The sequence below is a fragment of the Pelophylax lessonae genome (genome assembly GCF_965119305.1).
Source record: "Pelophylax lessonae genome assembly, chromosome: 2".
NCBI lineage: Eukaryota > Metazoa > Chordata > Amphibia > Anura > Ranidae > Pelophylax > Pelophylax lessonae.
This window is the reverse complement of record NC_138769.1, coordinates 209,044,170-209,116,258: the sequence shown is the minus strand read 5'-3', so window position 1 is coordinate 209,116,258 and position 72,089 is coordinate 209,044,170. Positions and strand designations below refer to the sequence as shown.

The 72,089-nt window shown below is 43.2% G+C and overlaps 1 protein-coding gene across 1 annotated transcript; it reads right to left on the bottom strand.

Annotated features, from left to right (window-relative positions):
- Positions 1-16,455: 16,455 nt before the first annotated feature.
- On the bottom strand, positions 16,456-55,809 carry NYX (nyctalopin). The gene is made up of 3 exons (XM_082247354.1): positions 55,632-55,809; positions 54,297-54,368; positions 16,456-17,964 (listed from the first exon to the last, which is right to left on the bottom strand). The coding sequence occupies exons 2-3, from the start codon at positions 54,328-54,330 to the stop codon at positions 16,586-16,588; spliced, it is 1,413 nt and encodes a 470-aa protein (XP_082103480.1). The 5' UTR covers positions 54,331-54,368; positions 55,632-55,809; the 3' UTR covers positions 16,456-16,585.
- Between the last annotated feature and the right edge of the window lie 16,280 nt (positions 55,810-72,089).

Here is a 72,089-nt window from a genome sequence, read left to right as displayed (position 1 = left end):
CTGTAAATGCATGGAGAGAAGAGAGAGCCACTATAGGCTCAGGTAAACGTTTAGGAAGGGGAGCCAGACATTTTGTTACCTTAAAGGCTAAGTTCACCTTCAGGAGCATGTTACATGTTACACCCATATATAGAGTGTAAGAGTGGCGGCCAGTTCGTTGGGGGCAAAGGGGCGCCCCCCCCCCCCCTATCCATGCGTCCAGCCCCCTAATCTACATTGCGGGGCGCCGGACGCATGGAGTTCAATGGGCTTTTTTTTCCATCACCTGATTAGAGCCAGAGGCTGTAATAGGCTTCAGGAAAGGGTGGACCCGGGGAGCAGAGCAGTGCACCCCAAGCCCACCCATTGTGTGACAATAGCGAATGAAAATTCGATATTGTCACACGGATCCTCCTCCTGGATTGAAAGGGGGCACACTGGCATCTCTGCATTGAAAGGGGGCACGATGATCTCTGAATTGAAGGGGGCACTCTGGTCTCTGTGCATTGAAAGGGGGCACGCTATACCTTAATTACTGAAGGCCCCTTTCACACTTTTGTGATCTCAAAGTCACGCAATTTTTTACAAAGTTTTTGACGCAAAGCAATGCATTACATTTTTCTGTTTGCGCCCCCCCAAATTTTTAGCACCAGCCGCCACTGACATGTAACATACTCCTATCCACCCACCTCACGCCACCAGTGCTCCCAGCTATGTGAAAGCAGGAAGGGGATCTTCCCCCAGCACCTGGTGTCACAATTTAAAAAAAAAAACAGCAAGGCGGAGCCCCACATGGCCACGTCATTCCTTCACAGTTTCCAGTGAATGTATAGACTACAAGTGCCATCAGCCATTACTGCCGACAACTTGTAGTTCTCAATGAACTATGATGATGCTGGTAAGCATCCTCATAGTCCATTGATCTGCCTGCCATTCAGTAACTGCCTCCGATATGGGAAGACAGTGTACTGACAGTCTGCAGAATCCAGGCATTGCACCTGCAATCTGCTGATCGCGGGTGCAATGTTTAAGAGGTTGCAATGTAAAATAATAACAAAATGCACATTTTTTTTTTTTTTTACCTGTAAAAAGGTGTGCATTTATTATTTTCTTTTTTTACAAAAGGTGAACTTATCCTTTATTGCAGGAAATACATTAAGTTAAAAAATGTCATGCCTTCACAACCACTTTAAAGAACTACTAAGTAAACTACTTTTTTTTTTTTTTTTTTTGCAGGAATAAAAAAGCTTTTTATTTATCCTACACAGCCCTTACCTTAGTGTCAGTGGTGTTGTATTAAAAAACGTATACATTACTTCCTGGACAGACCTTGGGATGTGAAAACTGTTAAGGAACAGGAAGGAGTTCACTAGCTGACCTCATTAGCACGCTCCTCGCACCTGGCTTCCCCTTACAGGAGATCGCTCCCACCCACCTCAGATGCACGTTTTTCCAATATCAGAGATCACCGTTCTCACTAAATTCTCAGACATCAATTTTTTTTCCCTACTTTACTTTCATCTTGCATAAATCATTCATTTGGCAGTGTTGTCAGGAGCTGAGTGATCAGATAACAGCCTATGTGAATAGAGCTGTAGTAGTGTCCTGGTTTCTGTAAAGCTCACCATACACTATACAATCTGATTGTACAAACTCTTTTAGATCTACCATCAACTTTGTAGTGCAAGGGCAGTGATTGGATAGAAGGTGTGTCCGCCTATTATATATTTTTTGTAAATCTAAAGGAGATTGTACAGATATTATATAATCAGTTTGTATAGTGTAAGTCCAAATTTATATACAGTGCCTTGCGAAAGTATTAGGCCCTCTTGAACTTTGCGACCTTTTGCCACATTTCAGGCTTAAAACATAAAGATATAAAACTGTAATTTTTTGTGAAAAATCAACAAGTGGGACATAATCATGAAGTGGAACGAAATTTATTGGATATTTCAAACTTTGTTAACAAATAAAAAACTGAAAAATTGGGCGTGCAAAATTATTCAGCCCCTTTACTTTGTGCAGAAAACTCTCTCCAGTAGTTCAGTCAGGATCTCTGAATAATCCAATGTTGACCTAAATGACTAATGATAATAAATAGAATCCACCTGTGTGTAATCAAGTCTCCGTATAAATGCACCTGCACTGTGATAGTCTCAGAGGTCAGTTTAAAGCGCAGAGAGCATCATGAAGAACAAGGAACACACCAGGCAGGTCCGAGATACTGTTGTGGAGAAGTTTAAAGCCGGATTTGGATACAAAAAGATTTCCTAAGCTTTAAACATCCCAAGGAGCACTGTGCAAACGATAATATTGAAATGGAAGGAGTATCAGACCACTGCAAATCTACGAAGACCTGGCCGTCCCTCTAAACTTTCAGCTCATACAAGGAGAAGACTGATCAGAGATGCAGCCAAGAGGCCCATGATCACTCTGGATGAACTGCAGAGATCTACAGCTGAGGTGGGAGACTATGTCCATAGGACAACAATCAGTCGTATACTGCACAAATCTGGCCTTTATGGAAGATTGGCAAGAAGAAAGCCATTTCTTAAAGATATCCATAAAAAGTGTTGTTTAAAGTTTGCTAAAAGCCACCTGGAAGACACACCAAACATGTGGAAGAAGGTGCTCTGGTCAGATGAAAACAAAATCGAACTTTTTGGCAACAATGCAAAACGTTATGTTTGGCGTAAAAGCAACACAGCTCATCACCCTGAACACACCATCCACACTGTCAAACATGGTGGTGGCAGCATCATGGTTTGGGCCTGCTTTTCTTCAGCAGGGACAGGGAAGATGGTTAAAATTGATGGGAAGATGGATGGAGCCAAATACAGGACCATTCTGGAAGAAAACCTGATGGAGTCTGCAAAAGACCTGAGACTGGGACGGAGATTTGTCTTCCAACAAGACAATGATCCAAAACATAAAGCAAAATCTACAATGGAATGGTTCCCAAATAAACATATCCAGGTGTTAGAATGGCCAAGTCAAAATCCAGACCTGAATCCAATCGAGAATCTGTGGAAATAACTAAAAACTGCTGTTCACAAACGCTCTCCATCCAACCTCACTGAGCTCGAGCTGTTTTGCAAGGAGGAATGGGCAAAAATTTCAGTCTCTCGATGTGCAAAACTGATAGAGACATACCCCAAGCGACTTACAGCTGTAATCGCAGCAAAAGGTGGCGCTACAAAGTATTAACTTAAGGGGGCTGAATAACTTTGCAAGCCCAATTTTTCAGTTTTTATTAGTTAAAAAAGTTTGAAATATCCAATAAATTTTGTTCCACTTCATGATTGTGTCCCACTTGTTGTTGATTCTTCACAAAAAATTACAGTTTTATATCTTTATGTTTGAAGCCTGAAATGTGGCAAAAGGTTGAAAAGTTCAAGGGGGGCGAATACTTTCGCAAGGCACTGTGTATGTGTGTATATATATATATATATATACACACACACACACACACTCTTATCAATAAATGTAATGAACATTTTAAAGTGTATTAAAACATGGATCGTGTCAGTAGGGCAGAGGTTGGTGTCAGTAGTTTTTCATTTTTATTATTTTATTTTTGTATTATTTTTTACTATGGTATTTGTAATTATTTTATTACAATTTTTTAGGAAACCCTGTTGGGAGACTTTGGTGAAATATCAGCAGGAGGATTCTGCGCCGCACAGGGTGATTAGGATGTGCCCAGGCACACCCCTTGCACATGGCTATGACTTCACAGCCTCCAGTGAGACAAACCTATTACAAAACTGTTAGACATAATACATATTATTCCATTTGAATCATTAATAGAGGTAGAACCATCTATAATAATAAAATGTCAATGAGCATGTTGTATAATAAAACATTTTTTAATCATATTCCCAATAATTTTATTGAGGATGAGAAAGCACTTAGGGCTTTTCGCACAGGCAGCAGCTCTTGCTGCCCTTCTGACAAGCAATCTACAATGGATCACTATTCAGAGTCTGCTTGGCAAGCAGCTGTGGGGCATAATGTTGCCTCCTTCCAATTTGTTTAAACCCTGAAAAGCCTGCACTGCTGTGTTGCAACCGCATGCATTACATGCGATTGCAGGGCAGTTGTGGCACAGCCTCATTGACTTGTATTGCAGTAACACAGCCAAAGGTGACAGTAGATGTCATTTTTGCCACAGCATGTGTACAGCCCTGAGCCAGCTGCATGTTCTTCTTTAAATGGGTGATGATCAGGGTCTGGTTATTAGACCTGCTGAGAAGGGGGGTTCAGCTGTGGTTATAGATGTAGGATAGTATCAGGATGAAATTATTCAGCAACTTTAGGACAATGATGTATACAAAAAGTTTCTAGATTATCCTATTTTTGTGGTTGGGAGGAAATTGCTAAAGTTGGGAACACTATTTGGAGTCCTGCATTATTGAAAAAGATAATACAAAGTTTTTGATTGTACAGCATCCTTTTACACCTTTAATATATACACGATAGAAAAAACATAAGGGCATGAGACACCCTCCTGGTAGACTGATAGTGGATAGTAGGGATCAGCCGAACTTACCTGGGTTCAGTTCAAGGCAAGTTCTGTAAACATTACTAAAGTTCAGGTGCTAAATCCAAATCCCATTAATGTCAGTAGGAGCTGAATGTTAAAAGTAATGGCCATCTACAGGGAGTGCAGAATTATTAGGCAAATGAGTATTTTTGAGGATTAATTTTATTATTGAACAACAACCATGTTCTCAATGAACCCAAAAAAACTCATTAATATCAAAGCTGACTATTTTTGGAAGTAGTTTTTAGTTTGTTTTTAGTTTAAGCTATTTTAGGGGGATATCTGTGTGTGCAGGTGACTATTACTGTGCATAATTATTAGGCAACTTAACAAAAATCAAATATACAGTATACCCATTTCAATTATTTATTTTTACCAGTGAAACCAATATAACATCTCAACATTCACAAATATACATTTCTGACATTCAAAAACAAAACAAAAACAAATCAGTGACCAATATAGCCACCTTTCTTTGCAAGGACACTCAAAAGCCTGCCATCCATGGATTCTGTCAGTGTTTTGATCTGTTCACCATCAACATTGCGTGCAGCAGCAACCACAGCCTCCCAGACACTGTTCAGAGAGGTGTACTGTTTTCCCTCCTTGTAAATCTCACATTTGATGATGGACCACAGGTTCTCAATGGGGTTCAGATCAGGTGAACAAGGAGGCCATGTCATTAGCTTTTCTTCTTTTATACCCTTTCTTGCCAGCCACGCTGTGGAGTACTTGGACGCGTGTGATGGAGCATTGTCCTGCATGAAAATCATGTTTTTCTTGAAGGATGCAGACTTCTTCCTGTACCACTGCTTGAAGAAGGTGTCTTCCAGAAACTGGCAGTAGGACTGGGAGTTGAGCTTGACTCCATCCTCAACCCGAAAAGGCCCCACAAGCTCATCTTTGATGATACCAGCCCAAACCAGTACTCCACCTCCACCTTGCTGGCGTCTGAGTCGGACTGGAGCTCTCTGCCCTTTACCAATCCAGCCACGGGCCCATCCATCTGGCCCATCAAGACTCTCTCATTTCATCAGTCCATAAAACCTTTGAAAAATCAGTCTTGAAATATTTCTTGGCCCAGTCTTGACGTTTCAGCTTGTGTGTCTTGTTCAGTGGTGGTCGTCTTTCAGCCTTTCTTACCTTGGCCATGTCTCTGAGTATTGCACACCTTATGCTTTTGGGCACTCCAGTGATGTTGCCGCTCTGAAATATGGCCATACTGGTGGCAAGTGGCATCTTGGCAGCTGCACGCTTGACTTTTCTCAGTTCATGGGCTGTTATTTTGCGCCTTGGTTTTTCCACACGCTTCTTGTGACCCTGTTGACTATTTTGAATGAAATGCTTGATTGTTCGATGATCACGCTTCAGAAGCTTTGCAATTTTAAGAGTGCTGCATCCCTCTGCAAGATATCTCACTATTTTTGACTTTTCTGAGCCTGTCAAGTCCTTCTTTTGACCCGTTTTGCCCAAGGAAAGGAAGTTGCCTAATAATTATGCACACCTGATATAGGGTGTTGATGTCATTAGACCACACCCCTTCTCATTACAGAGATGCACATCACCTAATATGTTTAATTGGTAGTAGGCTTTCAAGCCTATACAGCTTGGAGTAAGACAGCATGCATAAAGAGGATGATGTGGTCAAAATACTAATTTGCCTAATAATTCTGCACTCCCTGTAGTGTAATAGGCAAGGGGTTGTCAAACAAATGACATGGGCTCGGCACTGACCTTGGGGACTTGTTCCGAAGCAAAAAACATTTTTTAAAAAATTCTGTTTGGCAGGGAGCAATTTTGATAAGGATGAGGACAACATCAAAAAGGCAAAATAATTTTAACTATAGCCGTTTTACTGGTACAGGGCAGTACCTCTGTGCTGGATCACATATATTTGTGATCCCACATTTCCAGTTGGGGGGGGGAGCATACTGTGATTACACACAGAGGGAGCCTATCGGCTGGTACTGCAAACTGGATTCCCGCCGGCACCCGCTGATCATCCTGCAGAAAGACAGAAAGGAAGTCTACGTACATAAACAAAGCAGATTTCGGTTCTGACAGGAGGGAAGGCATGGATCCTGTGTCTCTGCTTAGGAGGAACTAGGATCCATGCCTTCCCCTAGCAAAAGCACCTCCCACACTGTAGTAAAACACCGGTTAGGCATAAAGCTAACCCTTTTATCGCCCCTGATGTTAACCCCTTCTCAGCCAGTGTTATTAGTACAATGAGAGTGCAAATTTTTTACCACTGATCCCTGTATTAGTGTCACTGGTCCCCAAAAAGTGTCAAGTGTCCAAATGTCTGCCGCAAAATCGCAGTCCCGCTATAAGTCACTAATCACTGCCATTACTACTAAAAAAAAGAAAGAGAGAAAAATATCCCATAGTTTGTAGATGATATAACTTTTGCGCAAACCAATCAATATACACTTATTGGGATTTTTTTACCAAAAAGTATGTAGCAGAATACATATTGGTCTAAATTGATAAAGAAATTTGATTTTTTTTTCAGTTTATTATATTGGATATGTCTTATAGCAGAAATTAAAATAAGATTGCCAAGACCCTTAAACTGAGCTGCAGCACGGTGCCCAAGACCATACAGCGGTTTAACAGGACAGGTTCCACTCAGAACAGGCCTCGCCATGGTCGACCAAAAAATTTGAGTACACGTGCTATGCTTCATATCCAGAGATTGTCTTTGGGAAATAGATGTATGGGTCCTGCCAGCATTGCTGCAGAAGTTGAAGGGGTGGGGGGGTCAGCCTGTCAGTGCTCAGACCATACGCCGCACACTGCATCAAATTAGTCTGCATGGCTGTCGTCCCAGAAGTGAGCCTCTTCTAAAGATGATGCACAAGAAAGCCTGCAAACAGTTTGCTAAAGACAAGCAGACTATGGACATGGATTACTGGAACCCTGTCCTGTGGTCTTATGACTGAGACTAAGATAAACTTATTTGGTTCAAATGGTTTCAAACGTGTGTGGCAGCAACCAGGTGTGGAGTACAAAGACAAATGTGTCTTGCCTACAGTCAAGCATGGTGGTGGGAGTGTCTGGGGCTGCATGAGTGCTGCCAGCACTGGGGAGCTACAGTTCATTTAGGGAACCATGAAAGCCAGCATGTACTGTGACATACTGAAGCAGAGCATGATCCCCTCCCTTCGAGGACTGGGCTGCAGGGCAGTATTCCATCATGATAATGACCCCAAACACACTTCCAAGATAACCACTGCCTTGCTAAAGAAGCTGAGGGTAAAGGTGATGGACTGGCCAAGCATGTCTCTTGACCTAAACCCTATTGAGCATCTGTGGGGCATCCTCAAATGGAAGGCGGAGGAGCGCAAGGTCTCTAACATCCACCAGCTCTGTGATGTCATCATGGAGGAGTAGAAGAGGACTTCAGTGGAAACCTGTGAAGCTCTGTTGAACTCCATGCTCAAGAGGGTTAAGGCAGTGCTGGAAAATATTGGTGACCATACAAAGTATTGACACTTTGGGCCAAATTTGGACATTTTGACTTAGGGGTGTACTCACTTTTGTTGCCAGCGGTTTAGACATTAATGGCTGTGTGTTGAGTTATTTTGAGGGGACAGCAAAATTACACTGTTATAATATCTGTACACTCACTACTTTACAAAAAAGTGTCATATTTTCAGTGTTGTCACACTCAGAATATATTAAAACATTTATAAAAATGTAAGGGGTGTACTCACTTTTGTGAGATACTTTACCTGTGTTTTTGTTCCGTCATCTTGAACATATTTCTCCTGGCCATACTCTTCTACATTCCTGGTCAGAGGCCTCAGTGTATAGAATGAAGGAATGCCCACTCCATATTCTTTTCAACACTTTACTGCAACTCTTCTCACATGCATCGTAATCACAGCATCACACCTTCACAGAAACACTGGCAGAGTCTATAGCGCAGAACACCAGTAGTTGTGAGGCGACATGTTGATAATGCATTCAAATCAGTTCAGAGCACTATTCATTGGGTTAGCAATCTTCTCAAGCTTCTACAAAAAAAGCCCCTTGCATTATTCAGCTGACCAGCACCAGGTCACAAACCTGCAGTTGAGGGTAAAGAATGGCAAGGTGACTCAACTTGCTTCCAGAAGGATGTTTATCTATCCCACTTGTTGATGCTGGCCAGCAGAGAACCTCCACTCTGACCTTCCTAGCTGAAATACATGTTGCTGCACAGGGTTGAACTGCTCCAATACCCCACTCTCTTGGGCCTCACCCCCAGCTGTCATTAGATGGGCACTAGCTCCACCCATGACATCACTCCATGAGGGGCAGAACACATTTCAACAGACTGGCATGATCAAGACCAGAAGCGGCAATTGTAGAGCCAGCAATGTGTCCTTTATTCCACACATTCTCTGCTATTAACTGTACACTGATATATTATCATGGGGTAGCAATAGACCACAGGGTCTTCTTCTACAGTAGGCTCGGGTGAATTGATGGGTCATAATGAGATTTTTGGTTCATTTCCATATAATTTTTTGAAACATTTAAAGCAGAAATCCAGTTATATCATACAAGAAAAAAAATACACTTCACTTGCAAAGGGTCTCCTTTCAGGTTGAATGATGGCTAGCGTTATTCAACCAACTTTTTGTGAGCTCAGGCTATTCATACATTTCTTTCTTTTAATTTGATGATTATGGCTTGCAGCTAGTGAAAACCCAAAATTCAGTATATCATAAAATTAAAATACTACATAAGACCAATAAAAAAAAAAAAAAAGATTTTTATTACAAAAAATTAGGCTTACTGAAAAGTATGTCCCTGTACAGTATAGTATGCTGTCGGGGCTCCTTTTGCATGACTTTCTGCATCAATGTGGCGTGGCATGGAGGCAATCAGCATGAAAAGTTCTATAATTTCCTGGTAGATGGCTGCACTTACTTTGGACTTGATTAAACACAGTCGACCAACACCATCAGATGACATGGCTCCCTAAATCATCACTGACTGTGGAAACTTCATACTGGACCTCATGCAACTTGGATTCTGGGCCTCTCCACTCTTCCTCCAGACTCTGGGACCTTGATTTCCAAATTAAATGCACAATTTCCCATATTCCCTGAAGATTTGGGGAGGAAATTCTGGAGCACTTCATGCATCCCTCTGTTGACCAGCTTTATGGAGATGCTGATTTAATTTTCCAGCAGGACTTTTGCCCACCCACACTGCCAAAAATACTAATACCTGGTTCAATGATCATGATATCACTGTGCTTGATTGGCCAGCAAACTCGCCTGACCTAATCCCAGAATCTGTGAGATGAAGATGAGAAACACCAGACTCAATGTATCAAAGAATTCTGGTCTTCAATAACACCTCAGCAGTGCCACAGGCTGATTGCCGCCATTCCACGCCACATTGATGCAGTAATATATGCAAAGGAGCCCCACCAAGTATTAAGTGCATACTATACTGTACATGGACATACTTTTCAGTAAGCCAACATTTCTGTATTAAAAATCCTTTTTTTTTTTAATTGGTCTTATGTAATAATCTAATTTTCTGAGATACTGAACTTTGGGTTTTCACTAGCTGTTAGCATTAATCATCAAAATAAAAAGGAAGGAAATGCTTGAAATATATCACTCTGTTTGTAACGCCTCTATATAAAATATGAGTTTCACTTTTTGAATTGAATTACTAAAATAAATTAACTTTTTGATGATATTTACATTTTATGAGATGTACCTGTACACTCTTTTAAAAATCTCTGGAAAAAAGTTAAAATGTAGGGTGTGTTAGGTGGGGGGGGAGCAAAATCCTGACACTACCTGCATGATTGTTGATAGCTTCTGTAGGTTAGGACAATAGGAGTGCAAATACTCTTCTAAAGAGCTCCACCTGCTGACCGCAAGTGGTAATGATGAGTTATTCACATATGTACTTCATATTTATCTAAGAAAAAAGAAATGACGAGTATACTTTTCACATTTTTATTTTTTGTTCCTGAACATAATAAATAAAAGGACAGTACAGATCCCATTGAGTGTGGTGCCACCAGGTTTATCCTTGCTGTCTTACATCAGTGCTTTTCTGAATTACAGCGAGCCGAGCCATACTCAGGACTGCTGGGGTTAACTCATTCCATTTGTGGAGTTGGAGCTTTGGGAAAACATCCCTTCATAATACAAATATGAATTTATGTATTTAAGCGGATTACTGCCTTCATAAATAGCCTGGAAAGCAAAAGTCATTGAATGTAATGCATTAAACAGGTCAGCCAAGCACTTCTGGAACATCTGGCATTTTACTCCTATCATTGGAGTGGAGAAAAGGGCACAGTTACACAAGAACCTTGCAAGAGATTAAATAAAGTGATCTACGGTATGATATAATGTAAATTTGTGAAATTGTCTGGAATATTTTATAACCAGACTTTGATGGCATGCAGGTCCCTGACTTGTCAGCCATAAAGACAGCAGTATCACAATCCGCTTTTTTTTTTACACTGCGAACAACATTTTCGAGGCAAGATTTTTTGCTAATGTAGAGAAATTAACAGCATTATCTGTAATTCAAATCATGCGAAGCTTAACGAGTTTATTTACATTTAAATTCAATTAGAACATTATTTTTGAGTTGATTAGCTTGTGTGCCCATATGTTGCATAACAGTCACATTATGTGTCCATATTTAAAGTGTATCTCTATGGAAAACCTTTTTTTTTTTTATTATTTTTTTTTTTTGGCATAGAGTAGGGGACGATAAGCTCTCTGTCAAGAATTTTTTTTTGTCCTTTAGACCACTGCACTGAGAAAGTGAAGAAAAATGTAAGAAGATAAACTTGTCCCTGAAGCAACAGGTGAAGGGGAACATCCCAATGGGGATACCTGTTTCAGGGGCAACTGTCTAAGAAGGAAAATCTCCTCACTTTGAAAAAGAAATCTCTAATTTTCTCCTGCATCTCTGGGGAAGAAAATGTAGGGAATTTCCTAAATGATCCACAGAAAAAGAAAATAAAAGCAGGCAGGGGTTTTGAATTCTCCCTACTCCAAAATTTTAAAAAACATTTTTGACTATACATTCACTTTAAACTATCATTCATCATTTTTCCTGTCCACGAACCAATAAAAACATAAAAAGAATTTTATCATTCTGAGCATGCTGTAAGTGTAACTTCACAATTTCAGCATGTTTGCTACTGCAAAATATAGCAGTTAAAAAATTCCATGTTCAAAAGCTAATTTGTCTGTAGAGGATTTTGAAGTACACCTTGTACCCTACTGGAAATATTCAACATGCTTGATTTTCTGGGGTCAGTCATCTTCCATCTACATTTAAATGAGAAAGGTTCACACAGTATGTTTCTACAGTTCCCACTAGGTACATAGTCTAGTTGAAAAAAGATACAAGTCCATCCAGTTCAACCAATAACTGGTAGCAAGCAAAATTTCAGCTGCACACAGTGGAAACCTCAAAAGCCAGGGCTGGATTTTACACTAGACACTGTAGGCATGTGCCTACAGGCGCCCTTTCTAGAGGAGCGCCCAGCCCAGCCTGTTTGTATACATTTTTATTTTTTTAAGCCAGGGCTTAGAAACCTGCCAATCCACCTGTCAACTGTGGACAGGTAGACCCTGAACAGGTCCCTGTGTGCTAATCACCACCTTCTTGGTCCTGGTTCTTCCCCCGCCATCCAGCCATCTTGGCCGCACCTTCTAGGTGCCGATCCTTCTCTCGCTCTCTCCCTCCCCCCCCAGCCTCCTCTGCCACTGTTATCAGTGCATAGAGAGCTGGATGCAGCAGAGCTCAGGATGGAAAGCGGGAGGAGGAGCTGGCCAAATTAACTTTTCAAGTGAACCCGCAGGTAATTGGTTGCTAGGACACAGGGCGGTCCTGTAAAATGTCACTCCTGCCCTCTGTCTAGAACTGTGCTGCCTTCCACTCTCTCCTCTGTGTACAGAGGTAAGATACTGCTATGGGAGGGGCCAGAGGTCACTGCTATAGGGGAAAGGGGCTGGGGGAGGTGATGTGAAGGGGCAGAGGACACTGCTATGGGCAGGTCCACCCCCACAGCAGTGTCCTCCACTGCCCCCCTGTACCCTGCATTCTAAACATAATACACTCCTGATACCTGCATTCTGAGCGTAACGCACTCCTGAACCCTGCATTCTGAGCATAACAAACTCCTGAACCCTGCATTCTGAGCATAACAAACTCCTGAACCCTGAATTCTGAGCATAACATACTCCTGAACCCTGCATTCGGAGCTTAGCGTACTCCTGAACCCTGCATTCTGAGCGCAACACACTGCTGATCCCTGCATTCTGAGCGCAACATACTACTTGCATCTGCATTCTGAGCACAATACACTCCTTAACCCTGCATTCTGAGCGCAACCCCCTCCTTAACCCTGCATTCAGCGCGCAACAGACTCCTGAACCCTGCATTCTGAGCACAACCAACTCCTTAACTCTGCATTCTGAGCGCAACACACTCCTGAACCCTGCATTCTGAGTGCAATGCACTCCTGAACCCTGCATTCTGAGTGCAACGCTCTTCCTAACCCTGCATTCTGAAAGCAACGCACTCCTTAAACCCTGCATTCTGAGCACAACAGACTCCTTAACCCTGCATTCTGAGCGCAAAACACTCCTTAACCCACGCATTCTGAGCGCAACGCATTCTTGATTCCTGCATTCTGAGCACAACCCACTCCTGAACCCTGTCTTCAGAGTGTAACGCACTCCTTAACCCTGCATTATGAGCGCAACACACTCTTTAACTCTGTGTTCCGAGAACAACACACTCCTTACCCCTGCATTCTAAGCATAACGCACTCCTGAACCCTGCATTCTCAGCATAATGCATGCCTTAACCCTGCATTATAAGCGCAACACACTCCTGAACACTGCATTCTGAGTGCAAAGCACTCCTGAACTCTGCATTCTGAGTGCAGCGCACTCCTCAACCATTTCCATAGTGTAGAGCAAACCTTAACCCTGCATTCTGAGTGCAACAGACTCCTTAACCCTGCATTCTGAACACAACAGCCTCCTTAACCCTGCATTCTGAGGGCAACCAACTCCTGAACCCTGCATTCTGAGCGCAACGCACTCCTGAACCCATGCATTCTGAGTGCAAGGCACTCCTGATCCCTACATTCTGAGCACAACACACTCCTTAATCCTGCCTTCTGAGCGTAACGCACTCCTTAACCCTGCATTCTGAGCACAACACTCTCTTTAACCCTCTGTCCTGAGAGAAACCCCCCTCCTAACCCCTGTATCTGAGCATAACGCACTCCTGAATTCTGCATTCTGAGCGTAATGCACTCCTTAACCCTTTATTATGAGCGCAACACACTCCTGAACCCTGCATTCTGAGTGCAACACACTCCTGAACCCTACATTCTGAGCGCAAAGCACTCCTGAACCCTGCATTCTGAGTGCAACACACTTCTGAACCCTACATTCTGAGCGCAAAGCACTCCTGAACCCTGCATTCTGAGCGCAATGCACTTCTTAACCCTGCATTCTGAACGCAGTGCACTCCTCAACCCTGCATTCTGAGTGTAATGCAATCCTTAACCCTGCATTCTGAGCACAACACACTCTTAAACCCTGCATTCTGAGCGTAACATACTCCTGAACCATCCATTCTGAGTGCAGCACTCTCCTGATCCCTGCATTCTAAGCACAACCCACTCCTGAACTCTGCATTTTGAGCGCATTGCACTTCTTAACCCTGCATTCTGAACGCAACACACTCCTGATCCCTGCATTCTGAGCACAACACACACCTTAACCCTGTGTTCTGAACGCACCAGGCTCCTTACCCTTGCATTCTATGCGTAACGCACTCCTGAACCCTTTATTCTGAGCATAATGCACTCCTTAACCCTGCATCATGTGCGCAACGCACTCCTGAACCCCTGCATTCTGAGTGCACCGCACTACTGAACACTGCATTTTAAATGTAACGCACTCCTTAAAGTGTAACTCCACTTTTGTTGAGAAAAAACATTCCCCTCTGGGTGATCTATGTACATTACAAAGATTTTAACAAACTTTGTTGCAGATTTCTACCTTTTCTTATTCTGAAGAAATTATTGTTTGTTTATCTGTGCCTGTGTGGAAGTGGTTTCATAATTATCCATCAGCTGTGGCAACTGCAGGGCACTAATGAGGAAAGCTGCTGGGCCTGCACCCCTTTAGACGTGTTCCTATTGGGAGTATCTAACCAAAAATGACATTTTTGTTGCAGGGGATGCCAGAAATTTGACTTGTATTATAGGCAGACTTTTGGGAAAATTGGTGAGCCAATCACGCTAGCTGGAAATTATGATTCTGGGGTGTGGTCAGTACACATTCTGTGTACAGAACAGCTCCAGGTAGCAATATTGCATAGCATTTTCAGAAAATTACAACAGCTGCAGATTGAAATGGAAAAGTCATTTTTAATAACATTCATTTACAATATGATTTGTGGTGCAATTGTATACGCTATATTGGTTTTTCTTTATTTGCTATTTTTCCCCCCACAAAAGTTGAGTTACCCTTTATCTCTGCATTCTAAACGTAATGCATTCCTTAACTCTGCATTTTGAGCACAGCACACTCCTTAACCTTGCATTATGAGTGTAACACACTCCTGATCCCTGCATTTTGAGTTGAATGAGCTCCTGAACCCTGCATTCTGAGCATAACACACTCCTTAACCCTGCATTCTGAGCGCAACACACTCCTTAAGCCTGTATTCTGAGTGTAATGCATTCCTTATCCCTGCATTCTAAGCACAACACACTCCTTAACCCCGCATTCTGAGCACAACACACTCCTTATACTGCATTCTGAGCACAATGCACTCCTTAACCCTGCATTCTAGGTATACCGCACTTCTGATCCCTGCATTCTGAGTGTAATGTACTTCTGATTCCTACATTCAAAATGTAACTCACTCCTTAACACTGCATTCTGAGAGCAACACACTCCTTAACCGTGCATTCTGTGCTTAACACACTTCTAACCACCTATTTTATTTTTGTTCTTAGTTAAAATATTTTATCAAGAAAAAAAAAGGTGTTACTGTCTTTTTTTGGGGGGGATGCTTCAGAATTCTTTGCCTATAGGCTCCTGAGAAGTAAATCCGGCCCTATCAAAAGCATGTATAAGCAGACTTGCATGTTAAGAAAATAATTCCTAGGCAGATAGAACAAAAAAGATGAAATTTCGTGGCACATTTACCCTCCATCAATTGAAGATGCATTCCATTTTTTTGTATTATTTTTTTTTCTGTAATTTTCTAAGGCCCCTTTACATAGTTACATAGTTTGTGAGGTTGAAAAAAAGTCATCAGTCCATCCAGTTCAACCTATGATGTGTGTGTGTTTGCTGTTAACCGTACATTGAATACCCCTGTATGTTGTGGTCTTTAAGGTGCCAATCTTAAAGTGAGTAGCTTGCTTTCGCGTTTCTGACGCCCAAGTGCATTACTTTACATTTTTCAACATTAAACCTCATCTGCCATGTAGTTGCCCACCCCTTCACATCTGTTCCCTTACTCCCCTCCCCCCTCCTTATCAGACAGATGGCCTGTCTGTGTCCGCTCTGCTTATGCAGAGCGGACACAGACACAGCCTGCTCTCCTCTATTGGTGGTCGGATGTAAGGGGACCACCTGTCCGTTTACATCCAACGGCCATCGGATCCACTGGACCGATGGGGAACGGATCCCCATCCACCTGTTTTTAGCAGATAGAATCAGATGCCAGTGGGTGTCAACAGGCACATGTTCAGTTGACACATGTCACTTCAATGAAGCAATAGGTGGTCCAATTGTTCCGCCTAAAAAACTGACAGGTGGACCCGATTGGTTCGCTTGTGTAAAAGGGGCCTAAAACTTTCATAACCGGTCAGTAGATTCCCTTTTTAACAGCAAGTTAGTTTGTTTGATATGTTAATTAAAAAATATAGTCTGTTCCTCAAACAGTTGTGCTTGGATGATCAATCAATTCTGGACAAGAATGACAATTTATTTACATATCTTATTTTGCAAATATAATATAGTAACTAAAAATTTAAAATATAACAGTTGTATAACTGATAAAAAGCACCACATATGCGACAATATGTGATGAAAAAGACAGGGTTGCTGTGCTTCCATTCACATCCGAAAACGTGCTGTTGTCAAAGCTTTCTGTTGTATTCCCCATATCTTCATAATATCCTTTTGGTAGGAGAAGTTTGGAAATGAGACTACTTAGTTTTGATTCCATGGTTGATGGAAGCCTTTCAGTAGGAAGGGGAACATAATAGGTAAAATTCTGTTCTGTTGGGTCAAGGCAGATGCCTTCTTGTGACCTTTTAAATAAAACATTGCTTAGGTCAATGCCTGCAAGAGATGTTGGAGCTGAACAGGGAATGTCACGAACCAATTTATAATTTTCCATCCATTCTCTTAACCATTCAATCCTGCAGTCACATTCCCATGGATTCTTAAAAAGAAACAATCTACCTATGAAATAAACGGGTCGGAAGACCTCAAATGGTAATGTTGTCAAATTGTTGCTATTTAGGTGTAAAGCTACTAAGCTGGTGAGATTTTCAAAAGCCCCTTCCTCAATATAGCTTATTTTATTCCTGTCTAGATAGAGGACTTCCAGCTCAATTAGATCTTGAAACCATGAAGATGAGACATTCTGTATGGAGTTTCCACCCAAATTCAGCATTTTTAGTTTTTTCAATCCTTTGAAAGAGTTCTCTGGCAACTCATTCAGAAAATTGTCATTAAGGAACAGGTACTCCATCTTCTGGCAATCTTGGAAAGACTTATCATGAATTACATATATTTTATTGTCTTGGAGATTAAGATATTTAAGGTTTGGCAACTCCTGAAGAGAATTATAGGCAACAGCCTCAATTCTGTTACTCTCTAAATAAACATGAGTCAAATTACGCATACCTCGGATAGCTCCTGGAATCCTACGGAAATTGTTCTGGAAAAGCATAAGTTCCTCCACTAAAGGAAGGTCTAAAAATATTCGATCTGGAATATTAAACAAATTGCAGTCTGCTAAATGCAGCTTTACCAATTTCTTTAGAGCAGAGAACGTTCGAGTGTGTAAATAGCGTATATAATCATTATGAGCCATTTTGAGCTCAATCAGGTTGGGCAGCCCTTTGAAAGCCCCTGGGGTGATGAAAGATATGTTGTTGTGGCTCAGTGAGAGACATTTTAATGAAGGCAAAGTCCCAAAAGCCCGCTCAGAAAGAAATTTGATGTTGTTTTTATCTAGGTTAATAAAGGAAGCTTCACATGGAAATTCATTAGGGATCTCTTGCAGTCCAATGCGATCACAGAGTACAGAACAGTTTCGCTCCTGAGTGCATACACAGCTTGATGGACAAGAACGGAAGCAGGCCCATATGGCATACAGCGGCTGGATAAACAGGAAGGCTAGAAGAAAAAAATACAATGTTTAAAATAATTATAATCCAGATCCAAGAGTTACAACTGTATCTGTATATTAGATAATTGATATAATAATAAATACGTAAGTGTCCCCTTGACAAATTGTGTGTTTTTTACTGTTTACAGGCAGACATCATGGGAAATAAAATAAGAAAGTTAAACAGTTACACTGACTTAATACATTGGGAAACATTGTAGGCTTAGCAAAACTCCTTGATTTGACTGTACATGGATGCTTACCTAAATGCCTCCTTAACTGTTGTGGAACAACAAAAGAAAAATTGCATGTACCAAGCATCCCCAAAGATCTGTGCATTCTGAAGGTGGGGGAATCATGTCCGTTTTATTTGCTCAATCTACTGGCTAAACAAAAAAAATGAACCCATGTGTACCCAGTTTTAGAGTACAACTTGTGTAGCACCCTCCTAGATAGGTGCTAGTGTAGCTGTATATAGTTTTTGGTTTCTCTGCTTAACAGGGAGACAGCCAGGTAACTCTAGCAGCTATCTGCTTAACAGAGAGCTGTGATTGTTGGATAGAACCTGCCCAGTGTGCTCTGATGCTGCTCAACCTGGCTTGATGTTTCACACTGATCCAATAGTAATAGTATATTGGACAGTGGGAGGAATTCATGCAGATGAGAGCAGGGGATATATGTACAGCCCTGACCAATAGGCATGGGAGGTGCCCCGGTGCATGCTGAGTGACTGTACTTATATCTGGAGGCACATGGGGCTCCTGGTCTTTGGCTGGAGAGTGGGGTCCAGGTAGGGAGGGGGCTGCTGCCTCTTCCCAGCAAAGGCTGCCATGTGGCCTCAGGTGGTTGAAATGAAGGCCAGAAACAGAGATGCTGAAACCCAGGGATTGTTTTGAGAGCTGACCTAGGGAGGATGCATATGGATCTCTGGTATCAAGGAGAAGGTGACCTGGGACCAGGGCCTTGTGAGTAAAGGGATCCGAGAGACTGTTGCTGTTAAAATCCCCTTCTTGGTGCTAGAAAGTCAGCGTGCGGGATGTAAGCTAAAGGGCATACTTGATAGTGTCCTAAAGATCCAGAGTACATTAAGTCTGCTGCTAATACAAGCAAAAGACGTATTCTTCCCATGCAAGTGTTTTATGGTTCAGCAGAAGATCTGCTATTCAGTTTCACTAAGTGAGGCCAAGTGAGAGTTGTCCTCACCTGTACAAAGTTGAATTTGGAGTATCCCACTAATTCCTTCTCTCCAATTTATTCAAATATACGATCAAAAACAAATCCCCTAGACTGGTCAATGGAGACAACAAGCAGAAGAAAGTGTGTGTGTGCACCTGGCATTGTGTGAAAATGCCTGGTATCTGGCAACAGGATAATCGGGAGAGACCCCAGATAGATCTATACCTAGCTACCCCTACGGGGGCAGTGCTACACTTGCATAACTGAATGATGTAAACAAGCCAGCTACTGTAATAATTTGTATAACATATTTATATAAGTACATATACTGTACATATACTGTGCAAACAGATGTTTTCCAAATTGAGACACAAGGCAAATTGGTTTGTGTGGTGTTCTTGTTTGGAATGGAGAAATGCAAAATAAATCTATGCATCTATTAAAAAGTAAAGTGTTTGTGTTTCCTAAATGTACCCAAATATCTATCTAACAGTGGAACGCAAATACTAAAATGCTCTCCAACCATCTAATTCTTTTTTTTTTTTTTGTAAATCCAAATTGCGTTTATTTAAAAGTATTAAAAATTACACTTACATTAAAGAAAGTAATCAGTGCATAAAATTTCTTCTGCCAGCATCAAAACAAATCACCCGCACTTCCGAGACTCGTATACCGCAATGACATCAGCGCGTCTTCTGCCCTATGCATTTTGTCATAGATGACGTAGTGCTTTTGCACGACCGACGCACCACGCGATAGCCATAAATACACGAGTCACAAACCAAGCCTTGATTTGAGTTCCGAGTCTTGGGCGTGGCCTAATTCAAAACTCAAAGCATACAGTACTAAAATGAATATCAGACTAAATGTGGAGCATAAATAATAAAAATATTAATATAATAAATTATATGGGTCAAATTTACATTTTAGTTTTTTACATTTTATTTCATTTTTTACTCTTTATATGTTATCTTTTAAATTAGATTAAAGGTGCATCTCATTTTTACATACCACTCCAAATTCATATTAGGGTTGGTTGTTTTTTCACATATAAATTTTTTATTAAGTTTCAAAAAAGTTTATAATACAAAAATGACTTTCTTTAAAAGCGTGCAATAACAAAAATACTCCAACCCCCCCCCCCCCCCACTCTTCCATTATTCTTCTAATCCTCTTTTGTGCATCCTCCTCTCTTCCTCTGTGCTTATATGTGTTTGTCCCTCCTTCTCCCCTATACCTTCCAGATTTCTGCATATCTGCTAGTCTTCTTAAATTCCTTCCATTTTCTCCATTTATTTGAGAAACCTAGATATTCCATATTATGTGTATATTCTATCATTTTAAACCAATCGCTAATTGTGGGGCTTTCCAGATCTAACCATTTTTTTGGAATTGCTCCCTTGGTTGTATTTATCAAATTTGATACTATTGTGCTTTTGTATTGTTTTTTTGATTTATCCGATTTGTGAAATAAGCATACACATGGGTCGTCAATAATATTTTCGTCTGCAATCTCCCCAATGAGTTGTTGCACCTTCTGCCAATATTCTCGAATCTTTGGACAATCCCACCAAATGTGGGTCATTGTACCTTTCATGTTACATCCCCTCCAACATAATGAAGATTTCTGTGATTGTCATTTCTGTGCTTTTACCGGTGTTATTTTCCATCTCGAGAGACATTTATAGTCCATTTAGATCAATGGTTCTCAACTCCGGTCCTCGGAAACCAACAGGCCAGGTTTGCAAGATAACTAAATTACATCACATGTATTCCCATTTGCTGTTCAGTGATTGCAGTATTCTAGTCTGCATCTCCCCAAGGTAATACTTAAAATCTGGCCTGTTGGTGGGTCCCGAGGACCGGAATTGAGAACCACTGATTTAGATGGTGTTTAAGTCGGCCGCTAGACTGTGGACAGCGCTCAATATTCTGTTCACTTCATGTTCTTTTAGTCCTGTCCCTATCTTTTTTTCCCATGGCTCTATGAATGGAGACCTTCTCAGACCTGCTAATTCATTTAGCATTTTATATATCTGGGATATAACATGTTTTACTTTTAATTATGGATTACATAGTTTTTCCACAAGATTCATATATTTTTCAGTTATAATGGGTCATGGCAGAGACTCCACAAAATGCTTTAACTGGGAATATCTCCATTTATTCAAAGACAGATTCTCTCCGTTAATTTTCAGTTCGTTATATGGCCTTATCTTTCCCCCTCGTGTAATGTCTTTTAACGGTGTTTTTTAATCCAATTACCAAATAGTTTCTCGTTCCCGGGTGCAAAATAATTTGTGCCATCTAGTGATATTAGTGGTGAATTATACACCCATTTACCTTGTCTTTGTATCGTGTCCCATGTCTTAGATACAACTCTGGTTATTTTGTGTATGTATTCATGTGACTCCCTATATTTAGGTGGAATCCAAACATTCTTATCTAATTGTGTTCCATTTAACGCGGTTTCAAACTTGAGCCACCTTTTATCTGAGTTTGTTTTTGCCTATTCTATCTTTCGTGAAATTATAACTGTTGTGTAATATCTTTTTATGTCTAGTGCAGCTAGCCCCTTTTGTGATTTGTCTTTACTAAGTATTGTGTACTGTAACCTAGGCTTCTTACTCTGCCAAATTAATTTTAATATCATTGTTTTAACTATATTAAAGTATGTCTGTGGAATCGATTTAGGTAACATTTGAAATGTATATAAAATTTTAGGGAGAATCATCATCTTGACCAAATTTATTTGGCCCAACCATGAGAGTGGCCGTAATGATATTTTATTAAGATCTGCTTTTATCTCATTAGATAGGGGAGTGTAATTGGCGTGGTATAAGCTCTTTGTCGGATTGACTAGTTTTATTTGCAGGTATTTTAATTCAGACTTTGCCCATATAAATGTAAACTCCTGCTGCAAAGCTAAGGCTTCTCTTTTCCTGAGCCTGATGTTCTGAATTTCTGATTTTTTTGGGTTAACCACTTGCCGACCGCCATCAGTATATTTACTGCGGCAGTCAGCCGCCCCTGGGCAAACCGACGTTGTACTACATCGCTCGCCCAGGAGCCTGTAGGGGCAGCTCCGATGTCCACCGGCCACTCGCGATCCCGCTCAGGAGAGGGAGAAAGGCAGGCGGCTGATGTAAACACAGCCGTCTGTCATTCTCCCTGATGTAACTGCAGAGACTATACGATCCTGCTATGTAGGATCGTATGTCTCTGTGGTTACATCACTAGCCACGCCCCCCCACAGTTACAAACACGCCCCTAGGGAATACATTTAACCCACTGATCACCAATAAAGTTAACCCCTTCCCTGCCAGTGTCATTTTGACAGTAACAGTGCATATTTATAGCACTGATTACTGTAGTAATGTCACTGATACCCCCAAAAGTGTCAAAAATGTCAGTCAAGGGTCCGATCTGTCCTCCGCAATGTCGCAGTCCCGCAAAAAAATCGCAGATCGCCGCCATTACTAGTTAAAGAAAAAAACAATAAAAAACTATATAAATCTTTCCCGTAGTTAGTAAACGCAATAACTTTTGTGCAAACCAATCAAAATACGCTTATTGCGATTTTTTTTTACCAAAAATATGTAGCAGAAAACAAATTGGCCTAAAATGTTAAAACATTTTGATTTTTAAACTTTTTTGGGGGGAATTTCATATAAAAAAAATGTGAAAAATATTGTTATTTTTTTAAAATTGTCGCTCTTTTTTTGTTTATAGCGCAAAAAATAAAAATTGCACAGGTGATCAAAAGAAAGCTCTGTTTGTGGGAAAAAAAGGACGTCAATTTTGTTTAGGTGCAGCGTTGCACAATTGTCAGTTAAATTTACGCAGTGCCGAATCGCGAAATAGGGCCTGGTCTTTGAGCAGCCAAATCCTCCGGGGCTTAAGTGGTTAATCTTACATTTGGAAGTGTTATTCTAGGGTTTGTGATGTCAAATAGGATATCATCAGCATATTCTGCTACCTTATGTTCCTCCTCACCCAACCATCTAATTCTATGTACTGCTTTCAATGTATCTAATTCTTGCAGTGCATGTGTGTGTGGCATCTCCACTCATCTCCTAAAACCATTTGACCTCTAGTGGCTGGCCTTATATCCACCATTAATTCCCATGTGTATGTTTTGCAGTTCACTATCTAGCTTATGTGTCTGTGTGTTTATTGCAGTCCAGTACCTAGCTTCAATGTTCTTAACAAAATGGCAATTTTCTGCCAGGAATGCATCAAAGAACAGTTTTACCTCTAGTGAGTTGGTCTTGAATGTTGGCCTTCTTTCCTACAATTGCACTGTCTGCGTTCAGCAGTGCAGGGACAAGTTCATCCAGTGCCCAGTGCAAAGATGCCAAACAGTGCCCCCCTTCCCCAAAATCTATTAGCGTTTTGTGTCAGCAAAAATCCCCTCCCTCCCCTCCAAAATCTGCATCTCCAAAATTACCCTCAAGCATAAAAAACCTTTGCAAGCCAAAATTCTCCCTAAACAAACATTCCTCCTCTTCCAGTACTCCTGCCAGTTTGTAGGTAGGCACTCTCAATGCAGCACCCCCCACCTTACATGATACCATGCCACCCCTCCTGCCCACCCCTTGTTCTGGCCCTGGTGTTGAGTAGAATCCACTGTGTTCAAAGGTTCTAATACAAAGCCATATTCTCCTTCCTTGAGATACAATTACACCAAGATATTATTGCCTCTTCCAGCAGTTTGTTAAGTTCTTGCTGGAGGGCTAATTTCCTTATCAGGCAGTTAAAGGTTAACTAAACCCATCAATTTATGTGTTTACCAAAACAGTTACATTCAAGGTATGTCATGAATTCTAACTGTCACAGTGGGTTATGCTCTCATATGAACTGTGAAGTCATCGAATGGTTCGGTTGGCATCATAACTGATCACACATGCAGCACCATGGCAACTGCAGCTCAGACCGAGGCTTAGACTGCAGCTTCCTTGGCTGTAAAAGATAGCAGGGTTTGGTTCTGATTTAAAGCGGAGTTCCAGCCTTTTCACTCACCTGTCCCACGGTCCAGCGATGCGGCCGCCGGAAGCCTCGATCCTCTTCCCTCCGGTCTCGGCGGCGCCGGCATTACTGGTGTGGGCACCCGGCTGTGACAGTTTGCGGCTTCACAGCCGGGTAGGCACTGCGCATGCATGAGTTGCGCTGCGCGTCTTGATTGGCCGGCAATCTTCTCGGACCTCTGACATGTCCCAGAAGATTGCAGGGAGGGAGGGGGAGAGGAGAACTTCCGTTCAGGGCGCCGCAGCGCTCCGAGCGTAAGTGAGAGCGGGTACCTGTCAAAACTAGGTACCCGCTCCCCCCAAAAAGAAATGACATGCCAAATGTGGCATGTCAGGGGGTTATTACTACCTAAAACAGAAGTTCCACTTTTGGGTGGAACTCTGCTTTAAGGGAGGTCAGAAACCAAGTTACTTAACTCAGGACTCACGTCTACACAGTTTCAGTACTATCAGGGAAATAATTACTTTAAATGGCTTTCTCCACAGCAGTAGTACTAGGCAAATGCCTCAAGGGTTCCACTGAAAAACTCTGTAAAACAACAGGAAACAATGTTTATGTTAAATTTCAGGGGAAGGGAAACCCAAACACCTTATGCCACAGAAGTGGTGATCCATTGGCAGACTAACTACTCAATTCTAAATTCTGTCCAGCCTGTGCCCAGTTAAGGGTAAGGTCCTTAACAGTATAGGTCCTCACAGCGCTTTTAAGTCACCCCCCTGCTGTATTTTGGGGCTTGCCTGCTTTCCCAAAGGGGAACCATCATGTAAGAAAGAAACAACGGTGTTTCGCCTCATGGTCTCATTCTCTTTTATAGAAAAAGGCTACTTTATTGGGAAGTAGACCTGCTCCCTGCCATGTGGCCCAAACTCTCTACTGATAGTGGCTGCCCCATCTGCTTTCACATGCAGGACTTCCTTGTGGTGCAGCACAGGGTATTTACAGTATATACCATGCCCATGCCAAAATGGGCACCTACACCTACGAGCAAGAGCTCGGTGTCCAGTTGCAACACAGACCTCTCAAGGATGTCCACAGCAGAGAACACATTAGCCATATGGTGGGCTTCTCAAAATAGTTCCTACACAGGTAATTTGTAGACATGCGGGGACATCTAGTAGCACCCAGGAGCATTACAGCAAAAGTCTCCCAAGAAATTCCAATGGGTCCTAACACTTTGTTACAGATAGGGAGGCTTTGTAACCCTTGAATTAGCTCTACAAAGACTATAGATTAAAATATTAAAAATGTTATTTGTTCACTGTTTGAAAGGGGACACAACAGGGGTGTCCCCTTTCTCCCGTGTTTTCATTCTAACATTAGCTTTATTCTAAATAACTGTCCAAGCGAACCTACCCATACAGGAAATTAAAGAAGGTGGGCATCAACTTAAAGTCTCTGTCCAGGAGGATGACATACTGTTCTTTCTCAGTAACCCAGATGTCACCATTCCCAACCTGCTGGCTGACTTTGACACTCTTGGAAAAGTACAATTTTCATATCAATTACCATAAGTTAAAGCTCCAAACCAAATCCCACCAACAACAACAACCATACACAGACTCAAAAAAAACCTTTGCTTTTAAATCGGCACCAACTCACATCAAGTACGTGGAATCCTACTACTGAAGGACCTCACCTCTGCTTTCCGTTTTTAACAGCTAATCATCAACATGGGCAAACAAACTTTTTTCATGAACAGGGAGCTGCAATATTCCCAAACAAAACATGCTTCTCTGCATTCTGTACCCCCTGCAGACTATCCAAACTCACATACACCTATCATTTTTCAAATCTATGCAATCCTACTTTAACTATTTTGTTTGGGCCTCCAAACCTGCTTGAATTAAACACAACATACAGATTAAAAACTCCAATGGCATGTCACAACCTATATCACATTGCTACCTATTTGACAAGAGCACTAGATTGGAATAGCCATATCACCATTAGGCAATGGAACAGACCACCTCTCCCTCTCCACTATAGATTCGGCCAGGGTGCTCTGAGCTACCAACCCTAGACCTCCACAAACATCCAACTATATCACTGACCTAGTGTAACGGTATCATTGCATTCATAGGATAAAGTCTATAACCATCTTCCTCCCCCATATTTCTCTTCCTGGGAAATCCCAAGTTTGTTTCTGGCTTGTCAGGAAAACAATTTACGAGCATCGTCATATTCAAGGTATTCAGTGTGGGCGATGGCTGAATATATGTTACAAGACCCTGACCTGATACCATTGGTCCTCTGCTTTGAGGATCTTTCAGATAACAGACTATCTTAGATCCCTACTGAAAGCCTGCCTTTTATACTCCCTATGACTCAGTTTCAGAAGGAATTTAAAACCTTTGTTCTGTTGCAACATGCACTCTCCTTCACCTAAAAGATGCTGGTTATATTGATATTTCAAACCTTATTCTGCTTCATGGATGACTGGGAACTGGACCTCTCTAATCTTCTTTCACGGACAGCACGATTGTAAATACTAATGTTTTCCTATCGGTCCTCCATCAGTAATAAATGCCAGAAGTCTGGGTACAAAACAGTAACTCACTGATACTGAACTCTATTTACCCCTCAGTACCAATGTCTTCCTTGAGAAGAAGCCAGGAATGAGTGATATGCTTCATATCTTATGGTTCTGCTCAGCTCTGCAGACTTTTTGGACACAGGTACACAATTATCCAAAGTAAATGTTTTCAGAATGTGAAAACATTGTGCAAAGGTGCAAGACCTGCACATCTCTTCATTCTTTGTAAAAACCTGGTTGTTCTTGCCATTTCCATCGACCTTCTTATTGTCAGAAGCAACGCATTAGCAAACGATCCTATTGCTGCTACTTACCAGCACCCTTTTTTGCAAACCAACATCAGGCAACTCGATACTACACGCCACAAGCTCACATCCAGGACCCCTCATTAAATCCATACCTTATAGCCAATATTTATGTATTCGCCACAACTGCTCTGACGATGTTTGTTTCAGAAGGAAGCTAATGACTTAAGGGTCAGATTACTACAAAGAGGTTACTCTCAAACATGCCTTAAAAAGGCATATAGACGGGCAATTAGTCAGACAAGACAGTATTTACCTGTTTGGCACCAATCGCTCCAAACAGAAATTCACTCGAAAAGACTGTCTACGCATTATTACAAAATATACCAAACAACATAAATCAATTCAAAATATTGTTGCCAAGCATTGGCATCTTTTACAGATTGACCCCACACTTAGTCCCTTCATACCTGGAACACCCATCTATCACATACAGAAGAACTCTTTGAGATTCTTCTGTATGTTTTCTTCTACACCATATCATGGTTGCCCTGAAAGTCTTTAAAAAATCTGTTATAATACAGCTAGGTAATGCAGTATGTTCCTATATCCAAGCACGTTGGGTTTCCCCAACAAAACAGCAATGGCTCCACTGTGTCAAGACATCAAATTGATGGAGGACCTGACCAACTTGCTTAAAAGCACAGCCTCCAATTTCCACACCACTTGGTTTTATTGCATGGATTTTACACTTACAGATGATTACAAACTATTTCTTTCTAGGCCAACATTATTGCACCCCCCCCCAAACACCTTCCAACACTGAACCCCCTATCCATCAAATTCTCTGCTCTTCCTGCTAATGACCTTTCTCCAACTTTCTACCTGTCCTAAATGACATCTACTTCTCTAACTTTTCTTCATCATGTAGTGGGGACTAAGTTCTCCATATCTGGTGTACTCCTTACCTTGCACAATTTTCCCCCCTCCCTGCCTTCCTCCTACGGTCTTACCCTCTGCTCGACTACTCACACCCACTACGGATTGGTAACTATGGTTCCCCTTCCCCATCCCTTTATAGTTCTACCCTAACCTCTTTATCACCCCTATGAATGCAAAAACAAATCAAACATTAGGCAAAGTCAAAACGCAACATAACTGTCTCTAAGGGAACTATACCTTTCTAATTCTTATACATTGTTTATATGTGCTATTCAGACCTCATTGAAAGGCAAGCCTTTTACATTATCACACATCTATGACATATTCCAGTACTTACAGTATCTCATCTTCACTGTGAATGAACTCTAAACTTTTGTTGCCCTAGGCATTTGCTTTCTATTGTATTGCACCTTTCTTGATGTTTATCTTGAAAAAATAAGAATGCATACAAATGCTGTTTGCGTGCGTGCGGGATCTATGCATGCATTCACCTTTGCACACTAGCACAGGAGTAGGGGTAACATTTAAAAAAAAACATTACATTTTTAATTTCTTTTATTTTTATGCTGTTGCTTTAAATTTATTTGTCTTTTGATCACTTTTATTGCTGTTACAAGAAATGTAAACATCCTTTGTGAGAGCAATAGGCACCTAACAAGTACTCTTTATGGAGGTATCTGGGGTCTATAAGACCCCAAATCCCTCCTCAGCCCTTGAAAGCATTCAAAACACCAAGATCTGTGTTTCTGAATACTTTCAATTTAAAAAAAATGACGCTATTGACAACCGGAAGGGATGTCATTGCTTCTGGGTTACCATAGCAGAGACGCGATCAAAGACAATTTCCGCTTTGTATGGGTCTCTGACTGGCAGGGAGGTGGAGCCAGAAGCACCAGCAAAGAACCCAAAAGAGGAAGATCAGGGCTGCTATGTGCAAAACTATTGAACAAAGAATTTAAAAAACATAATAGGTTTTCAATCACTTTAATATACTTTTGTTGAACCATTTATAGACTCGTGGCATGTAAGTAAATTATTCATCTGATGACCTTTCTGTATGGCAAGCAATTATAATGTAGCTACAAAGCTTTCAGAACCTGTTATCCGTCTTCCTAAAACACCCTTCAGCTGAATACAGATTTTGATGGACTGCTGGCTATAGCGTTGAACAAGCATTTAGCAGGCTTTCAGCAAGATTTAGACAATGCTATAAAGCCTGCAAGAGAACTGTTAAATTTTCAGTAAACACCAACCTTTTTGACCTCCTGTAAAATGCTAATTGCCTCTTTTTCTTTTAGCTTATTTTATTACTTTGAGAAACTAATTTCTGACATGTAATCAGCTATTTGGACCTCACTCTGACCTAAGATGCTTCACGCTTGTACTGGGTTTGTGACTCCATCTACAGTGGTGATCGAAAGGTTGGGCACCCCAGGTAAAAATTTGTATTAATGTGCATAAAGAAGCCAAGGAAAGATGGAAAAATCTCCAAAAGGCATCAAATTACAGATTCTTATAATATGTCAACAAAAGTTAGATTTTATTTCCATCATTGACACTTTCAAAATTACAGAAAACAAAAAAATGGCGTCTGCAAAAGTTTGGGCACCCTGCAGAATTTATAACATGCACTGCCCCCTTTGCAAGGCTGAGACCTGCCAGTGTCATGGATTGTTCTCAATCATCATCTGGGAAGACCAGGGGATGTCAATCTCAAAGGTTTTAAATGCCCAGACTCATCTGACCTTGCCCCAACAATCAGCACCATGGGATCTTCTAAGCAGTTGTCTTGAAAACTGAAAATAGTTGACGCTCACAAAGCTGGAGAAGGCTATAAGAAGATAGCAAAGCGTTTTCAGATGTCAATATCCTCTGTTTGGAATGTAATTAAGAAATGGCAGTCATCAGGAACAGTGGAAGTTAAAGCAAGATCTGGAAGACCAAGAAAAATATTAGACAGAACAGCTTACAGGATTGTGAGAAAAACAATTCAAAACCCACATTTGACTGCATGATCCCTCCAGAAAGATCTGGCAGACACTGGAGTTGTGGTACACTATTTCACTATAAAGAGATACTTGTACAAAAATGGTCTTCATGGAAGAGTCATCAGAAGAAAACCTCTTCTACGTCCTCACTACAAAAATCAGCGTTTGAACTTTGCAAATGAACATATAGACAAGCCTTATGCATTTTGGAAACAAGTTCTGTGGACCGATGAGGTTAAAATCAAACTTTTTGGCCGGAATGAGCAAAGGTACGTTTGGAGAAGAAGGGGCACAGACTTTAATGACAAGAACCTCTGTCCAACTGTTAAGCATGGGGGTGGATCAATCATACTTTGGTGTTGTATTGCAGCCAGTTGCACAGGGAACATCTCACGAGTAGAAGGAAAAATGGATTCAATAAAATTTCAGCAAATTTTGGATGGTAGCTTGATGCCATCTGTGAAAAAGCTGAAGTTAAAGAGAGGATGGCTTCTACAAATGGATAATGATCCTAAACACACCTCGAAATCCACGGGGGATTACATCAAGAGGCGTAAACTGAAGGTTTTGCCATGGCCTTCACAATCTCCTGACCTAAACATAATTGAAAATCTTTGGATAGACCTTAAAAGAGCAGTGCGTGACAGACAGCCCAGAAATCTCAAAGAACTGGAAGACTTTTGTAAGGAAGAATGAGCAAAGATACCTCAAACAAGAATTGAAAGACTCTTGGCTGGCTACAAAAAGCATTTACAAGCTGTGATACTTGCCAAAGGGGGCAGTACAAGATATTAACTCTGCAGGGTGCCCAAACTTTTGCAGACGGCATTTTTTTGTTTTCTGTAATTTTGAAAGTGTAAATGATGGAAATAAAATCTAACTTTTGTTGACATATTATAAGAATGTCTAATCTGTAATTTGATGCCTTTTGGAGATTTTTCCATCTTTCCTTGGCTTCGTTATGCACATTAATACAAATTTTTACCTGGGGTGCCCAAACTTTTGATCACCACTGTACCTAATTGAGAGACAAGCAAGCAACTAACATTTTCAAAAGGAGATATGCAATGGAAACCCCTTATATCATTTACCATAGGTTTTTCTTTAACCATTCACACATGAGCATTTTTTTGCTAGTTTTTCACTGCCTTAGAATGCAGATTCCCTTTCGTTATAATTGTCCCAGTACACACTTGTAGGCTCAGTTGCCAACACTCTAAATCCTAGTACACAACACTATTTTTTTTTTTAAATCACTTGCCGACCGGGCCATAGCTGAATGACTGCTATAGCAAGGTCGGCTAGTTCTGGGAGGGCGTATGACATCCTCCCAGAATTGCGCTTCCACTGAAGTTTCCGGACCCAGCGCATCACAGATCGTGGTAAAGGGCCCTTTACGTGATTCCTCCATCCAATGATTAGTTGTCAACAAACCAATGCATGTCTGGTTCAGTTCTCTCCTCGCACGCTGTGCACACTGATCGGTACAACGTGCGAAGTGAGAAGGGAGACCGCAGCATTGCTCACCCGTGCCTCATCTGTGCCTCAATCATGCCCATCCGTGCCTCAATCATGCCTCATTCATACAAATCTGTGCCTTATCCGTGCCTAATTCACACCCGTCTGTGCCTAATTCACACCCATTCATGCCACATCCATGCCCACCCATGCCTCATCTGTGCTCAACCATGCCACATCAGTGCTCATCTGTGCCTCATCCATGCCACATCAGTGCTCATCCGTGCCACATCCATGCCACATCCATGCTACATCAGTGCTCACCTGTGCCACATCCGTGCCACATCAGTGCTCATCCAAGCCATATCATTGCTCATCCATACCACATCCATGCCACATCAGTGCTCATCTGTGTCACATCCATGCCACATCAGTGCCCATCCGTGCCACATTGAGGCCACGTCAGTGCTCATCCATGCCACATCCATGCCACATCAGTGCTCATCCGTGCCACATCCATGCCACATCAGTGCCCCATCAGTGCTCATCCATGCCCCATTAGTGCCACTACTGTGCTTATCAATGCCCTACAGTGCCTCACAAAAGTGTAATGGGTAGGCAGGTAATTCGATTTGTAATTTTATGTCCCTAGAGCACCTGATGGTGCTCCCTGAATGTTGGGCTTCTGTATGTGGCTAGGCTATGTAAAAGTCACAAACGTGGTATCACCATAGTCATGAGGAGTAGCAAAATGTATTTTGGGGTGTAATTTTTGTTATGTACATTCTATGTGTTAGAAATATCGTATAAATGGACAACTTTGTGTAAAAAAAAATGTGTTTTTATTTTCTTTCCACATTTTACAAAAACTTGTGGAAAAAAAAATGACATGTTCAAAAGACTCATAATGCCACCTAGATTATGTGTTGGGGTGTTTGCTTTCCAAAATGGGGTCATTTGTGGCTGTTTCCATTGTCCTGGTGCTCCAGGGCCTTTAAAGGTGTGATAGGTTGTCAGAAAATTATATGCGTAATTTATCCTCCTAGAATGCCTGGAGGTGCTACTTGGATGTTGGACCTCTGTATGTGGCCAGGCTGTGAAAAAGTCTCACACACATGGTATCCCCATACTCATAAGGAGTAGCAGGATGTATTTTTGGGGTGTAGTTGCAAGTATGCCTATACAGTGTGTGAGAAATAACATAATATGACAATTTTGTGAAAAAAATCTCTATATCTCTAAATCTCTATAGCGATTGGCTGAGCGGACCTGACATCATTTCCGGCCGGTGAGGCGCACCCTGCGGAAGCAGCAACCACCGAGCCGAGATCCTTATGCCTGTAACATTTTAAACGTTTGTAAGTAGTTTTCTTTTTGGACAAAATACATTTCATTTGATATACTTCACTATGGATGGCCTTTTCTTTCCCACGAGGGGATTTCGGATGTGAAAAGTCCACAGTTAAGGATCTCTCCCATACGATCGAGGATTCCAGGGCAGCAGAAAGGTTGTGACTACACTGCAAAAATATTCCTTGAATGCCTTTTACCGAGTGTGTTGTGGTAAGTAGACTACCACTAGGTGGTCATCCCCATACATATACACAGTGAAGCACAGAAGCACCTTATTTTTGCACCTGATGGACACTATATGGACTTATAATTGACGATTTTCTATTTTTATGAAGTTTTGACTATTTATTGTGTGGTTTTGCAAAATTTTGCACAATATACATTTTGCACTAGTTTGTACATTTTGCACAAGGTTGCACGGAGATATTGATGTTTGATTTATTTATATATTTATTGATTTAATTTATTAGCAGCGCTGCAATATTTGGTTTACTACCATAGCTTGTAGACTCTATAACTTTCACAAAGACCAAATAATATACACTTATTTGGGGGTTTTTTTGCCAAAGATATGTAGCAGTATAATTTTAGACCATAATTTATGAGAAAAAAAAATCACTAAATTTACAAAATTGTATAACCGAAACGAAGAAAAATGCATTTTTTTTTACAACATTTTGGTCTTTTTCCATTTATAGAGCAAAAAAAACCCCAGTGATTATTAAAAACCACCAAAAGAAGGCTCTATTTGTGTGAAAAAAAGTAAAAAAAAAATTATATATTGGTACAGTTTTGCATGATTTAGTAATTGTCATTCAAAATGTGAGAGCACTGAAAGCTGAAAATTGGCCTGGTTGGTTAAAAACTGACAGCTCAGGTCGGAGCCATCCAATTTTAGTACAGCGATCTCCCCTGCTGTTCTATTTTGTTCTGACAGGGGAATGCCCCCCCCCCACCAGGATACTCCGGTCAGCGCTCTCAGCCATTGGCCCTGATTGGGAACTAGTCTGCTGTTGGTTTTCCAGCATGCTCGTCCGACAGAAGCTGGCCAAATGGCCGGCATCTGTTGGACCGGCTGCCATATACACAGGCCAAAATTCAGACGTTTTTTTTTAACCAGGCGATGTCGCCCGACATTTAGCCCGTGTGTACTAGGCTTTAGATCTACACTCAAAAACGTACTTGAGCTTTTTTTGAGCATATTTAGGCGTTTCTGGTCCCAAAGTCTTTAATGAAAATGCCTGTAAATACTTGATATGTACATTTTTATGAACATTTTTATGTCTGAAAAATTCCTTTCCTCCCATAAAACTGCTCTTCTCACCTAGCCTAGCCCAGGACATCAATACTTGGTAAAAACATCTGTAAAACGCCTGAAAAACACCTAAAAAAATGCTTAACAATCACCAGGAATATGCTCTGCTCAGGTGTGAGTGTAGGCTAAGAACAGAGTCAGGCATTTCAATACTACAACTCAACATTGCTTTATGGCTTTGAACACAAGTATGTATAAAGCTTTGGAAAAACTTGTACATGTGTTTACAGGTTAAGGTCTGTGTGAACTCATTATTTTCACCACTGGATGTAGCTAACCCATCTGGACAATTACTTACCAGAAGTGCCTACTACAATACTAATGCCTATGGTAATTCAGCATTGCTGGAACAGCCCACGAGATATTGTCAACGTGGCATTGAGACACAGACACAGCTTAATTCAACAACATCTTGTCAAGAAAATTGCTCTGTGGACAACCCCCCTAACTCCGGGTGATGGGGAGTGGAGGGGGGGGAGGGGGAGCTGGGTTGCTTGTAGCCACAGACCTGACACTCTATTTTCAGATATTTACTGGAGGTGGGACTGTGAAGCTTTACCGATCTCCAGTTTTAAATTTACATGGTGTGGGTCCTCTGGGGCACTGGGCTCCCCTCACTTCCCTGGTATGCCTACTAGGGCGCTCTGGGGGGTGGGACTTGAGGCGACATGTTGGGCTCTTTGGAGTGGCAATCCACTACTCGGGTATACAGGAAGCACCCCATATTTCATCCCCGACGGAATGCACCCCTGCGGGTGTGTCCGCTTGGTTGCTCTCTTGGAGGGAGCCGGTGAATACATCTGTTGCCCTGATCTTCTTTACTCCACATCATGTTTGTTTTGAATTTTTTTGTTTTGCATTTGAATTTCTGTTTTGCATTCAGTATTCGGTTCAGCTGAAGCGTAAGTGTTGTTGGATTGCCTTGGGATTGGTGGTCTTCCCCACTTCCCCCTCCACGGGGGGGACTGGTCGTGGAAGGAGGAGGACATGAATGACGTTTATGTTGGGGCGTAAGCACTGAAGGGTTGGCCAGTTACTTGCCTCGTGTTTGGTTGTGCTGCTATATGTAACGCTCCTGCGTTTTTGTAGTAGGCTGGATATGCAGCTGCAAAATCTCCACTCAGTAGTCATGTAGAGATGTGTTGAATAACCAGATCCAACTCTCCAGACTCATCACTGTGGGCCTGTCAGCTTCAACATACAGATATATACACACTCAATAAGATGTTCCTGGAGTGGTGGAATGTATATGACAGTATGAAGGTGTTGTGCTGAAGGGACAGGTGTGAACAGTGATAGAGATGGTAAGTACTTGATAGGTTTGTTCAGGAGAGTACTAGATGGTTTTAGGTAGAGTGCAGATAGGTTAGTAATCGAGTATGGTGACAGGTGGTAAGGACAGCAGATGACAATTACAGGATAGACTAACCCAGTGCAAGGATAGATGGTAGAAGACTCAAGAGCAAGCAATCTATGTAACAGTGCAGATGATAGATGGTAGTAGACTCAAGAGCTAGCAATCTATGTAACAGTGCAGATAGTAGATGGTAGTAGGCTCAAGAGCTAGCAATCTATGCAACAGTGCAGATGATAGATAGTGTAAGTAGGTTATGGAGGATTCCCCTGTGGGGTACTTATCACTAGTAAATGTTAGTAGTAGAGGGGTCCAGTAGAGAGGGGAAGATCTGGTAGCGAGATACAGGGATCAGTAGCGAGGTTCCGGTCTGCTCCAGGTAGAAGCAACCAGCTGGAGGTTCCGACAGCAAGACAGGCTTGAAAGCATGTGGATACACAAGGCAGGTTGAACGAACGATGTGAGTGAGAACGCCGGCGGTTGAAATAGCCGCTCTGCGGCGCTCAGCGATTACATCATCTGTCTTAAAGGTGTATGCGTACCACCTATTAAGAAAGGTGGGACACATATTTGGAAGGAAATAAATTATTAAGGGTACCAGAGGTACCAGAATCTTACAGTACCCCCCCCCCTTAAGGCCGGCTCCGGAAGGCCTATAGCACTGGTTTCTCTGGGTATTTCGAGTGAAACCTTCGTATAAGCCTAGGTGCATGAACATCAGAGGTATCCAACCAGGTGTCGTCTTGGGGTCCATAGTTCTTCCATTTTATGAGATACTGGAGTCTTCCTCTATGGATGCGAGAATCCAAAATCTCTTTGATCTCATATTCTTCTCCGCCTTCAACTTGTATTGGAGGTGGAGGCAAGATGGTAGGCCTTATTCCTTGGTTAGGAACATGGGGCTTCAGTAGCGACACATGGAAGATGGGATGGATCTTAAGATCTGCTGGTAAGGTGAGCTGTACTGCAGCTTTTCCAATAAGTTTCTTAATTGGGAAGGGTCCCAAAAATAGAGGTCCAAGTTTTTTGCTAGGGATCTTTAATCTCAAGTTTCTTGTTGATAGCCAAACAAGGTCCCCAATAGCATACTGAGGAGAAGGTCTTCTACGAAGGTCGTAGTACCTTTTTTGTTGACTATGAGCGTGTGATATAGTGGTATGGAGTAAACCCAGAGAGTGTTTTATTTGGGTAAGATAATCCGAGGCTACTGGGTTACTTGATGGCAGGATGCGTGGTGGAAGAAGAGTGGGATGAAACCCATAATTCAAGTAGAACGGACTTTGCTTAGTAGTACTGTGGGTTGCATTGTTGTAAGCAAATTCCGCCAGAGGGAGGAGATCCACCCAATCATCCTGTAGGTATGATGTATAGCAACGTAGATATTGCTCAATGCACTGGTTGACTCTTTCAGTCTGTCCGTTGGTCTGAGGATGGTAGGGAGAAGTGAGCTTTCGCTCAATCCGTAATATTTGACAAAGTGCTTGCCAAAATTTAGAGATGAACTGTGAACCATGGTCGGACAAAAGAGTCTTTGGAATTCCATGCAACTTGAACACATGTTTCATCAGTAGTTCCGCTGTTTGTTTAGACGAAGGTAGTCTACGGATAGCAATGAAATGTGCCATCTTTGTCAAGTGGTCCACTGACACTAGAATGGTATTAAATCCCTTAGAAGGTGGTAGTTCTACTATAAAGTCTAAGGACACAACTTCCCATGGAACCTGGGGTATTGGTAGACTGCAGAGTAGACCAGATGGTTTTGTAGTGTCAATCTTGGACCTTGCACAGATGTCACATGAAGAAACAAATTTTTGTACAGACGTCTTCATATCAGGCCACCAAAACTGCCTGGTAAGCAAATTAAGGGTTTTCGTCATACCCATATGTCCTGCCATGGGCACATCATGTGACAACTCCAAGATCTTGGTGCGCATAGTAGGGGGTATGTAAAGTTTGTCGTTGTAATAGAGGAAGCCTTCTGCATCAGTACTCAGTTGTGGTGGAGGTGAATCTAATCCTATACTGTGCAAAATCTCTTCCTTCAAGGAACGGACAACACCAATAATACGTTCATAGGGTATTATGGGAATGGAAGGGATTTCGGCGCAGTTATCTTCGATTAATCGTGATAGCGCATACGCTTTTTTATTTTTGTCTGCAGGCGTGTAGGTCACTAGGAAGTTGAATCTTAGGAAGAATAATGACCATCGTACCTGTCGGTGGGAGAGAGTTTTGTTAGTCTGGAGGTATTGAAGGTTTTTATGATCTGTATATATGAGTATTGGTAACTGGGTACCTTCGAGTAGATGTCGCCAATTCTCCAGTGCCAGTTTTATGGCAAGCAACTCCTTTTCACCTACTGGGTAGTTCACCTCTGGGCTGCTTAGTGATTTTGAAAAGAAAGCAACTGGGTGGAGTGGTGAAGTATTTGTTGGTCGTTGGGAGAGAACTGCTCCTACTGCCATATTTGACGCATCTACCTCCAGAATATATTGGAGGGATGGGTCTGGATGGCGTAGTATGGGAGCAGAGGTAAAGCTTGATTTTAACAAGCAGAAAGCTTGATTCGCTTCTTCTGACCATTTGAATTGTTTCTTTATACTTGTCAGTTGTGTGAGAGGTCTCACAATAGCGGAAAAGTTCTTGATGAACTTCCTATAGAAGTTGGAGAATCCAAGGAATCGCTGTAATGCCTTACGAGTTGTTGGTATAGGCCAGTCCAGAATACAGGATATCTTGCTCATATCCATCTTAATTCCAGTTTTGGATATGATGTATCCTAGAAATAATATTTCTTCCTTATGAAATAAGCATTTTTTTAATTTCACGTATAGATTGTGTGAGAGTAATCTGGATAACACAAGTCTTACATGTTTTATATGTTCAGGCATAGATCGCGAATAGATAAGTATATCGTCCAGGTATACTACGACACAGACATCAAGTAAGTCTCTAAAGATGTCGTTTATGAACCTTTGGAAGGCTGCGGGAGCATTACACAACCCGAATGGCATCACAAGATATTCGAATAATCCGTATCTGGTTCTGAATGCTGTTTTCCACTCATCTCCGTCACGGATTCGGATTAGGTTGTATGCCCCTTTCAGGTCTAATTTAGAGAAGTAAGTAGCCCCACGCACTTGTTCAATGAGTTCAGGGATGAGCGGCAAAGGATAGCGATCCTTTATCGTAATCGTGTTTAATTGCCTATAATCGATAATAGGCCTAAGACTGGAATCCTTATTGCGGACAAAGAGAAAAGTCCTGCAGCTGTGGAAGAAGTAGAGGGTCTGATGAACCCTTTTTTCAAATTCTCATCCAAGTATTCCTTGAGATGAGAAAGTTCATCCTGTGAAAGGGGATAAACATGACCGAAAGGCAATTTGCTGTTAGGGAGTAGATCGATAGTGCAATCATAATCCCTATGGGGAGGCAACACTTGAGCATTTTTCTCAAGGAATACTTCGGACAGATCCTGATAGCATAGTGGTGCAATCTCATCTGACACCACAGACAGGATCTTTCCATAAGATGGGAGGTTACACGTAATCTCACAATAGTGAGAAGGGAAGGCCAAAGTCCGTCTTTTCCAATCTATGATTGGTTGGTGTGTGTGTAACCAGGGAAGTCCCAAAATGATGGAAAAATGGGGTGAGGATAGTATATCAAAGGTGATGGTCTCCACATGAGACTCGTTGGCAGTGGCAAGGAGTGCCTGTGTCTGGTTGGTGATTGGACCAGAAGACAATGGAATACCGTTAATGAAACTAACAGAAACAGGTTTAAGTTTTGAAATAATAGGTATTTTATTTAAGGTAACAAAACGTGTATCAATATAGTTTCCACAAGATCCAGTGTCGATCATAGCCTTGGTGGTGATCCTAGTCTGGTCCCACTGTAATGTTAAATGAACAAAAAGATAGGGGTTAGAAAAGGAAGTCGTTAATCCTCCTAGCAAGACATGTGAACACTCACCCTCTTTTTTGCGGACAAGGGGACAGAAGCATATCAAATGATCCGGGGATGAGCAGTACATGCAGAGATTTCTGGATCTCCTTCTGGCTCGTTCAGTAGTTGATAGAGGTGGGCGTATAGTTCCTACCTCCATGGGAGTAGGGTCAACGGCCGCAATCTGAGAAGGACTAGTTAATGGCATTCCCAATTTTTCAGCCCTTCTTTCTCGTAGTCGTCTGTCGATGTTGATACTAAGTTGTATCAAGGCATCCAAGGTGCCAGGTAAATCCGCTCGGGCGAGCTCGTCTTTAACAGCTTCTGATAACCCGAGTCTGAATTGAGTTCGCAGAGATGTATCATTCCACCCTGAATCAAGGGTCCATCTTTTGAACTCTGCTACAAAGTCTTCTACAGGTCTCCTTCCTTGTTTTAAAGCCCTTAATTGAATATCAGCAGTACTCTGCCTATTGGGGTCTTCATATAAACTAGCGAGTTCTGCTAGAAATAAGGAATAGGAGTTGAGAATCTGATCATTTTTCTCAAAGAGAGAGTCTGCCCAGGCCCGGGGATCACCCGTTAAGTATGAAATAACGGTACAGACTTTAATCTGATCAGTAGAGTATGTACGAGGTTTTAACAAAAAAAGCAATTGACATGCGTTTTTGAATTCACAAAATTTTTTCCGATCACCTGTAAACACTAGGGGAGGGTTTATTTTAGGTTCAGGGGGCTGAACAGTAGTAAGCCGTGAGAGACGGGTTACCTGCTGCGTCAGAGTCTGATTCTCTTCTTTTACTTCAGTAAGAGCAAGTATTAACGCATTTACTTGTTGTGTTAATTGTGTCACTTGAGTGGGTAATTCTGCTGAATCCATTTGTGCAGATGATAGATGGTAGTAGACTCAAGAGCTAGCAATCTATGTAACAGTGCAGATAGTAGATGGTAGTAGGCTCAAGAGCTAGCAATCTATGCAACAGTGCAGATGATAGATAGTGTAAGTAGGTTATGGAGGATTCCCCTGTGGGGTACTTATCACTAGTAAATGTTAGTAGTAGAGGGGTCCAGTAGAGAGGGGAAGATCCGGTAGCGAGATACAGGGATCAGTAGCAAGGTTCCGGTCTGCTCCAGGTAGAAGCAACCAGCTGGAGGTTCCGACAGCAAGACAGGCTTGAAAGCATGTGGATACACAAGGCAGGTTGAACGAACGATGTGAGTGAGAACGCCGGCGGTTGAAATAGCCGCTCTGCGGCGCTCAGCGATGACATCATCTGTCTTAAAGGTGTATGCGTACCACCTAGTAGGAAAGGTGGGACGCATATTTGGAAGGAAATAAATTATTAAGGGTACCAGAGGTACCAGAATCTTACACTATACCACTTTGTTCACTTTTAAGCTCTTTGTGTAATTATTATATTTGCTGGGGTGGCGGGGGCGGGTTGAGAGGCCTAATTCTGGGCTTTTTTCAACCACTCCCCCACATAGGCCGGCACACTTAGTTGCAATTTTAATCGCAGTGTGTATATTGCAAACCTAATTTGCATTTCAGAACACCTGAGGAGTTGGGAAGGTCGAATTGACTGTCCTTGATGCCTAATCCTTAACCTCCCACCCCCTCACTTACCCCCAACCCCCACTCCCCCCCCTTTTTTTTTTCTTCCTTTTTTTCCCCCCTAAGCTGGCGATGGATGAAGTAAAGATAATTTCCCTAAATTCGAGAGGTCTCAATACACCGGAAAAAAGATGTATGCTCCTGTACGAATTGAAGCATTCTCATGCCAATATTGCCTTTATCCAGGAGACTCACTTCAGCAGTGACAAAACTCACACTCTATCTTGTCACATATCACTTAACTATTGACAGGGGGGGTCTCTATACTGCTGTCCAGCAGACTCTCATGGATATCCCAAGCCACCCTCCACGCTTGCTACCATATATGTACCTTATATTCATCAGGATGTTTTTATCACTCAAGCTATAAATGACCTCCTAGACTTCACTGAAGGTCAATTGATATTGGGCGGTTATTTTAATGTCCCTCTATTACCCTTAATGGATACTTCTTCAAGGGTGTCCACGGTCCTCCCTGCCTCCAGCAAACGTATAATGAATGCACTACATAAGGCCCAGCTGATGACATTTGGCGCTCGCAACATCCTGATGAGAAAAACTTTTAGATTCTATTCCTCACCACACAAAAGCTATTCCAGAATAGATTATTTTCTCATCCCACACCGACAGCTACATGCGATACGTCACTCCACTATTGGTGATATTACGTGATCAGACCATGCCCCCGTTTCAATAATCTATTCCCTATCAGAAGTCACCTCCTCTAAAGATTAGGAGGCTTAATGAAAACCGTCGACAGAACCCTGAGGTTCTGACAGATATTTCAAAAGAGCTCCAATCCTATTTGCAAACTAACGATCAAGCGGATTGTAATATAGGGATTTTATGGGAGGCACACAAATCTGTCATTAGAGGCTTACTTATCAAGCATGGCTCACGAATTAAGAGAACGCAACAAACAACTCATATCGCTCCTTGATAAACGTCAAGACCTTGAATCTTGACACAAACATGCCTCTGCTCCGATGTTGGAGTTAGAACTTATAAATATGCCAAAAATCACAGATCTCCTGCATTATAAAGCTAAAGCAGCATTACAATATTGTCGCAAAATGGAATACGAATCATGAGACAAATGTGGGAAACTGCTAGCTAAATCAGTGAGGGAACTTAAGCTAACAATGTACATTCCCCAATTAATATCTCCAGTGGCCTAAAAATGGTGCTACCTAAGCAAATCACCCAGGAATTTAGACAATTCTATTCCTCCTTGTATAACTTAACAAACAATACACACTCTCAAGCAGACATAGATGACTATATTAGGCCATCCCTACACTGCCGGCTGAAATCGGAGCTGACCTTGATGCTCCTATAACGCTAGAGGAGATCCGACAGGTGATTGGTAAAATGCAATCAGGGAAAACCCCCTGACCTGATGGCTTTACTCTACAATTCTACAAGACTCTACTACCGACGCTAGGCTCATACCGATACAGTCTTTCCCAGAGATACACTAAAAGCACACATCTCTGTCATCCCCAAAGAGGGGAAGGACCCAACTTCTTGCGGCAGCTATAGGCCCATCTCACTGTTAATTATTGATCTTAAAATATTCACAAAAGTATTAGCGACCTGACTAGCAGGACACCTCTCAAGCCTTACACATCTTGATCAGGTGGGCTTCATCCCCGCTAGGGAGGCCAGAGATAATACAACTAAAGTGCTTAATTTAATCCATATAGCCAACAAAACTCACATTCCCTGTGTCTTCTTAAACACTGATGCCGAGAAGGCATTTGACCAAGTTAATTGGAAGTTTATGTTCTTGGTTCTTAAGTACATTGGATTAGGAGACAAAATGATACAATGGATTGCTAAAATATACTCTAATCCAATAGCCCAGGTTAAGGCCAACTGAGTTCTCTCTGAAGCTTTCCCCATTGGGAATTGAATAAGACAGGGATGCCGTTATCCCCCCTCCTTTTTGCACTGTCATTACAACCTTTTCTCTGTAAGGTCCGACTTAACCCAGACATCCAGGGACTACCCGTAGGGGATAGCCAATGCAAAATTTCTGCATATGGTAATGATCTCCACTTTTCACTGAAGAATCCTGTAGTTTCACTTCCAAATTTACTACGAGAATTTGATCAATATGGAGCTCTTTCTAACTTGAAAATAAACTTTAGCAAATCGGATGCCATTGGGGTGGGGATTTCTTCCCCCTCTTATCAACCTTACGATCAAGTTTCAAAATTAAGTGGACTGAGTCAGTGTTGAAATACCTGGGAACATATATCCCTTTGAAATTATCTAGAGTATACAAACTTAACTTCCCACCTCTAATAACCTCTACCCGCATTTTACTTCAGAAATGGCACATGGGTTTACACTTCTGGTTTGGCAGATGCAATCAGCTGAAAATGTGTATCTTACCAAAAAATCTGTACTTATTAATAGCTCTACCAATCAAGATTCCCCCTCAATATTTTAAAACGGTACATTCCCTTTTCATTAAATTTATTTGTACAAATAATAAACCTCGACTCTCATGCTGGCACCTCACTCTATCTAAAGACTGGGAAGGATTGGTACTACCTGACATTCTGGAGTATTATAAGGCAACACACTTGAGCAGAATAATCGATTGGCGCTGACACCATGGCAATAAACTTTGGATACACATAGAACAGGCAAAAATGGAAATTCTGCTAAAAAGTGCATTATGGTGCTACCAAAATTTACCTCTGAAGCTGAAATCGCACCTATTATTGGGTATTACGTTACAAATTAGCCACAAAGCATGTATGCAAAATTTACTCATATCCCCCAACTCCCTATTATTCCCTATCATAGAGAACCCTCAGTTTACCCCAGACCTTAGGTCTTCTGAACAATTTGCTTTATCTAAGTCGGATTCTTAATCTTAGGTAAATGGCCTTCTATAGTGACGTTGACAAGTAACGAGGGGCCTTATAAACTCCCTTTTTGACAGGCTCTCCAACTACACCATTTTCTACATTCCATTCCGAACCCTGAGAGTTTTGATCGACGACTAACAACACTTGAGGAGTACTGTTCAAACACAGGTAATCTCTTACAGACACTATCCAAAACATACAGCCTACTAACTACCCCGCTCAAACAACCTTGTCTACCACGTATAAAGAAATGGGAAACCAAATTACATTGTACATTTACACCAGCTCAAATACAAAACATTATCAAATTCTCCCTCAAACCATCCATCTGCACAAAAATTCAAGAAACCAACTTTAAAATATTGACTCACCCCCCATAAACTACACAAATACTATCCAAACACCATGGATGGCGGAATGCTGCTCCATATTTTCTGGTCCTGCCTTAAATTGCTACATTACTAGACAGAAGAAAAATCTATAATTCAGAGATTTACAGAGTATAAAATTATTGATGACCCAGCCTTTTTTCTTCTGCATGTTTCTAGCATCCCCGCGTATGTTTATAAACTGTCTGTTGTCCGCCACCTATTAAATGCCGCCAAATTATGTACTCCTCTTCTTTGGAAGACTCAACTACCACCTACCATTGCAAACTAGCTATACAAAGTAGAAGACATAAATAAAATGGAAGACATGATACTTACTGTGCAGCATAAACAAGAGCAATACCATAAAATGTGGGGACTTTGGAATCTATTTATTCTCTCGGATGAGGGAACAAAGCTGTTAAACTGATAAAATATTTTCCAGAGGGAGAAGAGAACAACTCTGACTGCCAGAATCCGTCGCCAGCTTCCCCATTACCCTCTGCCCTACCCCTTCTTTTTCTCCCCCCCCCCTTTTTTTGCCCTATTCCCCCCACCCTATCCTAATCATTAGAAATAGCTCTACCGATCAAGATTCCCCCATTAGAAAAGGGAAGGTACAGAGAGGGGAGGGAGAGAAACAATTGGAGAGGAGAAAGAGTGGAATGCAAAAAACTGAATTTTTATTGACCCATACCTTCTCCAGAATACTGAGGATACCCACTCATGGATGTATTCATTGATGATTTCAGTTTCTTCAGATTTTCTTGCAGTTAAATATAATGTATACCACTGGTTGTACTACATGGTATGTATGTCGCTCTCTCTCTTTCCTTACCTGATTCTTATGTAACGACTGTTATGCTTTGATTCAGCTCTTCCTGGGTCTCAATAAAGTTATTTTTGGAAATAAAAAGAATTGATGTGAACGTAGGGTTAATGCTCTTTTGTTTTGCTCTAAAATTGACTGCCGTCTATCTTTCCACACCTGTTTGGTTCACATCCAATCATGCCCACCTACCTACACCCTGAATTGAAATGTGAACCCGCCCTCATGCTAGGGGTGGGTGCTAAACTCCCATACCTGTAGTCCTCTATGAATGCCCCAAACATTTCTGATATTTTTCACAACTTCGTCCTGTCTCCTCTCTAGGATGGGGTAGCTGAAAGGACAAGCCCCCAGCAGAGGGAGCGTTGTCCTTCTTCTGAGTCCAGCACATGCACATTGTGCTCCTTGCTGAGCAGATGAGCTTAGTGGCTGCAACAGGAAAGAGAGCATTGCAGCTGCTGAGGTTATCTACAGCACCAAAAGATATCGATACACATGTGCGGGGCTCAGATGGACAGCGCTTGTCCTAACAGATGGTCCATCCCAGAGAGGAGGTCAGGGTGAAGCTGTGAAAAAATCTGAAATATTTGGGGCAGGCTTGTCCAAAAAAATTAGCCTTTAGAACCTAATTGTTTACCAGAAATACTGTGATTTGAACATTTGTTGTAAATAGATTACTGCGCTTTCAAAAAGAAGGAACAATCAGGGGAATTCAATAAAACAGTTTCATTACTTTTCTGGTGGTATGGCCCCTTTAATGTGGCCTTCACCTAATTGATCAAAATCTTGTGCCAGTTTTGGCAGAAGTACCAACATACACACTAGATTCAGGTAGTTTTTCCTACCACCCCTTTTAGAATCTGTCACTATGGCTGCAACAGATTCTGAAAAAATTACCACCAGTTTGCAGATACAGTAAGGAAACACATAACATCTGCATGCAATGCAGGCATCACATCGCCTCCTCACCACCTGTCAAATGCCCCTGAAAAGTGATCTGATCTGGGATAGCTTTTTAGAAGCTTGGCAGCTTAGTCTCTTTTCCTTCTCACTGTAAAAATGATGTACAATTAAGGATTATCCTATAATATATTGTTTGCATATACAAGGCAAAATTAACACAACACGTATATTTGTTGACTAATTAATTCAGAAATATTCTGCCACTAAGCCGTAACGCCACTTTTTCCTTCGGAAAATTAATTTGGGCCTCAAAGCCTTTGTCACAATCAGTCAGCATTATAATGCAGACGTGACCGATGATTATTCAGTGTGGCTGGCATGTAATAATACATGTTTTGTTTAATTACACTGGCATGTCTAATTTATCCATGACTTGAGTGTTTACAGAATGAAATGGATTCATTATGTTAATATAGTAACAGATTATAGCATCTAGTTTCAAGAGAACAAGCAAAAAGCCTGAAAGAAGATTTATGTTGCGCTTGACAGCTGTCATTTTCTGTAGTCAACATTGGTATTGTTTTCACCTATAAGCACTAATTCACTGAAGTCATTGTAGCTTTAAACAAATGAAATTAGAGCATAGTAAAAAAAAGAATACAATTACCAACTGTGCACAGTATTTATTTTATTTTTAAACAGCTTATTTCACAAGTCTTCTGCCTGGAATGACTTTTAAAGTTTATCTTCTACATTCAAATGTTAACCAAAAGCAATGTAAACAATCTTGCCTGAATTGATAAATCAATCCGTCATAACAGAAGAGCTAAAATACCTATGCTTCTAAAAAAAAGGAAGCTTGGGGCTACCCCCAGGGCTGGTCGTGTGACTAAAGCCAGCCGTACATAGACCAAAATTTGACCGGTTCAGCGGGGACTGGCCAAATTTCGATCTATGTATGGGCAAGGAGGTTGTACAGAACCACCCTGTTGGATTTTCCCACTCGATCAGTAGTGCTAATCAGTCTATTTTGACAGTGTTGAAGTCTCAAGCTAAGCAAGGAGGATTCCACCATCCACATCAAGTGTGTGGATTGGGGAATGGAGTCATCTATGAACTGCCTAAAAATCTAGGTACTTTATTTGAACATACACTATATTGTCAAAAGTATTCGGACGCCTGCCTTTACACGCGCATGAACTTTAATGGCATCCCAGTCTCAGTTCCTAGGGTTCATTATTGAGTTGGTCCACCCTTTGCAGCTATAACAGTTTTCAACTCTTCTGGAAAGGCTGTCCACGAGGTTCAGGAGTGTGTCTATGGGAATGTTTGACCATTCTTCCAGAAGCGCATTTGTGAGGTCAGGCACTGATGTTGGACGTGAAGGCATGGTTCTTATTTTCCGCTCTAATTTATCCCAAAGGTGTTCTGTCGGGTTGAGGTGCAGACCAGTCAAGTTTTTCCACCCCAAACTCCATGTCTTTATGGACCTTGCTTTGTACACTGGTCCAAATCATTTGGTGGAGGGGGATCATGGTGTGTAGTTGTTTTTTAGGAGTTGAGCTTTTCCCCTTAGTTCTAGTGAAGGGAACTCCTAAGGCGTCAGCAGCATACCAGGACATTTTGGAAAATTTCATGCTCCCAACTTTGTGGGAACAGTTTGGGGATGGCCCCTTCCTGTTCCAACATGACTGCGCTGCGCACCAGTGCAAAAAGCAAGGTTCATACCGACATGGATGAGCAAGTTTGGGGGGGGAAAGGAACTTGAAAGGCCTGACCTCAACCTGATAGAACACCTTTGGGATGAATTAGTGTGGAGACTGCAAGCCAGGCCTTCTTGTACAACATCAGTGCCTGATCTTACAAATGCGCTTCTGGAAGAATGGTCAAACATTCCCATAGACACACTCCTAAACCTTGTGGACAGCCTTCCCAGAGGAGTTGAAGCTGTTATAGCTACAAAGGGTGGGCCAACTCAATATCGAACCCTACGGACAAAGATTGGGATGCTTTTAAAGTTCATGTGCATGTAAAGGCAGGTGTTCCAATACTTTTGACAAAATAGTGTATATCTTTATTTCACTTGGGGTATCGGAGTTCGAAATGGCTAATCGTCCCTGTCATATGACCAATGCTTTTTGTCACATGAATGACATAGAAAGATGCCCACAGCAGCATTTTCTCTTACTTTTTATTTATCCATCCCTTTAGGACTATTGAGAACTTAAGCACAAAGATCTCACCAATAGATATACTAAACTGTCAGGTGGTCTAACTTTTCAGTATCTACAAAAAAGAAAAAAATATAAAATATAAACCGTGAGTGGACTAGCCTTTGGCTAGTTTGGATATTGATAATACATACCCATGATCAGAAAATCTTCACTAAACACTATGGGCCAAATGGGCTGTTTAAGCAAGGAGGGGGGAGGGGGGAGGGGGGGGGGAATTCCCTTGCAAAGTAGTGATTGTGGCAAAAAATCACTTTCCAAAGAATACCAAAATCAAAAGAAAAAAAAAAGGATTTTTCTTTCACATGATTGAATGATAAAGTTCAGCAGAGCATCACTTCACCTTCACTAAGCTAATGGAAAGTTCACTTGCAAAGTGAACAGCATTTTACCAAACCCCTATGGGTTGGATTGGTTAAAAATAAATAACCAGTAGTAGAAAGCGTGAGCAAAACAGATTACCCTATTGGTCTGCTAAAGTATCTGCTCATGTTTATTGCATACACCATGGTCCAATTTGAGGTGTGCATAAAACATCCAAGTAATGACATTTTGTACCTTATATTCCGATCAGGTGCACTAAGGAATATTAAAGTAGAACTAAAGGCAAAACTTTTTTATTTTGATGGAGTGGAGAGGGATTAGACCACCTGTCAGTGGTTTTTATTGCTGCCTGTGCCCCTGTTAAGGAGATTCATCCTCTCTATTTGTCCTGTTTATTATTATCATTGAAAGTGAAAGTAAAAGAAAATCCCAAGTTTTGGGTTGTCCCCAGAAAAGTAATAGCAGGGAAATCTTCCAATGGGGACACTAGATCTGGTGGCCTAGGGGACTTCAAGGAATTCCCTTAAAGCGGAGTTCCGGGCACAAAATTCAATTTCTAATAATTACTGCATTGTATTCCTTACTCTCCGCTGAGTCAGAATTGGATATTCCCATAGTTTTTTTTTTTTCACTTACCTGTTTACAGAGGTTTGTATACTCACCTTTCAAAGGACTTCCTCCCTCCTGTGCCTCGGCTCTCCTCGTCACTTCCTGCCGCAATGCGTCCTGGGAGCTCTTCCTCGGCCCTCCCATGATGCACTTTGCAGTCACATGGGCGGCCGACCACTGTTCTCATTTCTTGACTCCCAGGCCTACGCCCACTGGAATCAGGAAGAAGGGAAGACATTTCCCCACAACGGACTCGGCAATCCACAACAAAGATGGCGCCGCACATCAGAAATTATATAAAGTAAGATTTTATTCTTGCAAACTCATTATTTCACCATTCTAACCAGGATTAGCGGATGTATCGATGTGTAAGGGTGATTGTTAGGGGGAGATTGAAAAAAAAAAAACGATTCTGTGCCCGGAACTCCGCTTTAATTTGTAGGGTTTTTCTCCCACCTTCCTGTTTGGCTATGAGACAGGAAGTGAAGGGAAATATTTGAAATGGGACCCAGATGGTGGGAAAAAAAAATCTGACGGGTTTTAACCCTTCCTTTCTCTATCCAAAATAAAAAAAAAAACGTTTTTCCTATGTTTTTTTTTTTTGGTCTATCTGTCTTCCATTTTCACCTGCTGATCTGGTCAGTAAGTTTGTTGTATCATGTATGGCCAGCCTATTACTGGCCATACATGATACAATTTTCTGTACAATTTTCTTGAAATTTACCTTCAAATATAGTATATACGAAGGCCTGCCTAATTGGATACAAATGAAAGTGTTGTTCAGCTTTGACCTCACATTATGTGGTTTGTGGTAGAGCTGACAGAAAATTGTACAACAAAGGTTGAACATGTATGGCCAGCCTTATACATCATATTGTACTGTACTGTTTGATTCATTGCAATCTATATGTAAACTTATACATCTTACTGTATCGTATTGTTTATCACATGACTTGATCATTTTTACCACCTCTCACTACGTTGGTTACACCATAAGTGTTATTCTATATACACCCTTATTTGCACTATCCACACCTCTGTACTCCTCTGCTTGAACCATAGTCTAAAACTGTGTATTATTTACACCAATAAAACACATTCTATTTGACAAACTCGTGGTTTCATTATCCATCCTCAAAAGGCTCTCTTTTTGTCTACTGGCCCCTTCCAGTATAGCTTTTTTTCTGCCCATTTAATTTGGGTACAGCATCACACGACCGCACAATTGTCAGTTAAAGTAACACAGTGCCGTATCGCAAAAAATGGCCTGGTCATAAAGGGGGGTAAATCTACCGGAGCTGAAGTGGTTAAAGTGTTTATAAATGCAAACCAAAGAAAAGCAAGCTTCTCATCAAAAAGCTAGCTGCTAAAAGCTAATTCTATAGCAGCTGCAGCTGCAAAAATGTCCAATGTGCAGGATGCCTAAGTGTATCTATAGTAAGGTGACCAGATTTTTAAAATGAAATCCAGGGACATATTTTTTTTTTTATTGCCAAATGGTACAGGACTGCATAATAAACAGAGCGCTGGGCACAGAACTGCATAACAAACAGAGCACTAGGCACAGGACTGCATAACACACATAGCACTGGGCACAAGACTGCATAATACACAGAGCACTGGGCACAGGACTGCATAATACACAGAGCGCTGGGCACAGGACTGCATAATACACAGAGCGTTGGGCACAGGACTGTATATTACACAGAGTGCTGGGTACAGGAGTGCATAACGCACAGAGTGCTGGGCACAGAACTGCATAACACACATAGCACTGGGCACAAGACTGCATAATACACAGAGCACTGGGCACAGGACTGCATAATACACAGAGCGCTGGGCACAGGACTGCATAATACACAGAGCGTTGGGCACGGGATTGTATATTACACAGAGTGCTGGGTACAGGAGTGCATAACGCACAGAGTGCTGGGCACAGAACTGCATAACACACAGAGTGCTGGGTACAGGACTGCATAATACACAGAGCGCTGGGCACAGGACTGCATAATACACAGAGCGTTGGGCACAGGATTGTATATTACACAGAGTGCTGGGTACAGTAGTGCATAACGCACAGAGTGCTGGGCACAGAACTGCATAACACACAGAGCGCTGGGTACAGGACTACATATTACACAGAGCGCCTGGTACAGGAATACATAATACACAGAACGCTGGGCACAGGACTGCATAATACAAAGAGTGCTGGGTACAGGACTACATAATACACAGAGCGCTGGGCACAGGACTAAATATTATACAGGAGGGTGTTAGGCATAGAAGGCAGGATTCAGAGGTTTGCTATGCACAGAGGACACTTCTGCCCCCTACCTCCATAGCTCACCTCTGCACCCTCATCTCACAGATTATCTCTGCAGCCACCTCTTAGCACTTTACCCCACAACAGCTAAACTCTCCATCTCTCCATGCATCTGCATCAGTTCTGACCCCTGCTCCCCCACTGCCCTCACCTGTGTACAAACAGACCCCTCTCCATCTGCTCACCTACACGTCTCAATCCTCCACACAGTCAATTGTTGGCTCTGCCTCTCCTTCAATGAACAGCAGCAGGATTGGCAGTGAGATCGTCCAGCAAGGGGTGTCGACATCCAAGCCACCAGGCTGTTTCTCAGTCAGCATAGGATGCCCTGTCTACGTTAACCAGGCCCTGAATCCGGGGACAAAACCAGGGACAGACATGGTCCAGGGACAGTGTCCTCAGTCCAGGGACTGGTCTGGTCGGGACATCTGGTCAGCCTAATCTATAGCTTTTGAGGTGATCAAATAGTATCTACTCTTTAATCGTCTCTGGGACTAGCCGGCTGCACCATCAGCGTAAACGGTAAGCCAAAGAAACACCAGTGAGCGGATGGAGGAGGAGAGTCCCCTCCTGCTGCTTCTGAAAGCATTCCAGCGGCTCATGAGCCGCTCAGAATGCCTTGATGAGAAAGTCAGCTGCCAGCTGTAAAAATTATACAATGGGTATTTGCTAATGTCTTCAGCCATAATCCCGGTAAACCACTTAAAAGCTGCTACGTATGTATACGTATTGGGGTCCTAAAGTGGTTTTAAAGCTGGGTGGGCAGAACCTGAAAGGGATTCAGAGACACTGCTCCCAATTTGATTGACAGCAGGCAATGGGCGGATCCATAACCAACAGATAACCTGTTATTGGCTATATAATCCACCCATTGCGTGCTGTCAATCACAAGGAGAGAGCAGATCTGGGGATAAACTAGTCCCTCAGCTCCCCCATCGGGCTCAGCCCACTATCAGCATGACTTGCTGTTAAGGACAATTTCAGCTTTGGAACCTTCTAACAACAAGTGAAGCAAGGGGATAGTGACATCAAACATGCCACTCTGCTACACAGCGTACAGAGACAGGCATTCTGTCTGTCTCTGTATGCCAACTTACAGTTGGTCTTTATTAGCTCACCTACCTTACCAGTCTCATTATGTATGAACTGCAGGTAATTATTTTTGAATTTGGTATAGTATCTGCTGCTCCCAAAGCTGGTGACGGGGATTTTTGAACCTGGCCAGTGGAGGCCGGTACGTTGGGGGCGCAGGGGCGCCGCCCCCCCATCCATGCATCCGGCCCCCTAATCTGCATGCAGGGGCGCCGGATGCATGGAGTTCAATGGGGCTTTTTTTTTGGCATCACCTGATTAGAGCCAGAGGCTCTAATAGCGCGATGCAAAGGGTGGAGCCGGGGCACAGAGCAGTGCGCCCCGAGCCCACCCATTGTGTGACAATAGCGAATGAAAATTCGCTATTGGCACATGGATCCTCCTCCTGGCCAAACAGGGAGTGCGTAACCCCATGCCATTGGCCGAGGAGGAGGCGGGAGCGGGAGGAAGCGAGGAGACGCGCCACCGGGGGATTGAAGAGAAGCCGGCCGCCGGGACACTGAGGAGAAGGCGCCGCCGCGACAGTGCTCCAGGGCTCCAGGTAAGTGCACTGGTCTGGGGGGGGGCACACTGCATTGAAGGGGGCACGCACGCACGCTGGTCTCTGCATGTATGCTGGTCACTGCATTGAAGGGGGCATGTATGCTGGTCACTACATTGACAGGGGGCATGTACGCTGGTCAATGCATTGAAAGGGGGCATGTATGCTGGTCACTGCATTGAAAGGGGGCATGTACGCTGGTCACTGCATTGAAAGGGGGCATGTATGCTGGTCACTGCATTGAAAGGGGCATAAACGCTGGTCACTGCATTGAAGGGGGGCATGTATGCTGGTCACTGCATTGAAGAGGGCATGTACGCTGGTCACTGCATTGAAAGGGGGCATGTACGCTGGTCACTACATTGAAAGGGGGCATGTACGCTGGTCACTGCATTGAAAGGGGCATAAACGCTGGTCACTGCATTGAAAGGGGGCATGTATGCTGGTCACTGCATTGAAGAGGGCATGTACGCTGGTCACTGCATTGAAAGGGGGCATGTACGCTGGTCACTACATTGAAAGGGGGCATGTACGCTGGTCACTGCATTGAAAGGGGGCATGCACGCTGGTAACTGCATTGAAAGGGGCATGTATGCTGGTCACTGCATTGAAAGGGGGCATGTACGCTGGTCACTGCATTGAAGGGGGCATGCTGGTCACTGTTTTGAAGGGGGCACGCTGGTCACTGTTTTGAAGAGGGCACACTGGTCACTGTGCATTGAAAGGGGGCACGCTGGTCACTGTGCATTGAAAGGGGGGTCACTGTGCATTGAAAGGGGGCACGCTGGTCTCTCTGTATTGAAAGGGGGCACGCTGGTCTCTCTGCATTGAAAGGGGGCACACTATACCTTAATTACTGAAGGCCCTTTCACACTTTTGCGACCTCAAAGTCACACAATTTTTTACAGTGTTTTTTGCCGCAAAGCAATGCCTATTACATTTTTCTGTTTGCGCCCCCCTCCCCCCCAAAAAATTTGAGCACCAGCCGCCACTGAACCTGGCACAAGGCCATTTTAAAGGGCCATGCTGCCAGAAAAGTGGCACTTATACATTTTATTGAATTTCCCTGACTGTGTTTATTTTTTTGGAAACCAAAATCTATGAAAATGTCTCTCACCAATCAAAACTATGCATTCAAATTAACACTACACAAATAACCTCTTTCCAAGTTACAGGGTTTAGGCATGCCACTAAAATATTGCATTGACAGCAAAGGCTTTTTCAAGGCTAAGCAATGGTATGTACTCCCATAACCCAGTCAACAAGTAATGAGGATTTACCATGTAAAATGTTGGCAAACATCACTTGTTCCATTAGACCGGGGCATTTCAGTATACAGCCAGCAGTCGGGTCTACAATAAAACAGAATGTGTAAAATGTTTGCAATCTGAATACATCTATTTACTATAACAATCTTCTTTTCAAATGTATCACAGTAAAAACAGAGATTTGTGATCCAATGCAGTGAAAGCTGACAACCATTAATATTGCCCTGCAAACAGCAGCCTATCAAACATTATCTTCCTGAAAAACAGTGCTGTATACTAATGAAGTCTAAGCTTGTGTTGCTGCAAACCATTGCTCTAAACTTTGTTTAAGGTGCAAGTATAGAAAAACTAAAATATATATATCCCTAGTTTAATAGTGGAATGTCTCAATATGTGTAGTACAGAATAATTTATATATTTCATAATGCACCATAATTCTTTGTAAAACCAAGAAAAATGTACTTAGCCAATAAAAATATATAAACAATATTCACATAAAGGTAGGTTTAATATAAACAGTATATACATAATATTACTATATATATATATATATATATATATATATATATATATATACACTGTATATATGCAGACAACATTATTTTTGTTTATTATGATGTTTAATTGCTTTCATGAAATCTCCTGTATTACCAGGTGATGGGAAAGGAGTTTGACAGAAGAAAACGACGAGAAGAGGAAGAGGAGAAGAAAAGGAGAGGAAGACGAGAGGAAGAGGAGAAGAAGAGGAAAAGAGGAGAAGAGGAAAAGAAGAGGGAGAGAAGAGAAAGAGAAGAGGAGAGGAGAGGAGAGGAAGAGAAGAAGACGAGGAAGAGGAAGGGGAGAAGAAGAGAAGAGGAGAGAAAGAGTAGAGTAGAGTAGAGTAGAGTAGAGTAGAGTAGAGTAGAGTAGAGTAGAGTAGAGTACTTAATATTTTCATAAGGAACATAAAACATAAATATAGTTCACGCTATCACTAGAGAATTATTTATCAGTTCAGTATACCCCAGACTGTTCTATGTACCTAATTTTCTAACATATGGAGGTCAAAGAACAGTAGTGGAGTGCATTATGATTTCCCATAGGGTAGTCTGAGTTTAAGTGAACATCCAGTCATTTGAAGAATATGTTTTGATGCTGGACCTGAATACAGGTTTACTCCATCTAATTTTACACATTAGTAATTCAAACCCAGCTTCACTTCATGTTATTTCAAGTCACGTCATACAGTATCATGCCCCATGTACCATACAGCCACCCTTTAGAATGTGCATTATTATTCCTCAACTGTTACAGAAACTGTATCACAAGAACAGAATAATAAACATAGTGTATATATAAAGACTTTACCTTGCTCTCCAGGCAGCTTCTTTCTCAGTTCTTTTACTCAAATTGCCATCCTCTCCTATACATTGTCATCCATTTGGCTTGTCGTCCTCTGAAAGTGATCATTTAATGGCACTAAAATCCTCAGTATCAAATGAGGATTAGGAGGGAGAAATAGGAATGTGATTGCTGCACAAGCAAGGCACAGATTGTTGATAAATGAGTCTGCTCTTTGCTCTGCCTACAGTAATGTCACAGTCTTATATTTGGCTTTGATCCATGCTAGTGATATTGCCCTAAATCCACTGAGGTATTAACTGAAGCAGAACAGATTGTTCAGCGTGACTTGCCATGTGTTTTGATATATGATGACTCGATTGCTGGAAAAAAAAAAGAAAAAGAAGAGCAATACCACGTATGACTATTTCCTATGTGCTAAATATAAAATGTACAATTTCATGATCAGACCTCATTGATGCTTAGATGACCAGACACAATTTAGTAACGCCTTTATGATTCAGTTAACTTTACAATAACTCTGGCTGGGACTAATATGCCTACCGAAATACATCGTACATTTTTTTTTCCATATAAGAATTTGAATTTGGTCTGGTAAATACCAGAATAAATACCAGACTCATGGTTTTCATTATAGGCTGACAAATGGACAAATGTAAAATGTATTAACCACTTTAGGACCCGAGGATTTTCCTGCTTTACGTCCAGGCCACTTTTTGCAACTTGGCACTGTGCGAATTTAACTGACAATTGCGCGGTCGTGCAACGCTGTACCCAAACGAAATTGACGTCCTTTTTTTCCCACAAACAGAGCTTTCTTTTGGTGGTATTTGAACACCTCTGCACTTTTCATTTTTTGCAATATTAATAAAAAAAGAGCGACAATTTTGAAAAAATAACAATATTTCTCTGTCGCTCATTGACAGACGTAGTCCTCCTTGATTAATATCAACTCGGGTTATACTGCCCTCTACAGGAGTAGGACTAGACAGGAAAGAAAACGTTCTGGCCACACCTTAGGGGCAGTCCCAGAGGGTATATCCTCTCTCTCTCTGCTACAGCAAATCAGTTTTTTCTGTCTAGTTAGGAGTAAGGACCTAGATGCCTTGCTAGGATCTTCGGTCCTGGCAGGATTTTTTTCTTAGAAAGATTTTTTTTTTTTTTAGACAGCTTTTTTCTCCAGTGTTCCTGTGAGATCTTCAAGCAAGCAAGCTGGAACTGGGCGACGGGCTGGATGTTGAGATCCAGTGGTCACCCCAGTTCAGCCTACGAGCGCGTGCAGGCCATAGCTCCGCGCTGGGTCGGCCGCGACATAGTCCCACTGGACGGGGACTGACCCTGCGAGTTAAACGTCTCGCCTGGACGCCAATGACAAACAGAGTCACGGCGTCCGTATTGGTCGACAGCCCCCCCACCCCGGTGGAGAGGGGTTCTGTCAGGAGTTGGCACCCGCCTGGTTCCGGTATGGTGAGTATAATGTTCCCCCCTCTCCCCCCTGCCGGGTTTGTGGTGGATGCGGGCCCCTCTCTGGGATGGTAGGATGGGTCTCCCCTCTATCCTATAACAGTCACAGATCCCCCAATTTGAGTGTGATTTTTTGTGAATAGAAACCAGGAGGCTTGGTTTGGGAGCTGACTATCTAAAATCATTGTAAAACTGTAAGGGTGACTGAAGTCAGTGGCAGTACTAAAAGGGCATTACTATTGAAGTAAAAGGTATCCTACCTGTTAGAGTGTGTACACAGGCCGATGCCTATGCCTGAGTTACTGCAGTCCAGATCGCCATTCCTCCAGCAACCGGTCACTTCCACGGGCTGCACAGCCTCCCGACGGCCCACGGACCACATGCGGCCCGCCAGGGTCCTGTACCGCCGGCCAGGCTTATCACCATTCATGGTGAAGTTTGTGGGGCCGAGGCACTCCCGCAGGCCGCCAGGCCGAATACATACATCCCGCAGGCCGCTGCTAGCCGCCGCTATCCTACACAGGCCGCCGCCATTGTCTTTCAGATCACACGAGGCCGCCATATTGGCGTAGCCTCGTGTCTCCAGCATGGGGGCGGCCATGTTTGAGGTGACCAAACACCTCGAGGAGCTATGGGGAGGCGCCGGAAGGCGTGTAAAGGGGCGGAGCTGCCTCCTTTTACCCGGGAAAGCAAGCCAAAGACTTCCTGTCTGTAATAGACAGTGCTGGAACAGGTTGTATTGAAACTTCTGAGCATCAAGTGGTGAGCTTGGGGTCTCTCTCTCTTTCTCTGTAGGGGTCCTAAAGCAGGTAACACTGAGGGGCGCTGTAGCGCTGGGGGTCTAAAAAAAAAAAAAAGAGTTTTATTTTTTTTGCAAATTATTTTTTTCCGGCAAGTGTCTGGAATAATCATGGACCCTGCCACACAGGTACCCCCACCTGATCCCCTCGAGGTGGCTGCAGGACCCTCCAGTTCACAGAATATTGATGCATTTACAGCAGTTTTGGAGTCTTTGGTATCCCGGGTGGAGATGGCCTGTCAGGGACGGGGGTCAAGAAAGCGACCCCCGCCTACCCCTATTTCATCTGATACTTCAGATTCAGATTCTGAGATGGTCATTGCAGCTGCAGGTCCCTCTGCAGGGGCTGTTGTCCCAGGTAAAGTTCCCTCAGACAGTGAGGAGGACGTTCCTGCCTCCGCCATAGCACAAGAAGAAGCATTGGTGGGCGCACTAGTTGTGGCGGTCCGGGAAACCTTAAGACTTGAGGTTTTACCGGCAGAGGTAACCGAGATGGAAATTCCCTTTGGTACTAGTAAACCTACCAAGACGGCGAAGGTTTTTCCCTTACCCAAATGTTTTGGTAATAAAATTAAAGAGGAATGGGATCATCCAAAACGCACCCTTACTGTTTCCAAGCGCATTGCTAGACGCTATCCGTTTGAGGAATCCCTCATTAAGAAATGGACGGTATCACCAGTGGTGGATCCACCCATTTCCAGACTGAATAAAGCCACTGTTATCCCGTTGGAGGACGCTCCGTCCTTTAAGGATCCGGTGGATCGGAAAATGGAAGCGGAGTCCCGCACTATTTTTTCCCTGATAGGGTCAGCCTTTAGACCAGTGATTCATTGGTTTAGTTTCACAAACATTAACGGAATGGGCAAGATTGTTACGCCATGACCTAAAGGGGAAAGGTATCCCCCAGGCAGCATCTGATTTGATGGAACAAATTATACAAGGACTGCAGTTCGTCTGTGACGCAGCCCTGGATGCCACCCCTTGTTAGGGCATGCATCGATGTCAGCGGTAGTCCTCAGACGTGTGCTGTGGTTAAAATGCTGGTCGGCGGATCTAGGTTCCAAAAAAGCCTTGGCGAATCTCCCCTTTCAGGGGAATCGCCTATTTGGGGCCACCCTAGATGAGATCATTAAGGATGTCACTGGGGGCAAGAGCACTTTTTTGCCGCAGGCTGCTAAAGCTAAAGGACCTCGTAACAAGCGTGGACCTTTCTTTGCCACTCATAAAGGGTTCGTTCGCTCCGCTGGGACGAGCGGAAAAGGCAAAGCCCCTCTAGGAGCGTTTAAGAGGCGCTGGTCGGGCAAACAAAAGGCCGACTCAGCCAAACCTGAAGTTAAGGCTAATACAGCCTGAAGGTGCGCCCCCACCCGGCTTAGGGGTGGGGGGACGTCTTCACCGGTGTTCAGATCCAGGGCTTTCCTGAATCCCGGACTAAGGGGTTCAGGAGATCATACGATCAGGATACAAGATCGAGTATCGATCACTGCTACCGGTGCGATTCTTCCCTTCCAACATTTAGGTGCTACAGGGAGCGGTAATTCCCGTTCCCTGAACAGATCATTTTCTTTACCTTTTCCAAAGATCATTCTCAGTTTCCTCCAGGAATCGGATCCGGTTGAGCAAGCGGACAAAGGAGCCTCTAGTCGGGTGACTTCGGTCTCTAATGCTCAACCAGGAGAGATCATCACTCCTGATAGGAATCAAGTTTCTGATAAATGTGTGGGAACAGAGAGCGATCAGACTTTGTCGGATTGCCTGGACCAAGCAGCTCTAGGGCAGCCTGGTTCGGATCCAGTCAGACAATATCAGGGTGATGACTTAGGTCGATCACCAAGGATTTCACCACCTGTGTCTTCATCAGAGCATCCCAGGGGTGGATCTGTTGGCATATCGGCTCAACAGGAAGGCGCGGAGGTTGGTAACGCGCGCCCACGATCCTCTAGCGGACGCAGCAGACGCGCTGAACGGCCTGTAAAGGCAGTGTCAGCTACTATATGTCTTCCCTCCTCTCAGATTGCTGCTGAGATTTCTCCGCAGGATAGAGATGGAGGGAACTCCAGTTATCCTGGAAATTCTAGGCTAGCCTCGTCAAGCCGGTCAGGCCGACTTGGACATGCTAGTCGCGAACGCTCCTTGGAGACTTCCTCTCAGGGAGGATCTGCGGTCTCAAGGACCGATCTTCCATCGTGCTTTACAGTCGCTGGTTTTAATGGCCTGGCCATTGAGACCCAGGTACTGAAGGACAGAGGGTTGTCAGCTTCAGTTATTCCTACTCTAATTAAAGCAAGGAAAGCGACTTCCAGCAAAGTCTATTATCGCACATGGAAGACTTATATCGCGTGGTGTGAATCTTTGGGATTTCCCCCACGTACCTATTCGGTGACCCGAATCTTGGCTTTTCTGCAAAAGGGGGTTGAGCAGAAACTATCCTTGAGCACCATCAAGGGTCAGGTTTCAGCATTAGCAATCTTCTTTCAGAAGCCTTTGGCTACTCATTCCTTGGTGCGGAATTTCATCCAGGGGGTGCGGCACTTGGCTCCGCCAGTCCGCGCGCCCTTACCGCCCTGGGATCTTAATTTGGTTTTGTCGGTTCTGCAGAAACCTCCCTTTGAAAATATCAGGGAGATTCCCTTGCTTACATTATCCCAGAAGGTGGCCTTCTTGGTGGCTATCACTTCTGCACGCAGGGTGTCAGAACTGGCTGCATTATCATGCCATTCCCCATATCTAGTGGTTCATAGGGATAAGGTAGTTCTTCATCCGAAGCCATCCTTTCTTCCTAAGGTGGTTTCAGAATTTCATCTGAATGAAGATATTGTGTTACCTTCCTTGTGTCCTCAGCCCAATCATCCTCGGGAATATGCGTTGCATTCCTTGGATGTGGTTCGGGCAATCAGGGTATACCTGAAGGCTACGGAATCGTTCCGTAAGACGGATTCACTTTTTGTGATCACGGATGGCCCCAGAAAGGGGTTGCCTGCATCTGCCGCGACTATCTCCAAATGGATTAGACAGATGGTGGTACAGGCTTATTCGATTAGGGGTCGGAATCCTCCGTTCCCTGTTAAGGCACACTCCACTCGAGCGCTTAGTACTTCCTGGGCCTACCGCCATCAGGCGTCAGTGGTCCAGGTGTGCAAGGCGGCCACCTGGTCGTCGGTGCATACCTTTACAAAATTTTATAAAGTTGATGTGATGGCATCGACGGATGCCTCATTTGGCCGCAAGGTTCTGCAGGCCGCAATTTGAGGAGACCGGTGGTCTACCTCGAGGGTTTTTTTCCGTTGGAATTTCAGTTGAGTCTCATCCTTTGATTGATGAGCCTTTAAGACTTCTAGTTGGCACCGGTTGGGCCTTCTAGATTGGATTTTGATTTCCATTTTCCCACCCCTCATTTGTGGTACTGCTTTGGGACGTCCCGAGTTGATATTAATCAAGGAGGACTACGTCTGTCAATGAGCGACAGAGAAAAATGGATTTTTGTAAAATCTTACCGTAAAATCCTTTTCTCTTAAGCTCATTGACAGACGTAGTACCCGCCCCTCTGTTTTTGAGTTGGGTTGGGTTAAATTCTCTAAACACTGCTTTGTGACATAACTGATTTGCTGTAGCTGAGAGAGAGAGGATATACTCTCTGGGACTGCCCCTAAGGTGTGGCCAGAACGTTTTCTTTCCTGTCTAGTCCTACTCCTGTAGAGGGCAGTATAACCCGAGTTGATATTAATCAAGGAGGACTACGTCTGTCAATGAGCTTAAGAGAAAAGGATTTTACGGTAAGATTTTACAAAAATCCATTTTTTTCTACTTTGACAGTTAAAAAATATCCAATATTTTCAATTTTTGTCATATATTTAGGCCAAAATGTATTTAGCTACATGTCTTTGACAAAAAAATTCCCAATGACCGTATTTTTAACTGCTTTAAGACCGGAAGATTTTACCCCATTCCTGACCAGGCCATATTTTGCGATTTGGCACTGCGTTATTTAACGGACAATTGCGCGGTCGTGCAATGCTGTACCCAAATAAAATTGATGTTGTTTTTTTTCCCATAGATAGAGCTTTCTTTTGGTGGTATTTGATCACCTGTGCGATTTTTACTTTTTGTGCTATAAACAAAAAAAGAGCGACAATTTTGAAAAAATAACAATATTTTTCACATTTTTTTATATGAAATTCCCCCCAAAAAAATGAAAAAATCTAAATTTTTTAACATTTTAGGCCAATTTGTTTTTTGCTTCATATGTTTGGTAAAAAAAACCCGCAATAAGCGTATTTTGATTGGTTTGCGCAAAAGTTATCGCAGCTACTAACTACGGGAAAGATTTATGTCATTTATGCCATTTTTTATTGTTTTTTTTTAACGAGTAATGGCGGCGATCTGCGATTTTGTTTGCGGGACTGCGACATTGCGGCGGACAGATCGGACCCTTGACTGACATTTTTGACACTTTTGGGGGGACCAGTGACATTACTACAGTAATCAGTGCTATAAATATGCACGGTTACTGTAATAATGACACTGGCAGGGAAGGGGTTAACTTTATTGGTGATCAAGGGGTTAAATGTATGCCTGGTGCTTACTGACGTTTGTGGGGGGAGGGGATTGTGTGACACAGGCACAGATCGCAGGTTCAGCTATGCTGAATCCTGTAATCTGTCCTTGCCTGTCACATAGGAGATCCGCCCGCTTTGTTTACACAAGCGGGCGGATTTCCTCACTCGATCCCCGACGATCGGGGAAGAGCGGCGGTGATCACCGCCTCTCCTCTCATGGCCCGACTCCCGCTGTGTCTGAATATAGTGAGAGCGAGCCTCTGGCGGCGCGCGTGCGCCGCCCACAAGGGGAGGAGTCCAGCGACATAGGTCTACGTCGCTGGACGGAATCAAGCCACTTTGCCGCAGTACGCTCAATGTGAGCGGTCGGCAAGTGGTTAAATTGTATTTTTAAGATTTTTTTTTACTTTTTTTTATTGTCTATGCAGGGCAAAGCAACAGGTTTAATTTATTGTCCGCCTCACTAGCAAGCATACACCTTTCTTTATATACCCTATACCTAATATCTGTGTCCGTGGTGTGAATCCAGAATTGGGAAATTTTAGGAAGCTGCTGCTAAAGTAAAAAGGTTATAATACCTCATATGATGCTAACAGAAATTAGGTGAACTAGCGCTGATTCCACATATACAAAGCATCTAATATACATTTCATAAACAGCGCTGAATAAAGTGCCAGTGCATACAAATAAAGTCCATAAGTTCCATCAAAGTGTTAGTGCTTGATGAGTTCTTCTGGTGAATCAGCGTGCCACTTCGTGCTCCCCTCCTGAAATCCCCACTCACCAACAGTATGATTCAAACAGTCATGTAGTGCTTCCTAAAGCACAATATATGGATATGGCTCCCCTTCTTCTCCTTCGGTCCCAAGGCTCTCAGCAAGATGTATTTATGGAAATGAAAGCAGTGTTCCCATAGCGTAATATTGTCTCATTTATCAAAAATTAAAAGCAATTACACTTACAAATTGTTTGCTAGCCACTGTTCCTTTCGACTTCCAGGAGATAGATACATGGTACATCTGGGTATGGAGGAGCACGTAACATAATGTGACAATGCCAAACATGAGCGTTGTCACTTAAAGCTGAACTTCGCCCAATAGGGAAAGTCCCGCTCTTCAAATATTTTTTTTTGGGGGGGGGGGGGAGCGGGTACCTGGTCTTGCTGAGTGTAAGTTCAACCCCCTCCATCCCCCACAGCCTTCTGGGGTATATCTATTTAGATGGCGCACTTGGTTTGCGCATGTACACTGAGCAGCCGGCTGTGAAGACACAAGCAGCCACAACCAGCAACCCACACTTAGTATGCCAATGGCCAAATGTCATCAGTTTTTGGAAACACTTATATTTGTGAGCAACTATTTTCAAGGATGAGACACAGCAAGGGCAAAATCAGAACCAAAATATCTGATGAGCATCTTAAGAATTCATTGAGAATTGCTACTCCATCCATCAAATCAGATATTAATGTGTTAGTTTATCAAAAACAGTGTCAAATATCACACTCGTTTTATGCTGCCCTCTTTTACTTTTAGAATAAAAAATATTAAAAAACAATAAGGTTTTATTACTCAGACAGGTACATTATCCATATCAGTGATCGTGGTCTGTCTGACTTATTCTCCTCATCAGCTGTCCATATTGTTACTGTATTTTATGTGTGGACCAAGATAGATCCGATTCTTCCAATGTGGCCCACGAAGGTCAGAAGGTTGGATACCCCTGGTATAAAAACATCTTGTTCAGTAAAGATTTACTTTACTTTCTTTTTAAAGATTTATTTTCTTTTTTACTGTAAAGTGCACTGCATAATATCTTTGTAATCAAGAGTTCGATAAAGATCACATCATAATTTTGCATCCATTCATATAGAAATCTAGAGACTTTTGAAAGGTTCTCGCAAACTTTTTCTTACAACTATAAGTATGGTAAAATGACATTTGCAAACTGTGCATGTCAAATGTTACTTATTTTTATTAACAGTTAAGAATGTCCCTTGTGCACAAAGGGCATGTGCCAGTAGACTCATAAAATCCTAGATCAACCTTTCTAACATGGAGGAACCCTTGAAATACCTTTCCAGGCTCAAGCAACCCCTGCTATTAATTACAATATATACAGTTCACTATACACTGGTGGTCATTGGGAAGATTTCCCCCCTTACAGAAAGCTAAAAAGATGATTGATGTTTGTCGTTACTCCTCTGAGAGGCAAGGAACTCCTTACAACCTATGGAGGAACCGGGTTGAGAAAGGTTGTCCTAGAGCAATTCATGCTTACAAGACCTTATTCCTGTACCACTAGTGCGATAGTGAAACACAAATGTTCTTTCATTTTATTTCCCAATATACATACATTCGTTTTTAAAAACAAATTCTTAAAGCTGAGCTCCAGGCAATCCCGTAAATACAGATAAAATACATATGTGGGAGCTTGTTTTAAAATCCAAAATCAAATATACATGTGTTCCACTGAGCTTAAAAATAAGGTGAATTAATATTCCTAAACCTTGCTGCTACTTAAATATATACAACTTCCCAAAAAAAGGAGGAGGTGTTGCAACCCAGAACGAGAAAGAGTGCATTGAGAAAGGGTTCTGTGGAGAACGTAGGAAGGAGCCGGCACTGGCAGGGAGTCCAGGCCTCAGCTCTTCACAACAATGCATGGAGTCTAGTTGTTTTATGGTGGAAAAAGCAATATCCAACACTTTCAATTAGAGATTCAGTTACCATTAAAGTGCTATAGCCTTCTCATGAGAATGGGGGGCAACATGGCCTGGTGAGTGTGATCCCAAAGGGAGAAGGGTCCATATGTGTCACTGTGGTGGTGGTGGAATAATGGTGTGGATTAGTCATATGTTTTCACACAAGGGTGCGATGACTACTTGGACTGTGCACTCTTTTAATATTTGACAACTTTTATAGGGTCTTTAAGCTGATTCAGTTATGCACAGTTGTTTTTGCATGAACTTATTGGTGATTTTTTGTTATATTATCACTAATATTTACACTAGTTTAATTTTTATTATTTCACATTTATTTTTATTTTTTTTGATGCGCTACTGTGAATCATTAGTCTGTTCCATATTTTTTTGGCGAATATGTGAGAGCTGTTTTACCTGCCAAAGGATCTGTATTTCTCTCCATTCTATCTGTAAATTTACACTACCCTGTCTGCAAGGAAGCGGATCTGATATTTATCTGCTGCAATTTTACATTCATTTACAGCAGGGGTCCTCAAACTACGGCCCACGGAGAGTCCTGAACCCGGCCCACTGGCCTGCGGGCTGCCATTGCCACAGCCAGCACCACTCATATATGAGAGTACTATGAGCCCAAGGCCCCAGCATTTAGAGTGGAGAAAAATGTTACTTCTTCCTCCTCCCTCGCTCCGTCCTGAGTGATATTTATCTGCTGCAGTTTTACATTCATTTACAGCAGGGGTCCTCAAACTACGGCCCGCGGAGAGTCCTGAACCCGGCCCACTGGCCTGTGGGCTGCCATTGCCACAGCCAGCACCACTCATATATGAGAGTACTAAGAGCCCAAGGCCCCAGCATTTAGAGTGGAGAAAATGTTACTTCTTCCTCCTCCCTCGCTCCGTCCTGAGTGGTTTAGCTCCACCCACCTTCTCCATCATCTTAGGCGGCATGATCAGAAGGAAAAGAACTGCCAGGACTCGAGGTCTGAGGTGAGGCTGACTGAGCGCCGGGGATGGATAATGTGTGTCATGGGGAGCCAGGCACTGCAGAGAGACCCATACAAAGAGGAGGGGTTCATGCTGAGACTTGTAGTCCTTTACTTTTGCGGGATGTGACCCCCCCATAAGTGAAGGACTACAGGTCCCGGCATGAACCCCTCAGAGCTGAGGATGTGATACCCCCCCAACTAGTTAAGGACTACAGGCCTCAGCATGAACCCATGAGATCTAAGAGGTTCATGCTGGGACTAGTAGTCCTTCATCTTTGGGGGGGGGGGTCACAGCTTTAGAGCTAAGGGGTAAGTGTAGTCCCTCACTTTTTTTTTGAGGGGGTGTCATATCCTTAGATCTCAGGGGTTCATGCTGGGACTTGTAGTCCATCACATTTGGGAGATATGAACTTCCTAAAAGTGAAGTACTGCAAGTTCCAGCATGAACCCCTCAGAGCTGAGGACGTGACACCCCCTCCTAACTATTGAAGGACTACAAGTCCCAACATGAGCCCCTAAAATCTAAGAATGTGACCCCCCCCCCCCAAAAGTTAAAGGCTACTAGTCCCAGCATGAACCCCTCAAAGCTGAGGACATGACAGCTCCCCAACTAGTGAAGGACTATAAGTCCCAGCATGAGCCCCTGAGATTTAAGAATGTAACCCCTTAGATCTCACGGGTTCATGCTGGTACTTGTAGTCATTCACTAGTTGGGGGGGTCAGGTCTGCAGCTCTGAGGGGTTCATACAGGGACTTGTCTGCACTGCTTGCACTTTAGTTCCTGAGGCCATGTATCAGAATAGAGGTACTCACCGAGGCCGAGATGCCGAGAGCGGTTCGCTGTTGCGACTAAGCGCACTCCGCCCCTCTGGAGGTGATACAGAGGGTGGATGGCACAAAGAGGCACAAGCTACCAGCAGGCAGGGTAGAGCTTGCGTGGAGGTCCTGTAGAGCTGGAGCAGAGACTGATCAGGATCCAGCAGTAAAAGTCCGGAGCAGGCTGAGGGTCAAACACAGGTAAGCAGACAATCCAGGTCACAGGCTGAGGGTCAAGGCACTGGAGATAGGAGACAAGACTTGGTCACAAGCAGAGGGTCAAGGCACAGGAGACTGAAGGTAAATCCGGGTCGCAGGCAGAGGGTCAAACACAGGTAAGCAAAAGCAAAGTCCGTAAAACAAGCCAAGGTCGGGTCCAGGAGAAGAGCAGAGCAGGTCAGGGTCAATCCGGGTCACAGCAGGTAAACGATCACACAGGAAACAGGAACTCAGGTACAGAAAGCTGAAAGACAAACCAGCAATTCCTCTGAGCACTTGCTCAGCTTTTATAGGCAGCCAGGAAGTCATGTGGAAGTCATGTGGTGCTTGTCATGTGATGACCAGTCTGCAGCTGAAGGTTTCTCTGACAGTGCCCCCCCCCCCGAGGGGCGGCCTCTGGACGCCCAAACTGGACATCAACTCCGGGTGATTCACATGAAAAGCTCGGATCAAGCGAGGGGCGTGTATGTTTCTTGAGGGTTCCCAAGAGTTGTTTTCAGGTGGGTACCCCTTCCACTTGATTAGGTATTGGAGAAGTCTACCCCTCTTCCTGCAGTTCAGTATGGCTTCAACCTCAAATTCATCTTCTCCATCCACCTGGACCGGTGGAGGAGGCGGCTCCTCTCTTCCCGGGAAGGGGCTAGGAATCACTGGTTTTAGTAAGGATGCATGAAAGACAGAATGAATCCTGTAAGAGCTGGGTAAGGCCAATTCAAAGGCCACAGGGTTAACCATCCTCTTGATTTTGAACGGCCCTATGAACTTTGGGCCCAACTTCCGTGAGGGAAAAGGTAATTTGAGGTTAGCTGAAGATAACCAAACTTCCTCACCGACCTTGAAAACCGGGTTCTCCTTCCTTCCCCTGTTGTAGTACTTCTTATAGTCATCCTGGGCCTTTTGCATGGTTTCCTGAATCCTTTGAAAGTTCTGTTGGATGGAGGCTATGCGATCTTGGACAGCAAGAACAGATAATTCAGGGGTAGCGTTTGGAAGGAAAGAAGGGTGAAACCCAAAGTTAGACCAGAAGGGCGTTTGGTTGGTGGCTGAATGAACTGAATTATTATACGCAAACTCCGCGTAGGGTAGCAGAGAGGACCAGTCATCCTGAGAGCCAGAAGAGAAACAGCGGAGATACTGCTCCAGAGTTTGGTTCGTTCTCTCTGTCTGGCCATTGCTTTGAGGGTGATACGCAGAGGAGAGACAGACCTTTATTTGTAGTGCTTTACAAAGTTCTTTCCAAAATTTGGAGGTGAACTGAACCCCTCTGTCAGAAACAACACTGTCGGGTACTCCATGTAGCCTTATTATTTCTTTGATAAAAATGTTAGCTGTCTCCAAAGCAGAGGGGGTGCCCACCATGGGCAAGAAGTGTGCCATTTTGGAAAGGCGGTCGACAACAACCAGAATGGAGGTGAAACCTTCCGAGGGAGGAAGATCAACAATGAAGTCCATAGAAACTTCAGCCCATGGGCGTTCTGGAATGGGTAAAGGTCTAAGTAATCCCCAAGATTTGGTGTTAGCCACTTTACTGCGCTGGCAAGAAATACAAAAGAGGACATACTCTTTACAGTCCTGCCTCCAACCAGGCCACCAAAAAGAACGGGCAACCAATTCCAAAGTCTTTTGAGTCCCAAAGTGACCAGCCAGTTTATGGTCATGAAGCAACTTTAACGTCATGGGTCTAGCCTCCGGTGGGACAAAAATTCTTCCTTGGGACCAGAACAAGTCATCTCGTTTCTCCAAGGAGGATATTTCTGGGTCAGTACAATGGCTGGATGCCAACTTGATGGTGGTCATAAGATCAGTGTCTGTGAGCAGAAGGAAGTTTTGTGGAGATAAGATGGTGCTAGGTTCCGTTGACTGGGGAGATTCAGGGAACATCCGGGAGAGTGCGTCTGCTTTCCCATTCTTGAGGCCAGGTCTATAAGAGATATGAAAGTTGAACCTAGAAAAGAAGAGGGCCCACCGGGCTTGCCTGGGTCTTAAGCGTTTGGCTGTCCTGAGGTATTCTAGGTTTTTATGATCGGTGAAGATCATGATGGAATGGGAAGCACCCTCCAACAGATATCTCCACTCCTCCAGAGCGAACTTGATGGCCAACAGCTCCCGGTCTCCCACATCATAATTCCTTTCCGGGGAACTTCGTTTCCGAGATGCGAAAGCTACAGGATGGAGGAGAGCCTTGGGGCCCTGTCTCTGGGAGAGGATGGCTCCAGTGGCGGTTTCCGAGGCGTCTACCTCCAACACAAATGGCAGGGCTGGATCCGGATGCCGTAGGATTGGTGCAGAGGTGAACAGGGCTTTGAGCTTGGTAAAAGCTTCCTGGGCCTCTTGGGACCACTGAAAACGACTGTGTTGGCGGGTTAGTTGGGTGATGGGTGCAACAATGGATGAGAAGCCAACGATAAACCTCCGGTAAAAATTAGCGAATCCGATAAACCGCTGTACCCCCTTTTTGTCTACTGGAGCTGGCCACTCCTGAATTGCCTTGACCTTCTGTGGATCCATTGCGACCCCGTTGGTAGAAATGATAAAGCCTAGGAATTGCACAACAGATTTTTCGAATTCGCATTTCTCTGCTTTAAGGTACAATTTGTGTCTCCTGAGAATTGCAAGGACTGTCTTTACATGAACCCGGTGTAGCTCAATGGTGGCAGAAAAAATAAGAATGTCGTCCAGGTAAACAACTAGGAAATTGTCCAGATATTCTCGAAAGATGTCGTTTACCAGGTGCTGAAATGTGGCCGGGGCGTTACACAACCCAAAGGGCATTACCAAATATTCATAATGTCCAAACCTGGACCTGAAGGCAGTCTTCCATTCGTCTCCAGGCCTGATTCGGACGAGGTTATAGGCACCTCGCAGATCCAACTTGGAGAAGATTCGGGCAGAACGGAAACGCTGAAACAACTCTGGGATAAGTGGAAGAGGATAGCGATTTTTTATCGTTATTTTGTTCAGTTCTCTATAGTCTATGCATGGTCTTAGGGAACCATCTTTCTTTTCCACAAAGAAGATGCCGGCTCCGGACGGTGAAGATGATGGACGAATGAAACCCTTATCCAAGTTCTCATCAATATACGTTTTAAGAGCCGCTAGTTCAGTCTCTGATAGTGGAAAGATACGGCCAAAGGGTATTTCAGAACCAGGTAGCAAATCAATGGGGCAGTCGTAAGACCGATGAGGTGGTAGGCAATCAGCTTTTTGTTTATCGAAGACATCTCTAAATTCAAGATATACCGGAGGGACGTGCTGGAGATTGTCAGGTGTAGGTGCTACGGTTAAACAGGCGGCTGGAGCTGGAGGAAGGCAATGCTGGGAACAGTAGGGAGAGGAAAAGGAGACTTTCTTCTTGTTCCAATTGATGTCAGGTTCATGTGCCTGTAGCCAGGGGAGCCCCAAAATGATGGGGAACATGGGGGAGAAGATGATGTCAAAGCTTAGAAGCTCCTGGTGGCCGGAGTCCGTGGTGACAAGGATGGGCCTTGTCTGTTGTGTGACAAATCCAGAGCGAGGGAGAGACCCATCAGCCAGGTAGACTTGGAGGCCTTGTTCTTTGGTTTGCAGTGGAATGTGCAGTTTTTGGGCCAGTGAAGTGTCTAGAAAACAACTACAGGCTCCGGAATCAATAATTGCTGGTAGATGAACTTCCTTTTCCATTAGCTGTAAGGAGACAGAGAGGGTGACATAAGTCTGGGATAAACCAGGGTTCTGAAAGTTCATAAAAAACTGCGAGCGTGACTTACTGGGTCTCACGGGGCAGGTACGCAGAAAATGTCCAGTTCCCCCACAGTACAGACAGAGATTGGCCTGTCGCCGTCGTTGCTTCTCTTCAGGGGTAAGAGGAGCACGGACCAATCCAAGCTGCATGGGCTCAGCCTCTGGAGCAGAGGTGACAGGAGTCACTGGAAAGGATGGGTGAACGGGAGAAGGTTTAGGGAGCATCCAACTAGGTCGGGACCCTGGGAGCGCTCAGAGCGCCGTTCGCGCATGCGCCTGTCTAGCTTGGTAGCGGATTGGATTAAATCCTCCAAAGTGGCAGGGGTTTCAATCCTGGCCAACTCATCTTTCAAAGCTTCTGACAGCCCCTGGCGGTACTGGTATTTAAGAGCGGGTTCGTTCCACCCTGTGTCAGCTGACCATTTTCGAAATTCAGCAGTGTAGTCCTCCACTGGTCTCTTTCCTTGGGACAGGGAGTGTAGCACGGCTTCTGCAGTAGCGGTGCGTTGGGGGTCATCATATAGTTGAGACATACTTTCAAAGAAAAGGTCCAAAGAGTTCAGAAGAGAGCTCCTCTGTTCCATCAGGCTGTGGGCCCAGGCCTGCGGCTCTTCGGTCAACAGGGAGATGACAAATCCCACCTTAACTACTTCGGACGAAAAAGTCCTGGGCTGAAGGGCTAAGTACAAGGAGCATGCATTTTTGAAGGCCCGGAACTTTTTGCGATCGCCTGAAAAACGCTCCGGTGTGGGAACCCTGGGCTCAGGGGTAGCCATGATCACTGTGGGGCTTGATGCAACTTGAGAAGAGGAGGCTCCGCTGGTGGGCGCAGGGGCTGCGGCTGTTGATGCAGATGACCCTGAAAGTTGCTGGAGACGACCGTCAATCTGGGCATAGCCTTCCTGCAGTTTCTGGACTGCATCAGTGAGGGTTGTGACCTGCTGGCACAGGATCTCAAGAGGAGAACGCGCTCTGTCGGCCTCTGACATGGCTGGTTTGTACTATCAGAATAGAGGTACTCACCGAGGCCGAGATGCCGAGAGCGGTTCGCTGTTGCGACTAAGCGCACTCCGCCCCTCTGGAGGTGATACAGAGGGTGGATGGCACAAAGAGGCACAAGCTACCAGCAGGCAGGGTAGAGCTTGCGTGGAGGTCCTGTAGAGCTGGAGCAGAGACTGATCAGGATCCAGCAGTAAAAGTCCGG

Excerpts from the sequence above, each read along its gene's own strand:
- NYX (XM_082247354.1), bottom strand. The coding sequence starts at position 54,330 with ATGGAACAAGTGATGTTTGCCAACATTTTACATG. Across the intron at positions 17,965-54,296 it reads GTTTGCCAACATTTTACATG|CCTTCCTGTTTATCCAGCCG; the intron begins GTAAATCCTCAT and ends TTTTTCTTCTAG.